The 72,089-nt window shown below is 43.5% G+C and overlaps 1 protein-coding gene across 1 annotated transcript; it reads right to left on the bottom strand.

The window, feature by feature from the left end:
- Window positions 1–25,106: 25,106 nt before the first annotated feature.
- On the bottom strand, window positions 25,107–58,179 carry CYP1B1 (cytochrome P450 family 1 subfamily B member 1). The gene is made up of 3 exons (XM_075862764.1): window positions 56,862–58,179; window positions 54,250–55,337; window positions 25,107–25,680 (listed from the first exon to the last, which is right to left on the bottom strand). Exons 2-3 carry the CDS (start codon window positions 55,323–55,325, stop codon window positions 25,107–25,109), a joined length of 1,650 nt encoding a protein of 549 aa, XP_075718879.1. The 5' UTR covers window positions 55,326–55,337; window positions 56,862–58,179.
- Between the last annotated feature and the right edge of the window lie 13,910 nt (window positions 58,180–72,089).

The following is a 72,089-nucleotide window of genomic DNA, read 5'->3' as shown; positions in this document are numbered from 1 at the left end:
ATGTGAAACGCGACATACTGATGACATAAGTGCGTAAAAAATGCAGACACGCACTATACACTGATGTCACACGGAACTGCAACGCAGGAAAAACGCTGCATTTTTTACGTGCGCAAAACGCACACGTTCGTGTGAATAAGGCCTTATAGTTCGAAAAATACGGTACATATTCTACAATTAGAAGAAAAAGTAAGAAAACTGTTTGGAATGACATGGATTTCTGCATTAATTATTAATAAAATGTAGTCTGACTTTGTGTCGTGGCTATAGGGGTCCCAAGGATCCCAGTTGCGAGCGGGCACTTAAGCCACGGGGCCTATGGCCCCTCACACCATACTGTACTAACTGAGGCCTATGTAGTACAGTACACGGACCACTCTTCCTACATTAACATCTCCATATACTTACCCTCCTTGCTCCTGAGTCAGGTACTCTTCCTTCTGAGTTGGGTACTCTTCAACTTTGGGTGCAGCGTTGGGTCTTTACGCCATTCAGCATCAGGATATTGGATGCGCGGTGCACATAACGTTGTGATGCTGAAAAGTGTCAGTATCCAGCGCTGCACCAGAATTAGACCTGACTCAGTAGAGGGATGATCCAACTCAGGAGCGAGAAGGGTAAATATGCCATGATAGACCCTGGAAGAAGCTATGTGAAACACGTGTTGGGGTTGGTTCCCCCCTAGTCCTGGTTTGTGTTACCTCTCTTCACTTGAGTTTCAATCTATAACCTTTCTTGTACCATGCACGTTTTGTGCTCACGTTTTACCTTGTCTATAATTTATTGTCTCTCCTTTGTTGCACTATGCTTGCACTTTTGTGAGGTTTTGACCGGGTCAATGTGGGGATACATTTTGTGTGGGTAATGTGGTTCCCTTTTATGTATTTTATATCTGTATATCCCTAATAAAGCATTGTTACTTTTTTTACTAATATGAGAATTTGTGTGATCTTTATATTGGTGGTTCTCTAGTTTACCTTTTCACACATCTTTGTGTAGGCCCTACCTATAGTTATTGGCTCATATCTCAGTATAGGTGTTATCTAATCCTATCATGTGTCATACTGTCTGCTGAGCCACTGTATTTAATGCTATCCAGGGTTTTAGACAAAGTGTAGCCCTGGGCAAAGTAAAAAGTGGGGCCCCAAATGCTGAATTACTGTATCAATAATGCAGTAAATTCAGAAGGCGGTGTGCAGACATCGCTGAGTAATAGCGCAAGTTGCAAGCCCCAAAGCATATGTCCCCCTCTCACACAAAAAAATTATCTATATAGAAAAACAGTTATTAAATCATACCACTATACCAGATTAAATATTACCTGCATACTATTACTGAACACAACTCAATATTATAAGACCAATATTACCAATAATAACACAATATAAGTCCCAAATAATACCGTCACACCATAACCACATAGTGACTGAATAATACCACCATACTGTTACTGAATAATACCGCCACACCATAACCACATAGTGACGGAATAATATTACTATGCTGATACTGAATATTACCACCACACCATTACCACATAGTGACTGAATAATACCACCATACAGTTACTGAATAATACCGCCACACCATAACCACATAGTGACTGAATAATACCCCCATACTGTTACTATATAACTCTGCCACACCATAACCAAATAGTGACTGATTAATACCCCCATACTGTGACCGAATAAAAACCACTATACAAAGACCAATATTACCACCATATAGTGACCATATAGTGGTAGATGCCAGTTATACACAAGAGCACTACAGACCTTATAAATGATTACAGCACATTTATGTCCAGTGACTCACAGGGGATTTTTTTCTCTGATTAGAGTCGTTCACTTTCCCTTTTTTTCTCCATTCGGACCAGACCACTGTGACAACTCATTCCAGCCATGACTTGTCTCTGCAGAATTTGACACACAGACATGTTGGTTTCTTTCCCACACCCTCCACACCTAACTTGTACTCCACATTGCCCCAGATGGTAATAATGATCCCTCAGTGCTCTTAACAATAAAAGTACCATCAGTAACCGTGCCCCCACACAGAAATAATGCCCTATTTGTGCCCCCTGTAGATAGTGCCACACAGCCCCCCTTAGTAGATAGTGCCACACAGCCCCCCTTGTAGATAGTCCCACACAATCCCCTCTTGTATATAGTGCCACACAGCCCCCCTCGTATATAGTGCTACACAGCCCCCCTCCCTTGTATATAGTACCACACATCTCCCCCTCCCATTGTATATAGTGGCACACAGCTCCCCCCCAAAAAAAATTGTACTTGCCTAGCCCCTTTCCCGCGACGGACGGACGGAGCACTTCACAGCCTCCGGGAGGGACCCTTGTGCAGACCAGCGTGATGCAGTGACGTCATCATCCCGGCCTGTGCATGGATTCTTCCCAGCGCCTTATAGGCTCCAGGCCTAATGTAGCCTGCAGCCTATAGTATTCAATTGCATCTGCGTCCTGAAGATGCAGATACAATTGAATGTGGTAGTCGCTAGCCTTGCCGCACTGCCCATAAATGTTACGTTCCGGGTGGCGAGTGCCCCCTCATGCCTCAAGCCCCGTAGCAGCCGCTATGCCCAGTTGCAATTGCCCAGTTTGCCCCCCTAATGCCGGCCCTGATGCTATTATATGCGATAATGTCTGATGAGCCAATGAATCTAATCCTATCATGTATGATACTGTCTGCTGAGCAAAGGTATCTACTCCTATCCAGTGGCGTAGCTATAGGGTTCGTTGTTTTATTGATATGCTGAGGGGGCAAAATATATGTTTTGGGGCTTGTGTCTCTGATCTTTTAAGACCCTTGTAAAGTCACTGACTGCTAGTGCTGCATTGATGGGCTGCTTAAGAGACACAGTGATGCAGCTGAAAGTCACAGGTGGATCGCGGCCGTTGACCTTGAAGAGAAATTGTTAGGGGGCCCAAGAAGAACTGCATTGTGGCCCATGAGTCTTTAGCTATGCCCCTGTTCTGATTATTTTTGTCTATAATTGTGACTTCGATAACAAACTAACTAAGCTAATAACAGAAACAGTTGTACTGTTCATGTCTTTTATTGAGCACATTGAGTAAACCTCCAAAGTGCAGGCTAAAAAGTGAACCCTTGAATTTAATAACCTGCAGATCCCCCTTTAGCAGCAATCACCTCCAACAAACGTCGCCTGTACCTGCAAGATTTACACAGAAGAATTTTGTACCATTCCTCCCTGCAAATGCATTTCCGTTTATCAATATTTCTGTGCTATACGCAGGTCATGCTACAGCTCTCGATAGGGTTAAGGTCAGGGTTCTGATTTGTCCATTCCAAAACACAAATCTTCTTTTTCAACCATTCTTTAGTTCATTTATTTGTGTATTTTGGAGTATTGTCTTGTTGCATAGCCTAATGTCTTCTCAGCTTGAGGTCATGGATTGCTGCCCTTACATTTTCATGTTAAGTGGCTTGGTAGGCCTTTTGTCATTGTCATTGTCCCCTCAATGATCGCACGGCGCTCTCGCCCTGAGGCAGCAAGTGGCTTCAAACCATGATTCTCCCTCCACCATGCCTCACACTTTGGAGGAGGTTTGGATGTTGGTGTGCATTGCTCTTTTCTTCCAAACCTAGCATTGTGCATTCGTGCTAAAAAGTTCCACTTTTGTATTACCTGTACATAGGACATTTTCCCAGAAGAATTGCGGAACATCCAGGTGGTTTCACGTTAACTTAAGTCAAGTCGCAATGTGTGTTTTTTTTAACAACTTCTTCCTTATTTGTGTCCTCCCATTAACACCATGGCAGAATTCTCCCCATCAACCCACCCTAACAAAATGCGTAAAAGTTAATCAATGAGTTATATGTACGCCAAAGTGGGACAATTATAAAATAAAACTCATCCTGCAAAATAAAGCTTTCCTAAAGCCCCAGCGATGAAAAAAATTAAAACAAAAGTTATAGCTCTCGGAATGTTACGATGCACAAAAAAAAAATGTTTATAGTGAACTTTTTTTTTACAAAAATTACTAAAATGGTGGCATTAAAAAATAGAACAAGTCTCGTAAAATATAAGTTACGGTTCTCGAAATGGGGTGATGGTAAAAAAAAAATTCTAATTAAAAATAGTGTCCTTAAGGGATCCCTCTTACCAACACTCCTTTCCCTTGGCATTACTCACACAAACGTATTTCTAATCAGTGTGCTGTCCATTTTAAACAGACAGCTCACTGAGCCATGGGGCTATCCACATTACTTTTTTTTCATGAAGCATGTGTCCGTTAAGAGAAACTATTCTGGCTCGGCTTTGCAGACCAGACTCACAGATTGAAGACTCTGGATATGTGGAAAAAAAAAGAAGGACAGCACACAGTCGACATCCGTGTGTTGACAGATCAGTTGCTAAGAAATGCAGAAAAAAAGAAAAAGAAAACTGAAAAGAGGAAGTGCATGCAGACTATAAAAACGGATTACACACGGAAACAACATGGACACAACACATTAATATGGGTGAAAAACAGTCTATATTTTTGCATACGCAAATTGGACTTGCTCGTATGAGTAACGCTTAAATGAGGCAACTACCTGAGAATCTCATTTTTCTCACTGTTGTTTTGTTCGATGTACTTTGTAATTATTCTGCCCTTGCTGTTATAGAAAAATGTGCTTCTCCTGCAATTACTTCCTGGTGAGTTTGATATCCTCTGAGGAAATCCCAGCTGGGATGAAACGCGTCAGCCAAACACTTCTTTTTTGTCACGGTCGTGAAAAGATGTCATCACGCCGTGCACCTGCCATATGTTCCGGTTTATTGATTTAACAGGTCTCGTGATACTGCATGTTGCGAGACAAGCTGTAGAGCAGGGGTCTCAAGCACGCGGCCCCTGGGGCTGTCATCCGCGGGACACAGAGCCGCTAGTATCGGCTCTTCTCCGAGACTCTGGAATTCCCTGACATCGCTGTCCACATATGAACAGCGATGTCTGGGGCTTCCCCAGAGCCGGAGTCCCGGGCAGAGCGCTAGTACAGGCTCTGCTCCGGGACTCTGTGGAATTCCCTGACATCGCTGGCCACATATGAACAGCGATGTCTGGGGCTTCCCCAGAGCTGGAGTCCCGAGCAGAGCGCTGGTGTCGGCTCTGCTCCGGGACTCTGTGGAATTCCCTGACATCGCTGTCCACATATGAACAGCGATGTCTGGGGCTTCCCCAGAGCCGGAGTCCCGGGCAGAGCGCTAGTACAGGCTCTGCTCCGGGACTCTGTGGAATTCACTGACATCGCTGCCCATATATGTACAGTGTGTCAGGGTCTTGCCCAGAGCGGAGCAGAGCGCTGGTGTCGGCTCTGCTCCTGGACTCTGTGGAATTCCCTGACATCGCTGTCCACATATGAACAGCGATGTCTGGGGCTTCCCCAGAGCCGGAGTCCCGAGCAGAGCGCTGGTGTCGGCTCTGCTCCGGGACTCTGTGGAATTCCCTGACATCGCTGTCCACATATGAACAGCGATGTCAGGGTCTTCCCCAGAGCGGAGTCCCGGGCAGAGAGCTAGTATATGCTCTGCTCCGGGACGCTGCGGAATTCCCTGACATATCTGCCCATATATGTACAGTGTGTCAGGGTCTTCCCCAGAGCGGAGTCCCGGGCAGAACGCTATTATCGGCTCTGCTCCGGGACTCTGGGGAAGCCTCTGACATCACTGTCCATACATCGACAATGATGTCAGGGGCTTCCCCAGAGCAGGAGTCTCAGTGATGTCAGGAGCCCAGCTGGAGTCCCAGGAAGAGCCTACTAGCGCTCTGCCTGGGACTCCAGCTCTGGGGTTGTCCCTGACATCTCTGTCCATATATGGACAGTGATGTCAGGAGCAGAGCTGGAATCCCAGGCAGAGTGCCAGAAGCGGCTCTGCTCCGGGACTCCAGCTCTGGGCAAGCCCCTGACATCACTGTGGCAGCATCTGCAGAGGGCACTGTGGCAGCATCTACAGAGGGCACTGTGGCAGAATGTACAGAGGGCACTGTGGCAGAATGTACAGAGGGCACTGTGGCAGAATGTACAGAGGGCACTGTGGCAGAATGTACAGAGGGCACTGTGGCAGCCTCTACAGAGGGCACTGTGGCAGCCTCTACAGAGGGCACTGCAGCAGCATCCACAGAGGGCACTGCGGCTCTATCTAAAAAGGGGCTGCCCAATCTTAACATGTGTGCTAAGTGAGCCGCCGGACTGCATTTAGCGACACTTAAACTGGAAAGCTGGATTGTTGAAATAAACACGTGGAGAAATATCTCAAATTTTAAACCTAGCGCTATTATTATAGTAATGTAGTATTATTATTCTAGTAATATAGTGTTATAGTCGTTCAAATAACTAATTGATTAACAATAATTTTGTATTGTATCAAATTTTAAAGTAATGCGGCCCGTCAACTTCCCATTTTTTTCTATATGCGGCCCACTTACCCGGCCGAGTTTGGGACCCCTGCTGTAGAGCATAGGCAAAAATTGACTAAATTCCTTGACCACATAACTTTGAAACCAGACCACTGCTCACCTTCCTCAGATTCCCTGTAAGCACTGTAGAAAAGTTGTAGTCACAGATAACAGCTCTGCCCTAATGGATCTGAGCTAAAAACAGCGAAGCTTCAAGCACTGAGGAAAATTAATAGCAGGTAAACATCACTTATAGGTATTAACCTTACTATAACTGGACAGTCGCTTTAAGGAAATGAAATATTAGAACGTAATATGTGTAAAGACCCAAAATAATTGTTTGGGATAGTCATTAGAACTGTAATTAATTTTAAACTTAACAGTAGAGGAACGAATGGCCTTTCAATTTCATAAATAAGTCCTTTGTATCCCACTGAAAAATCTTTGCATGTAAAAGCTTTTTGTACAATATAACGAATGGCCTTTCAATGTCATAAATGAGTCATTTGTATCCCACTGAAAAATCATTGAATGTAAAAACATTTTGTATAATATTTTGTAAGTATAATCGCATGGGGGCGTGGCCAACTACTGATGTGAGAGGACGTGTGCGGCGTTAGCTCCAGGCCAGCATCCTGATTATTATCCTCCTGACACTGATAAACCTGCCAAAACCTGCCAAAATTCCCTACCACCTGCGGAGGAAGGGAAGGACCTCTTCCAAGAAAAAGATGGGTCCGACTAAAGCCACAGAAGCTGAAATCATATGCCCGCGTGGTGATCAAAGTTGGCAGCGGCGGGAGCTCCTCTGCGCCGGTGTCTGCAGAGCTAATGGCTGAGGCCTCGGATCCTGTCCCCCCAGTATCTGCTACGGGGATCACGCTGCAAGAGGCGTCGGAGAAGCTGTTGACAGCCATTCTGGAAACCCGTACATCGCTCACCGCGAAGATTAATGAGGTGAGGGTGGATGTGGGTCTGCTGGGACAGGACCTCCAAAACTTGCGGGAACGGGTGACTGAGGCAGAGGGCCGGGTTTCCTCCTTGGAGGACTGTACTGAGAGTATGCCGGCTGATATTCAAGACTTACATCGCAAGGTGGATTTAAGGAGACAGAAGGCAGATGACCTGGAAAACTGGTCACGTCGCAATAATCTCCGGATTGTGGGATTGCCGGAAAGAGCAGAGGGGCAACGACCAGGGGAAATAGCTCCGGGATATCTTTCCTGATGCCTCATTTTTGATGGCCTTTGTGGTGTAGAGGGCACATTGTGTCCCAGCGAGACCTCCCATACCAGGAGCCCCCCCGAGACCTCTGATAGCTTGTCTGCTGAATTGTAAGGACCAGGATACAGCTCTCTTGGAGGCCCGCCAGGCTGGAGGGATACGGTTTGATAATGCTCCGGTGTTCATTTATCCTGATTTCTCGCCTGATTTACAGCGACAAAGGGCGTACTATGCTCAAATCAAGCGCCGACTTCGGGATTTGCAGATTCCGTATTCAATGGCTTACCCTGCTAGACTTCGGATTGTGGACAGAGATCGTGCATTATTTTTCACTGATCCGGCTGATGCGGATGAATGGCTCACTAAAAAGAACAGACATTCTCCTCGTCGCTGATTGGTCTGGCTATCCAGGTTGGGTGAATATAGCTGACATATGGAACTCATGGACCATGTTTGACCTGATTGCACCTCCTGTTGGGTGCACACTTATGCGCTATTGCTACTGCCCTGTATATTGTTATTTGATGCAAGTGGTCATGTGGCATAACTGGTATTGGTTGCTTTCTTAAGATATCTATGTTCCTAATTTTTTTACTATGGTGAAATGTCACTAACATATGTGGGTTGCTAATTGAGGGTCAGCTTTCAATATATAAAACCTAAGGGAAAAATAAGAGTACACAGTGCCACATGGTGTAAGATAAACCTGATGGAAAAGGTAAAATATGTAAAGAAAGGTGATAGCGCTCACCTTTACAGGTTGTACAAATCAGGTACAACACTGGTGTAAGCATGTAAGAAATTGAACAAATAGCTGCTGCTCCCCAATCCAGATGCCGGTATCATGGAAGCGTGGTACCGCAATGTAATAGTAAAATTGGAAAAAAATGTATGGATATACAGGGGAGCGCTACTAGTAAGTAAACGGTTAGTAATGGTAAATTCCTTGATTTATTGAATATAGGCAACGCATTTCAACACAGGACATGTGTCTTCGTCAGGCCAAGGGAAAAAGTTTTTCCTTGGCCTGACGAAGACACATGTCCTGTGTTGAAACGCGTTGCCTATATTCAATAAATCAAGGAATTTACCATTACTAACCGTTTACTTACTAGTAGCGCTCCCCTGTATATCCATACATTTTTTTCCAATTTTACTATAGCTTTCAATATATATAAACATATGTCTCAACAGGAAAATGGTTATAAGGGCTAGGTCACCAGCATGTGCGGATTTAGACCTCCCTTTTTGTCAGAATAGAAACTCCAAAATAATTATGAAAAACACTAAGAACAAAAGGAGTCATGCACTATTGTAATAAAGTTTGCCAATGGCATAGAAAAATAAATTTTATTAGGACAATACAAAATACATAGAGTTAAAAAAGACTACAAATCCGAAGACTGTACACCTCCCAAGTGGCGAAGATGAACCTAAAGGAACCACTCCTTATATTGGCAGCTACAGGAAGAAAAAGCTTATCTGACAGATAATGAAATACCAGCTGGGACTAGGGCAGAAAATACAGTAAAGTAGCACTAGGCATAAGAGCCAAGGTGTGTAAATTTAAGTAAATTGCATCGTACATACAGCCAGAGTCATAGAGCTATTGAAGGTAAACATTGTGAGTGGATTTCAATCAGAGCAAAAGGTGCTCACAGAGAATCCCCACAAGGCAGACAGATCTTCACAAAGTTTTATCGCCACAGGAAAGGAGCAAGTAAAAGATGTAAAGCACAGCATAAAGTGTTACTGACCCAAGTGGTTCCTGCAATTCAGTATCTTCCCGAGTACGGAGAGACCCCGACGCGCGTTTCGCGTAGATGGCTTTTTCAAAAGGGGTATACTAACTTCAACTAAAGCCTTCCACTTTAAATATGCTGGATGATCCGATCAGCTGTTAAAATTTGACCAATGGGATCTCCCCAGCCGTGCCTGTCAGGCTAAGGCACCGCGAGACTCACGCACCTGAGAGCCGAGTCCCCACTGCGCACGCGCGGCTCCGGAAACCACGCATGCGCAGAGGAGCACAAACGGCAAACAGAGCCAAAGCCAGCGGTGACGCGTCTGACAGGCAGGGCCGGTATGCACAGTCATAGAATCAAACACCCAGGGTAAGTTCCAAATTGAAACGGATTTTAATACTACGGAATCGTAGATAGTAATCTGTTGTATACATTTATAGTGGGGCAAAACTAAGGAAAACAATGTAATATATCAGAAACACCAAAGGAAGTAAAAGATTAGTGACAGGTGGCACCATATATGCAGTGATAAATAAATAGAGTATATAATCAAGTAAATGAACATTTATCATTTCATATAAATAAATAAATATGCTGAAAGTGCACAGAAATAATCCATAGTGAAGTGACATATTAATATTACGTTATCAGCATGCAATGCTGAGAATCATCGACAGTGAAAGAAGCCCCCACCGCAAAGAGGAGGGTACATTATAACTGACAAATCAGTGACAATATATGTTTACTCCAAAAATACCACAGGATATCAATCCTACGGCATATGGATAAAACATACACAATATGATCGTTATAATAACAGTGAATAAAAAATAATAAAATAAAAAATTATAAAGTATAATAAACTGTCCCACGACGTATAGAGACGCTTAGCACGACTTCGAGCAGATCCGTATGGCGAAAATTGGAGTCCCGCAAACCTCTTGACAGATGTTTCAAAAATATCGATCTCAGGTCAGTATGAATGTATGTGATCAGACACAGCAAAAGTAGAAGACTAGAAGGAGAAAAATTATAAATTAATAGACATACAGTATAAAAACACAAAATTTAAAAAATGGTAGAATTATAGGAAGGACGCAAAACTAAGTGTCTCATTCAGACCAACAGGGGCCATTGTTCCAAGGGTGATAATCCACTTGCACTCCCTCTGAGCTAGCAATTTCTTGACGTCCCCACCTCTAATACCACATATCACCCTGTCTATACCCCATGCTCTAAATGATTTTGGATCACCTGCGTGGTAGGTTTTAAAGTGTTTGGGGAATTTTTTGAGCAGTGTGAGATCTTCAATTCCCCTAGCAGCGACTATGTCGCGCACATGTTCTCTGATTCTGATCCGTAGTTGTCTGGATGTCAGACCAATATATACCTTTGAGCAGCCGCATGTAGCATAAAATATGACATTCGTTGTGCTACAAGATATATAGTGACGGATCTTAAACTCTCTATTGTCAGTCATAGAGGAAAAGTTGGATGTACGACCATATTTGTGCACGCTATACAGTCGCCGCATGGATAACAGCCTTGTCTAGGGTTTTTAGATGCAAATAAATTAGGTTCTCTTGGCACGTAGTGGCTTTTCACCAGCATGTCTTTTAGATTCATACTTCTACGCGCCATCATTTGTGGTTTTGGAGATAATTTATCGGCTAAAGCGGGTTCTGAATGCAAAATTGGCCAGTGTCTTTCCAGCGCCAATCTCATCGCTTGCCACTGATTGTTATATGTGGTGATATACCGGATGTTATTATCTTCACTCTTTTTAATGGTATTCTTATTTGGTGGGTGCAGGATGGAGTTACGATCTGTAGTCTTTGCCCTTCTGTAGCCCTTCTTAATACTTCTGTGGCTATATCCCCTGTCTCGGAATCTCTCTTCTAAATCTCTTGATTGCCTCTCAAAGTTACCGTCTGAAGAGCAGATACGCCTCATTCTCAGGAATTGGCCAACAGGGACGGCCCCAATCGTGGACTGGCTGTGGGCAGAGGTGGCATGTAACAAGGAATAAACGGATGTCTTTTTTCGGAACACATCAGTCTGAAGACATCCCGTGCTATCCACCTCAATGCTGATGTCCAAAAATTCCACCCGATGTTTATCAAAAACGTAGGTTAATTTTAAATTCAAGTCATTGGCATTAAGACCTAGCATGAAATGTATGAGCTCAGTCTCCGTCCCCTGCCAAAAAAAGAGGACATCATCTATATAGCTCATCCAGCACTGCACATGGTCAGCGGCGTGCGCACCGTCACCAAGGAAAACCTGCCTCTCCCAAAGACCGAGAAACAGGTTTTCATATGACGGCACGCACGCCGCGCCCATGGCAGTGCCTCGCTTCTGTAAATAAAATACGTCCTTGAAAACAAAAAAGTTGTGCGTCAGGACGTATTCCAGTAGTTCCACAACCAGTTCACAGGTAGGGCCGTCCCAATTGCTCATCCCCAGAAAAAGGCGCACAGCATCAATCCCATCAACATGTCGAATGCTGGTATACAGCGATTCAATGTCAGCTGTAACCAGAAACGTATCAGCATCAAAGACAACACCATCTATCCTTCTCAAAACATCTGTTGTATCCCTGACATGGGATGGTAAACATTCCACCAGGGGTTTGAGGTAATGGTCAATAAATCTACAGACCGGGTCACAGAGTCCCCCAATCCCTGAGACTATAGGACGTCCTGGGGGATCTGTCATATTTTTGTGGACCTTCGGCAGAAAATACAGCGTAGGTATCCTTGGACATTGAACCGTGAGGCCAGTAAGTATATTTTTAGGAATTAAACCTTTCTCAAAGGCCAGATTCAGAACTTTGAATAGTTCAACTGAAAATTTACCCACTGGATTAAATGCTAACCTTTGATAGGTATCTTTGTCCCTCAATTGCCTATAGGCCTCCCTTTCATATTTATCGGTTGGCCATATCACGATGTTCCCACCTTTGACCGCCGCCTTATAGATAACATCCTCAAAACATTGAAGTTCCTTCAGTGCGTTACGTTGACATTTAGACAGATTATCATTTTTTCTATTCGAAGAGATGCATTTGAAATCATTTATTACCATTTTAGTAAAGATCTCAACTTGCGGACATATGGACAAAGGTGGGAACCTCACTGATCTGGGTACAACCGATTTGGGGAACCTACCTTGGTCAGTAGTGATTTGCTCCTGTAGGAGATCCTCAAGGGCCTTTAGAGCTTCCTTCTCCATTGCACTATTGAGTCCCAAATCTCCACCCGATCTACTGTGTAATTTTTTTAGGACTAACTTGTGTGCAAAGAGGTAAAGGTCTTTCAAGGTCTTTCATGGCTGAAAAAAAGTTAAAAGGATTACTAGGGGAGAATGTGAGTCCCCTACTAAGTACGTCACATTGTATTGCAGATAGGGAGTGCTTAGATAGATTTATCACCTGCAATACATTCTTGGATTTCTTCCCCTGTTGATATGACGAGGTCTCCTTACGTCTAGCCACCTGTCGTTCTCTATTTCTACGAGGATAAGTTATGTCCAAGGATACCTACGCTGTATTTTCTGCCGAAGGTCCACAAAAATATGACAGATCCCCCAGGACGTCCTATAGTCTCAGGGATTGGGGGACTCCGTGACCCGGTCTGTAGATTTATTGACCATTACCTCAAACCCCTGGTAGAATGTTTACCATCCCATGTCAGGGATACAACAGATGTTTTGAGAAGGATAGATGGTGTTGTCTTTGATGCTGATACGTTTCTGGTTACAGCTGACATTGAATCGCTGTATACCAGCATTCGACATGTTGATGGGATTGATGCTGTGCGCCTTTTTCTGGGGATGAGCAATTGGGACGGCCCTACCTGTGAACTGGTTGTGGAACTACTGGAATACGTCCTGACGCACAACTTTTTTGTTTTCAAGGACGTATTTTATTTACAGAAGCGAGGCACTGCCATGGGCGCGGCGTGCGTGCCGTCATATGAAAACCTGTTTCTCGGTCTTTGGGAGAGGCAGGTTTTCCTTGGTGACGGTGCGCACGCCGCTGACCATGTGCAGTGCTGGATGCGCTATATAGATGATGTCCTCTTTTTTTGGCAGGGGACGGAGACTGAGCTCATACATTTCATGCTAGGTCTTAATGCCAATGACTTGAATTTAAAATTAACCTACGTTTTTGATAAACATCGGGTGGAATTTTTGGACATCAGCATTGAGGTGGATAGCACGGGATGTCTTCAGACTGATGTGTTCCGAAAAAAGACATCCGTTTATTCCTTGTTACATGCCACCTCTGCCCACAGCCAGTCCACGATTGGGGCCGTCCCTGTTGGCCAATTCCTGAGAATGAGGCGTATCTGCTCTTCAGACGGTAACTTTGAGAGGCAATCAAGAGATTTAGAAGAGAGATTCCGAGACAGGGGATATAGCCACAGAAGTATTAAGAAGGGCTACAGAAGGGCAAAGACTACAGATCGTAACTCCATCCTGCACCCACCAAATAAGAATACCATTAAAAAGAGTGAAGATAACATCCGGTATATCACCACATATAACAATCAGTGGCAAGCGATGAGATTGGCGCTGGAAAGACACTGGCCAATTTTGCATTCAGAACCCGCTTTAGCCGATAAATTATCTCCAAAACCACAAATGATGGCGCGTAGAAGTATGAATCTAAAAGACATGCTGGTGAAAAGCCACTACGTGCCAAGAGAACCTAATTTATTTGCATCTAAAAACCCTAGACAAGGCTGTTATCCATGCGGCGACTGTATAGCGTGCACAAATATGGTCCGTACATCCAACTTTTCCTCTATGACTGACAATAGAGTGTTTAAGATCCGTCACTATATATCTTGTAGCACAACGAATGTCATATACTATGCTACATGCGGCTGCTCAAAGGTATATATTGGTCTGACATCCAGACAACTACGGATCAGAATCAGAGAAAATGTGCGCGACATAATCGCTGCTAGGGGAATTGAAGATCTCACACTGCTCAAAAAATTCCCCAAACACTTTAAAACCTACCACGCAGGTGATCCAAAATCATTTAGAGCATGGGGTATAGACAGGGTGATATGTGGTATTAGAGGTGGGGGCGTCAAGAAATTGCTAGCTCAGAGGGAGTGCAAGTGGATTATCACCCTTGGAACAATGGCCCCGGTTGGTCTGAATGAGACACTTAGTTTTGCGTCCTTCCTATAATTCTCCTACCATTTTTTAAATTTTGTGTTTTTATACTGTATGTCTATTAATTTATCATTTTTCTCCTTCTAGTCTTCTACTTTTGCTGTGTCTGATCACATACATTCATACTGACCTGAGATCGATATTTTTGAAACATCTGTCATGAGGTTTGCGGGACTCCAATTTTCGCCATACGGATCTGCTCGAAGTCGTGCTAAGCGTCTCTATACGTCGTGGGACAGTTTATTATACTTTATAATTTTTTATTTTATTATTTTTTATTCACTGTTATTATAACGATCATATTGTGTATGTTTTATCCATATGCCGTAGGATTGATATCCTGTGGTATTTTTGGAGTAAACATATATTGTCACTGATTTGTCAGTTATAATGTACCCCCCTCTTTGCGGTGGGGGCTTCTTTCACTGTCGATGATTCTCAGCATTGCATGCTGATAACGTAATATTAATATGTCACTTCACTATGGATTATTTCTGTGCACTTTCAGCATATTTATTTATTTATATGAAATGATAAATGTTCATTTACTTGATTATATACTCTATTTATTTATCACTGCATATATGGTGCCACCTGTCACTAATCTTTTACTTCCTTTGGTGTTTCTGATATATTACATTGTTTTCCTTAGTTTTGCCCCACTATAAATGTATACAACAGTTTACTATCTACGATTCCGTAGTATTAAAATCCGTTTCAATTTGGAACTTACCCTGGGTGTTTCATTCTATGACTGTGCATACCGGCCCTGCCTGTCAGACGCGTCACCTCTGGCTTTGGCTCTGTTTGCCGTTTGTGCTCCTCTGCGCGTGCGTGGTTTCCGGAGCCGCGCGTGCGCAGTGGGGACTCGGCTCTCAGGTGCGTGAGTCTCGCGGTGCCTTAGCCTGACAGGCACGGCCGGGGAGATCCCATTGGTCAAATTTTAACAGCTGATCGGATCATCCAGCATATTTAAAGTGGAAGGCTTTAGTTGAAGTTAGTATACCCCTTTTGAAAAAGACATCTACGCGAAACGCGCGTCGGGGTCTCTTTGTACTCGGAAAGATACTGAATTGCAGTAACACTTTATGCTGTGCTTTACATCTTTTACTTGCTCCTTTCCTGTGGCGATAAAACTTTGTGAAGATCTGTCTGCCTTGTGGGGATTCTCTGTGAGCACCTTTTGCTCTGATTGAAATCCACTCACAATGTTTACCTTCAATAGCTCTATGACTCTGGCTGTATGTACGATGCAATTTACTTAAATTTACACACCTTGGCTCTTATGCCTAGTGCTACTTTACTGTATTTTCTGCCCTCGTCCCAGCTGGTATTTCATTATCTGTCAGATAAGCTTTTTCTTCCTGTAGCTGCCAATATAAGGAGTGGTTCCTTTAGGTTCATCTTCGCCACTTGGGAGGTGTACAGTCTTCGGATTTGTAGTCTTTTTTAACTCTATGTATTTTGTATTGTCCTAATAAAATTTATTTTTCTATGCCATTGGCAAACTTTATTACAATAGTGCATGACTCCTTTTGTTCTTAGTGTTTTTCATAGCTTTCAATATATGTCTGGCTTTTTCTGTGTAAAAGGTGCTGGCCGGGAGGGGCGCTGCAGAACTTGGATACTTTTGAGTGTTTACGGCAGAATTACGCTAGCTGTAGAAACTACCCCCTAGATGCTCGGCTGCAAAAGGTTCGCTCCTGTTGAGCAATGTGTTTTCATAGCTATGTTATGCGAGTTTATGAGTCAATTCAAATCGCTGCAGACCTATATGTATACATCATACATGTATGAAAAATACTTGGTCACTTATGCTGGGTTAGAAATTTTTGCACTCAGGGGTTAGTTGGTGGGGCTCTGGGCTGCGACTGTCTAATATGTAACAATAATGGGAAATGCCGGGGGTTACGGTTAATGTCCTGGAATGTACGTGGTGGGGGTTCTCCTGAAAAGAGACATATGATATTTGCTGCTTTGAGGAAAAATCGGCCTCATTTGACATGTCTGCAAGAAACGCACTTGACAGCTGATACGGTGCAGACTCTGAGTAGGCCCTGGGTACAGTGGGTGGGTCATACTTCCCACACATCTTATTCTAGGGAAGTGGCTATTTTGGTGCATTCTGAGCTCCGAAGGACACTGCTACATTCTAATATTGATCCTAATGGGAGATTTATTTTTTTACATGCAGTTATTGATTATTGTCCCCATGTGATAATGGGTACATACAACCCTCCGCCGGCCACATTGGAGATTATTCAGGATGCCATGAGATTTGCGTCCGCATATCTTGGTTCCCGTATTATATTGATGGGGGATTTTAACTTGCTTATGGATCCCGGTATAGACCGCCTCCATGGACCTTTGGGGCATGGCTCCAATGGCCCGTCTCACCTGTGCCTACTTATGTTAGAAATGCGGTGGATAGATTTATGCAGAGCTACCCATATTGGTATTATAGAGTTTACGTGTCATACCCCACAACATAATGCATTATCTAGAATAGATTATATTTTTGGTTCTCCTGCTGTTCTCCGTGACGTGGACTCTATAATACATTTATCGAGGGGGATCTTGCACCATAGTCCGGTATTGCTGACTTTGAAAAGGCCACAGGTTGGTAGAAGGGGGGTGTGTAAGATTCATCCCTTCTGGCTCCAACTCATTCAGCAGAATGACTGAATACCTGATCAATTGTCGGTTTTTATAGAGGCCCATTCTCGCATGGAGAATCGCATAGTTGTGTGGTATACACTTAAGGCCTATTTGAGCGGGTGTCTCCGGTCTTCCATATCGTATGTTAAACGCTCTTCGGCCCTTCAGGAGGAGGACTTGGCGTACAGGTGATTGCAGGCGGAGGGGTAATTTGTACAAGATCCATCCCCGTCTAATAGACATGAATGGTTAGGCCTGGGTAGGCAGTACCTTCAGGTCCTGAAAGATAAAGCCTCACGTAGTTTGTTTTTTAGCAAGCAATCACAATTTGAGCTAGGTAATCAGTCAGGTAAGATTCTTGCTCATATAGTGACAAATAGCTCTAGATCTCCTCCTGTACTTGGCATTGTTGGTCCGGATGATAGTTTATGTATCTCCCCGGGGGACATTCTTACTCAATTTGCATCATTTTATGATCAATTCTATTCGTCACGGGTCGACAATGAGCTGGATGAGTTGGAGTCGTATTTGGATGGAGTCGCTTTCCCTACCTTGACGTCTGAGCAGGTGGGGATGTTGGATGCCCTTTCACTGTGGAGGAAATATTGGAGGGGATGGCATCTATGTCTAAGGGGAGGGCCTCCGGACCGGACGGGATCCCTCTTGAAGTCCATCTACAATATTGGGAGTTGCTGGCTGCTCAACTGTTGACCCTGTTTGAATATAGTTTTGGGAGTTTTGCTCTTCCGGATTCGATGTGTGACGCAACCATTGTAGTGTTATTAAAACCTGAGAAAAACTCTGAAGAATGTGGTTCTTATAGACCAAGCTCGCTGTTAACAGTGGATTACAAACTATTGACCAAGTTGTTAGCTAATCGCTTATGTACGGTGACAAAGGATGTTATTCAACTGGATCAATGTGGGTTTATACCTGCAAATCCACTTCTGAAAATGTAAGAAGGGTGCAGGTTGTGTCGCAGATCGGATGGGGGGGGGGGGGGGAGCACCAGGACTGGGCTTTGGCTTCTCTGGATGCCGCCAAGGCTTTTGATTCGGTTGAATGGCCCTATTTACTAGCAGTGTTGCGCAGATTTGGATTTGGGGAGGGTTTTATTAAATGGGTATCTATGATGTACCGTTCTCCTAGAGCTCAGGTGTTGGTGAATGGGGTACTGTCCCCTTCCTTTTGCCTCCATAGGGGCATGAGGCAGGGTTGTCCCCTTTTCGACATTCCTCTTTAGATTGGCCATTGAACCCTTAGCTGTTCTAATTAGACAAGATTCCGCATATATGGGGATTAGGATAGGCCCTTAAGAGGAACGTATAGGTCTTTATGCAGACGACATGGCGCTCTTTATGGCTAATCCTAATGCTACTCTTCCTAGGGCTATTTCCATTATCAATGACTTCGGGAGGTACTCTGGTTTATTGATAAATTGGCAGAAGTCGTATTTGATGCCCCTGAGATGGGATGATTGTTGGTGGGGTTCCGAATTCTGGGGTTTAAGGTTTACCCCTGACTTCAAATATTTGGGGATTCATATTGCTAGGGACAGTTCTCGATCTTATGATTTAAATGTCGCACCCTTGTTGACATATCTTAGGGATAAATTTCAAGTGTGGAAACTTCTGCCTCTGTCGGTGGCAGGTCGCATTCATTTATTGAAAATGATTGTTTTGCCCAAGTTTTTGTACGTTCTGGAACACGTAGATGTGATTGTGCCTAAACGTTTTTTCCAAATAGTGAACTCACTGTTTGCGCCGTTTGTATGGGGGCGGGCAGATCTAAATTTAACATTTCTACTCCAGCTTCGATACCTGGTATCTTGGGTCTCTCCCCCCTTGAATTCTAATGCTGAATGTCATTTGGCTCATGTCCTGGGATTGAAAACTTTGTGGCCAGTACTGGAGCCACATGACTTTAGACACCGCTCTTTGTTACCCTTGCATAAGTTAGCCAGACGTGTATGGCAGCAAGCTAAATCTCGAATGGGATTTGAGGGGGTAGTAGCGGTAGCCCCATTATGGAATAATACGAGTTTTTCCCATCTTTTTGGATTATTGGGGAAGAGCTATTGGATTTCTAGAGATGTACATACCCTGTTACAAATACTTACAGCAGCTAATTCTGTCATGTCGGTGAGTGAGATTCGTGCAGCTTTTAATATACCTCCAGGGGATGCGTTATACTGTATGCAATTTCATAATGCTTTAGTCACTCAGTTTCCACCGGCATCCACCATATTCTCTAGTTATGCCCCGGTGACACTTTTGGGTACACAGACTGCGAGGGGATACGTCTCTCTGATTTACTCTTATTTACTGGATGCTAAATTATGACTTGAACCCATGGTGATTGAGGATAGATGGCGGGAATTAATTCCATTGCTGTCTGATGAGGTTTGGAAGGAGGCTTGGAGATCTCATCTGTTGGTTTCTCCTGCTGCTAATAATAAATTGGTGCCATTATACATTATACATCAATGTTACTTAACGCCGATAAGATTACAGCATATGGGAAGGATGGCATCTTCGCATTGCCATAGATGTGGGGAGGATAGAGCTGATTTTATACATTTAATGTGGCACTGTAGGTCGATTTTCAGTTTTTGGGGGATGTAGTAGCCTTATTAACTGCAGTATTGGGGAGGGAGGTTCCACTCAGGCCCGAAGTGTGTTTGTTTGGATTGGTTTCGGAGGAGCAGTGGTCGGTGCATGAGAGAATCTTTCTCAGGCAATCACTCTTTATGGCAAGCAAGGCGGTGGCTATATGTTGGACGGCTGATAGGAGGCCGACGGTAGCTCAATGGCGTAAACTGATTAATGATATCCTTCCCTTTGTAAGAAAATTGCATATAAACATCGTGGTCGTCCGGCTAAATTTAACTTGATCTGGGGTGGTTGGTGCTCATCGAATCTCACTCACTGTACGGTTCAGGGTTTATCCGATTCTTTGACACATGCTGTGCTTGGGAGTGGCTAGGGTGTGTTGGTGGGATCGAACACATTCACATGGCCCTGTCTTTCTAGGCCTATGAGAGGGGTGGCTGTTTCTTCTCTGATTGCATTTTTGATGACATAATTTTGTAACATTTGTCTAACTGTCCTTTAAATTATATTTGTTTTTTATTTTTTTCATACTGCTATGTGGTTTGCATACCACTACTGTGCCTTGTGTGATTTTGTATGCACGATAGCTTTCATTCCTTACTGTTTATGGACTGTTTGATGCATATTTTTCTCCTGATGTATATGTACAATTGACTCTATTGTTATTTTATTGTCAATAAAATGAGTTAAAAAAAATAAAATAAATGATAGCATGTTAACCAAGCTTTAACAATTGGCCTTTTTAGTCTAAACCTATTAGTAGTGTGAACACTGTTCCATTATGATACTAAAATAAGAAAAGCACCAATAGAAAATTATTCCCATAAATTAAAACAAATAATATCTTACTGGCTTTAAAATAGTTACACATATTTATTATCACTTTGCAGTACAACTTTATTAACATAGGCCTATCAATGTTTTATTGCTCAATGGCTGTAAACATTCTATATTGTCTACAGAATATAATTCTTATGACGTAATTATCCACAATATCATAGCATTTATTGCAATACTGAAACCAATTAAATCAAACAATGATCAAAATATTATAATGAACTTATCACCTAGACCTCTTTATAAGAAAGGAGCAATGCAAATGATGGGCAATGATAACATAGGAAGACTAGATCTACTCTGTTTCCCAATTTAGATCTTTTTACACAGTTTGAGCAAGATCAAAAGAAACAGATCAAGAAAAAAAATAAACCATTTTTTTTCTTGGGGAATGTTTTTATTGTTCACTTATCCCAAGTTTCAGTTAAAAGGGACAATAGTCCCTGATGATCTAAACGGTTGTCGGTGATGGCCCAGCCATGTGACTAAGGCCTAGTCATCACAAAGGGATCAGTGGTGTACAGTGTCAGGAGAGATTTTTTTTTCTCTAGGAGGAGAATTTTAATGGACTTATTTTTTTTTAAAATTAAATTCTTCCAAAATTTGGGGGAAATGTCCATATCTAGAACCACCTCTTTAAGTCTTAAGCTAACCATACACACTAGATAGAAAGCAGACAGCACTTGCCTAAAAACAGAGGTCCAAAATGTAATTAAATTAAAAAACTATCCCCAAAAGATGACACTGGCTGTTTCAGCCATAATACACTCAAAAACGATGGTGCAAAATTATAGCCTTGGTATTTATAACCGAGAGAACATAACACAAATTTATTAACATGAAAATACACTATCTATCCAAGTTTTATCTATACACTAAAAACGTTCAAAGTGATTTTCATTGTTGACATGGCAGATGTCTAGGCGGTAGTCCAGTTCTGTCCAGATGCATGCCAACATATCCTCGGATATGGAGTCCACTGTTTCAGTGATGCGTTCTCTCCTGTAGCTGGGGAGGGCAGATACAGAGTCCTTGTTGTAGCCCCACAGAAAGAAGTCGGAGGGTGTTCGATCCGGCGATCGTGGAAGCCAGCGCAACATTGGGGAATCGTTGTTTCCGTCACGGCAGATCCAACGTTCCTGTAGAGTTTGAAGGTGAACATCCAAATGTAAATATGGAGGTGCACCATCCTGCTGAGGGAGGAAGATCTACCAAACACAGTCTGTGGTATAGGTCATTCCTTTAACATGATTTTTTCTGAGCCCCAAATTCTAACGTTGTGGCGATTGACCTTCCCACTGAGGTGAAAAGTGGCCTCATCTCTGAATACACAGCCTGTCAGCGAATTCGTCCTCTTCCAATCGGCCCTGCATGTGAATGCAAAAGTCACAGCGTTTTGGTTTGTTGTCTGGTTTCAGCTTCTGATGAAGATGTAATCCGTATGGCTTACAACACAGACGTTTTCAAATGATATACCGTACCATGGTTTGTGGCATCTATATTTCCATACTACTCAGCCTGCTTGACTTTCTAGGACTACGCTCATACATGGCTCAAATCCTGTTCACTGTCTCTTCCGAAGTCTTTTGGCAGCCCAGACTTTTCCCATGACTTAAACACCCAGTGGTTTCGAATTGCTTCACCCAACACGAAATAGTTTCTCTGCGGAGCACATTTACCAAATGTATTCTGAAAGTTTCCCTGTACTGTCATAACAGAACCCATGCTTGCAAATTCCAACATGCAAAGAGTTTTGTCTTGCTTCGATGTCGCCATCTTACGTCACACTATGTAAGCACATTTCAAATTTGGCTCTTGAAAATGGGCAACAAAGCCAGTTTTGCTTTGATTTTCAGTCACTGGCCATTTACCACTGATGTTACTTAACTACAGGCCTTTAATATCTATACAGGGTGAATCAAAATGGATGGTACAAAAGTAAAGTGCATGGAGGCACACTATGATTGTCGTATAACGGTTGTGTACGAGGTTGTACATGAGGCCTATGGGTGGATATGGGCATCAGGATGCAAGAACAACAAAGAATCACATGAAGTTACAGACTGAAATTTACATACATTTATGTAATAATAAAGGAATTTAGGCATCATATTGATTTAGCAGGTGTCACACACCTTTATTTTGATATTTGCTGCTCAGATTAGGTAAAAAAAACAATTTAGAATAACAGACCAGAAACCCAAGGCATACGCCGCATTAGTTTACTTTTACTAATCCAGCTGAAAAGAAAGTCTAGTGACTAGTCCATTACGGCAATAAGCATCCAGTACAAAATATAAATCGAATGTTCTAGAGAGCTAATGTAGTTGACAGGATTATATGTGCTATTCTAACACAAAAATCTATAAAATATATAAAAGGTTTACACGTATACAAATATATGATCTAATGTAGATCTAAATATAAAAGCATGAGTTTCACAGATGTATGCTAAGTTCAGAACGAGTGAGTTGATGAAGACATTGGTGAGCAATGAGGCATAATTGGTCCATTTTAGATACACGACATCCTGTAAGAAGTCATAATTTTACTACTATAAACTGTATTCAAATATTCCATAGATTAATATAAATCAAAAAATACCACATATTCTAAAATGTTAATGTTTCATAATCACAATAGCTGAACATTTTTTTTAAATATACTCTTTAGCCAAAAAATGGGAAATATTGTAAAAAATTGAGGATTAGTAATTTAGAGATGTTAATAAAGGGCTACTTAAACCTACTAAAGTTTGCAAATACAAAAAATACCACAATAGAGGTCCTTCGGCTTGTACTGGTTCCCACTTTCGAATATCCTCAAATTAATTTTTTACACATTCTCTTCATTATCCTGGCCCTTCTCTGATGTCTTGAATTTTCCTATTATTCATTACATATGAAGTTAATGCTCTCAAACCATACTCTCACTTTCTGTTAACCCATCACTTAATAAGCACATAATTATATACCTATCTTTAAAGGGCATGTACACTTTAAAAATAATTTTTATTGCTCCAATGCATCTAAAAAAACAAAAAAAAATAAAGCAATGGTTTTAAAATAAATATCCAACTGTTTTGTGTATTCATTACCTATTCAGATCTGTGTGTCTCCATGGCTGCCGACTGCAATCAAACTCTGTGTAGTCTAATCCTCTATCATCAGATACTCAACTCCTTACTAACCTAAAGACAGCAGGAGAGGTGGCAGATGGAAGAGTGTATCACATGACTGTGGTATCAGACTACAGAGGGTGTGTTTGTAGTCTGTAACTATGGCGACACATAGCTCTTTATAGGAGCAGTGTTCATAAATTGGTAGGAGATTTTTAATCAAGGCTATTTACAAAGTTGCTTCAGTTTTTTTTATTTTTTATTTTCTTTATTTCAGATGCGTTGAAGCAATACAAATGGTTCCAAACATGCACATACCCTTCATATTTCATAACTTAAAGTAGAACCTAGAGTAAAACAATAACTTATTTAGTAGTTTATTGTTAAAGAATTTAAATGTGACAAACTTTGTTGACATGCAGATCTGTGCTCCGGTCAACTCATTTTTCAAACAGAAATAAAAATGTTCCAAAAGGACAGCGTTACTTTAAGCACAGCATGACTACAGTGCGAGGACTCCCTAGATAACTAGTGTGTACCTACTGCCAGTAGTACATACAACCATTTGCCCATTGCGTTCACTATCAAATATTGTTTTGCCTATTGCTACAGAGGACATCACTATATAGGTAGGCAAATGTTACATTTTAGGTGGAATTGTACGGAATTAATTTCTATGAAGATTACAGTAAGTTACAAGGTGCCCATACATATGAGATGAAAGTTGGACGAACCCGCCGATGACCGTGGAACCAGTTGACTAATATACTGTATATGAGGATCTCCTGGCTCTGCTTGGACTGCTGTTGTAGTTCAATTTATGGATTTCAAGTTGCCAGATTCTTTGTTCCATTAGGAAATATGCCGCTGCCAGAGATGTCTGGCAGTGACTTACCGTACTCCCCTCTCCCCATTGAAATAAACATGCATGCATCGCCAAGCTGTAGACGCATGTTTATGGGAGTGTCGGGAGAAATAGCTGTTGGCCGAATGAGCACCTTTACCCATAAATACAAACTCAGCAGCAGGCGCATTAAATTTGATAATGGAACACAATATGACCTATAAAGGATACTTTACTAATCGGAAAATTCACGGCATTATTAACTTTTTGTTAGGATAAATGTTGTGCATGATTATATATATCCACCATACTGCTTTTTGCTTTCAGTGCTATGCAAGATGAAAATCCAAATTTGTTAAGCTGGTAAATGTTTTGCAATGTTTCAATTCACCATGTTGTCTCCAGTTAGTCCAGTGTTTGAACGATACATTAGCTGTAGCATTTTACTCTTGTATCTTCATTCTATGGACTGTACTATTCTATTCAGTAAGTCCATATTACCATCCCGAAGGCTCATACTGATGGTAAATGGCTTAGGCTTGATGCTCAATCCATAGTCACATTGTGGGTTCAGACTCTCCCCTGGATTAGCAATAAATGTACACTGATGAGCCAAAGTGGATGCAAAAAGAAACAGCTGCATCTTTGATAGCTCCTCTCCTATACATCTTCTCTTACCCACAGAGAAGATCATCACATTGCTCACCATGTCCTTATTGAGAAATCCTTTGTCATCCAGAAATCTTGATGGTTCAAATTCTTCTGGGTTTGACCATTTCAATGAATCATGATTGACTGACCATTGATTGACAAATACCACAGTGTCTTTGGGAATATCAAAACCCATGAGGATTGTATCCTTTGTGGTTGCATGAGGAATGGTGACAGGAACAAAGCTACTAAAGCGCATTAATTCATAAAGAAATGCCATGATGTATGGTAAACTGGATTGATCGTCCACACAGGGCAAGCGATCTCTGCCAATGACCTTATCCACTTCATACTGCATCTTCTTCTGAATCTCTGGGTATCTGTATAGGGGAATATAAAAAACTGTTTATTTATTTGAATTTAAAGTTAAGATACAACATTTCTACATAGAGGTATATCTATAATGAAGGACTGTGTGGTACAATGAAAGCTGGTATACTAAAAAAATCTCAGTAACTTTGCAATTACTTTTCTTCACTTAGTTTCTTAGATAAATTGACAGTGATGTCATGAGCTACAATACGGGAATCCCCGCCCAGAGTGTCGGAAGAGCTCTGGCTGAGGACCCTGGCATTGGGAAACTTCTGATATCCCTGTCCATATATGGACAGTGATGTCAGGAACTTCCCGATGAAAATGTTTAACCAGGTCCGGTTTTAGACAAAGTGTTATGCTGGGCAATGTTCAAAGTGGGGCCGCAAATACCCCTTCTGTCACACAAAAAAAAAAAATCTATACATATGAAGTTATTAAATCATACCACTATTGTAATGATAGGGGTAGGGAAACGGACACGTGAGCCTTAATCTACCCGCCACTCTGTCCCTGCCTACTTGCAACGACCCGCCCTAGGCGACGGGGTACAACTGGGCGGCGGTCCCTACGCTCAGTAAGTGCACGAGACAAACAGACAAGGGTACACAAAGCCAAGGGAAATGGGGCAGTTGCCCACGGCAACACAGTGAGCAACAAGAGAGGTGAACGAGCAGAGTCAAACCAGGAGTGTACGAGGTACCAAACGCAGAGCAGGAGAGTAGTCAGTAAGCCAGGGTCAGTATGGAGCAGGATCAAATAGTCAGAAGCTGTAGCAAGGCCAGGAAACCACACGAGAAGAATCACAAGCAAAGGAGGAACAGGAAAGGCAGGTATAAATAGACCAAGGGCGGGAGCTAGCTGAGTCTGGCCAGGCTGCGATAGGCTCTCCCACTCCTAAGCCTGCCAGCCTGCAGAGTGGTGGAAGCTGGAGTCAGTCTTAGAGACATAGACTCAGGTGCCGACTGATTACCTATGGGAGTTAACCCGAAAGCTGTGCCTGGCAGATCCTTTACAACTATACAAGATTAAATATTACCTGCATACTGTTACTGAATGCAACTCACTATTATAAGACCAATATTACCAATAATATATTATAAGGTCCAAATACAGCCACACCGTAACTGAATAAAACCCCCATACAGTTACTAAATAAAATCCACTATTCAAAGACCAATATTACCACCATATAGTGGTAGATGCCAGTTATACACAGGAGCTCTGCAGACTATATAAGTGATTACATCACATTTATATCCAGTGACTCACATGTGATGTTTTCTCTGAATAGTCGTTCACTTTCCCTTTTTTTTCCTCCATCTGGCCTAGACCACTGTGACGACTTATTCCAGCCACGACTTGTCTCTGCAGAATTTGCTACACAGACATGTTGGTTTCTTGCTTTTCCAGATCACCCCACTTATACCCCATCCTCCAAACAAACTTGTAATCCACAGTGCCCCAGATGGTAATAATGATCCCTTAGTGCTTGACACAATAAAAGTGTCCCATCAGTAACCGTGCCCCTTTTGTGCCCCCTTTGTGTCCTGTAGATAGAGCCAATGTAGATCGTGCCACACAGACCCCTTGTAAATAATGCCACACAGCCCATCTTGTAAATTTTGCCACACAGCCCCCCCCCCCCCTCTTGTAGATCGTGGCACAAAAAAATTTTTTTTACTCACCTAGCCCTGTACTACCAATGAGTGGAGCTGCTCCACAGTCTCGAGACAGGATCCTTGTATAGACCGGCATGATCCAGTGACGTTATCATGCCGGCCTGCGCAGGGATTCTGTTCCAGCGCCTTATAGGCTGCAAGCCCAACGTGGCCTGTAGCCTATAGTATACAATTGTATCTGCGCCCTGAGGATGCAGATACAATGGAATGTGGCAGTCGCTAGCACTGTGGGTCTCCAACTGTGCTAGTGACGCCACCTCTATGACGGGGCCCGTGCTGCCTGGCCCATAATTGTTAAATGTCATGCTGCGGGCCCTGTAGCAGCCACTATGGCTGCTATAGTGATGCCACTGGGCAGTGGGCCCTGAGAGGATGGGAGCCCTGGCCAATTGTCCAGTTTCCCCCCCCCTACATTTAACGTATACTTCCGATGACATTAGTAACCCATATGCTCCCATGCGAGATCCTTCAGGATGGAATAGTCTAGTCTACTACACTATTCAATCCTTTAAAAACAAAATATATAAATTAAAATATCTTGTCGATGGACAACAAAAAGGACACTCTTTTGGTCTCCATCGGGCTAATTGAAACGTTTATCGTGTACAACGGGCGCTTTTCTGATGTACACTATAAACTTAGGGCTCAAACTAGATGTGAAGAGCTCTTCGAGATACAAAACCATGAAATAAAAATTTTCTTCCTGCTTCCCAACTTCAAATGAGTTTTGCACACTGAAAATTGCTATGATTCCAGTATCTTTTGAAAGCCAAAATTCTGCACTTGAATATGATCTCAAGATCTAGGCACTACACCTTAGATCAGAGGTCTCAAACTCGGCAGGGTAAGTGGGCCGCATATAGAAAAAATGGGAAGTGGACGGGCCGCATTTGTAAAGTTCTGCCAGACACAGCTTCTGTGTCGACGCCCGTGGGTAATCAGTCTGCACCTGCTCTTAAGTGAGAGAGTGACACGATCTTCTACCAGTCAGGCTGGGAGGCTGAAGAGTGGGCGAGCCTATCACAGCCTGGCCAGACGGAGCTAGCTCCCGCCCTCTGTCTATTTATACCTGCATTTCCTGCTCCTCCTTTGCCTGTGATTCTTTTCTGTTTCCTGGCTCTGCTGCTCCTGCTATGATTATTGACCTTGCTTCATTTTTGACCCTGGCTTTACTGACTACGCTCCTCCTGCTCTGCGATTTGTACCTCGTGCACTCCTGGTTTGACTTGGCTCGTTCACTACTCTTGTTGCTCACTGTGTTGCCGTGGGCAACTGCCCCATTTCCCTTAGCTTCTGTGTACCCTTGTCTGTTGTGCACTTATTGAGCGTAGGGACCGTCGCCCAGTGGTACGTCATCGCCTAGGACGGGCCGTTGCAAGTAGGCAGGGACTGAGTGGCGGGTAGATTAGGGCTCACCCGTCTGTCTCCCTACCCAGTCATTACAGCATTACTTTCAAATTTGATACAACACAAAATTATTGTTAATAAATTACTTATTTGAACTACTATAACACTATATTACTATAATAATACTACATTACTATAAAATGAATACTACATTACTATAATAATACCGCTAGGTTTTAAAATTTTCAACAATCCAGTGCTGCTGCAGTGCCCTCGGAGGATGCTGCCGCAGTGCCCTCGGAGGATGCTGCCGCAGTGATGTCAGGGGCTTGCCCAGAGCTGAAGTCCCGGAGCAGAGCCGCTTCTAGCACTCTGCCTGGGATTCAAGCTCTGCTCCTGACATCACTGTCCATATATGGACAGAGATGTCAGGGGCAACCCCAGAGCTGGAGTCCCGGGCAGAGTGCTAGTAGGCTCTTCCTGGGACTCCAGCTGTGGTCCTGACATCACTGGGACTCCTGCTCTGGGGAATTCCACAGAGTCCCGGAGCAGAGCCGATACTAGCGCTCTTCACGGGACTCCGCTCTGGGGAAGACCCCGACACACTGTCCATATATGGTCAGCGATGCCCGGGAATTCCAGAGTCTAGCGTCTCTGTGTCCCGCGGGCCGCAGATGACAGCCCCAGGGGCCGAATGCGGCCCGTGTGCTTGAGACCCCTGCCTTAGATTCTAGTTGCGGTAAGGGTTTCAAATAATGACGTATTACATAAAAAAGTCTTTGGCAAAGAAAGGGTTAAACATTTAGTACACTTTTTTTATGCTGGAGCACATCATATTTTAGCCAAAAGGAACAGATGTCTTGGGTAGGGTACTCAAGATGTTGTACATAGGGGTACTTAGATTTGACATATAAAAGGTTCAGTAACTACTTTTATCGCAGATCCTTAAAAGTCTCAGAATAATACTTTGCGCTCATCTTCCTCTTTAATTATAATTTATTATGCAGTTTATGTGCCATTTGTCTTTTGCACTTATAACATGAAACCTAATCAGTCATATACTGTGTGGTATAACATGCGTTTAAAACTGGGGAAAAAAAAAAAGTTCGGTGTAGTTTATCTGTTTCACAAGGTGTGTGGCTGGATGTCTTTGAACAGAGAGATACAAATAAAGACTTGCTCAGGCACACCAGAAGTAATTCAGCCCCTGGCAGTAAAAATGCCACTTCCACTCTAAAGTCAACATAAAGTTAAGTACTACATGTGCTTGTGTCAAAGCACGCTTCCTGAGAGGGCGTAAAGTATACACAAACTGTACAGGTCCACCCATTCCCAAATCATGCAATCTCTTACTGAAAACAGCTATAGTCTCTCAATGAATAACCCCTCCACCTACGGAGACATTATGTTATGTTATTATATATAAAAAATCTCCCACATTTGGCTGAACCATGCATATTCCCAAATTCCTTTAAGGTTCACGTGTTGTACCTGTAGTGTCCCACAGGAGCACTACTATGAAAACTATGTTTGCCTTCATGTGTTGTGTTATGCTGCCATCTACAGGTTCAGAAATGTTATGACATTGTGTTTCAGCCTATGCGGAGTGTTTTTCTATAATGTAACAGAAGCTGGGAGGAGTTAATTAGGGAGTGGTTAGAGTGAGTGAGGGGAGTGGTGAGCTAGGAGTGGATGCAGCAGGAAGCACAGTGAAGGTGCTCCTGAGTTCAGCCATTTGCGGATTACAGAGAAAGACAGGCCTAAAGAGATTTATTGGAATAACAGCTCAAGGAGCCAGAAGAGTCCAGAAAGAGAGACTGTGAGTAGAGAGATAATAGCACTCCGGCATTTAGCATTGGGCTACACTGATTGAGCTGAATTTGGATGACATATTTGTATTGTACAATCTCCATCTTGAAAAGTAAAAGTGTGCTGCAAGCTCTCCTGATTAACTGCCACCACCGTCTCCTGTCTTCTATTTGCACTCTACACCAAGGGCACCCCAAATAACACCAGACAGGAGTCAGCCACCAAGGGAGTGCCCCGGGGGAAACAACAGTCATCATCATCATCTTGTGCAACCCCCTCATCACTGTGTGTGTGTGTCCCTGGGAGGTGGGAAGGCCTGCAAGGCAAAATACCACCGTGACACAAGACAGAGAGCCCAGTATCCACCATTTTGGGTTCCTGCATTCCCCGCCACCCACGGGCCACCACATATAATTTTGGCGTCACGAACAGGATATCTATGGCCTCTGTGCCTTATGAACTAAGTCAGCGCTGATGCGCCACAGCCGGAGCCAGATTATCGCAGCCGGAGCAGAGTTACAGACATTTCGCTACAGCCGGAATAAAAGTTTCCCGCCGAGTCGCCGCCATATTGGAAGTGGCAAGGAGCTGCGCAAGAGAACCCGCGAAAACAGCGGAGCAGCTAAGAGAAAGCTGGTGAGTGCCTGAATAGGCCAGTAAATGAGATTTAAAGTAAAAAGTGGCAGTTAACAGTGTAGAGACACCGGAAAAGATATCCGGAAAAGAGGCTTAGTGCATAGCCTGAAATTGAACACCCGTTGCTAGGGGTTACTGTAGGACTTATTGCAGAAAATGTCTGACGACGGAGATAACGGCTCTCCAAGCCCCAGTGGGTCACCTCCAACAGCGCAAGTGATGCCACTCACTATGCCCTATTACTTTGGAGCACCATGGCTTCCTCGCTACAAAGGCGAAGTTCATTCCCTGAGGGAATTCAAAGAGAAGATGCTGTCCATGTTCCGTTTGTATCCTGTCTCAACAGACCAGAGGGTTGAGATATTGATAGGACAACTAGAGGGCGCAGCATTAAGAGAAGTGAAATCCTGGCCCAGAACAGAGAAAAAAACAGTGGAACAGATACTGGACCGATTGCGTGCCACATTTGAAGTAAGGACTGTGGCAGAGCTCAAGATGAGATTCTTTGGAAAGAAGCAGCAGCCCGGTGAGTCATTGAGAGACTTTGCTTTATCCCTGCAGGAGGCCCAGCGGGCAATTATGCAAGTAGAACCCTTAGAGGCTGCAGAGGCTGACAAGGCCTTAAGGGAGCAGTTTGTTGAAGGAGCTGCATCTGAAGCTCTTAAAAGTCAGCTCAGAATGTTGGCCTCCCAGAGCCCAAGCTGTATCTTCTTGGACTTTAAAGAGCTCGCAATTAGAATCCTGGGGACTGAAGCCGCAGCGGTTCAAGCCAAAGTTTTCCCCTATTCCATGGAGACTCCTACGGAGTCGCAAGTAGATCATCCTACAGCAGCGGGAAGTCAAGTTGCACTAGCTCAGTGTGCTCACATGCAAGCTCAAGATCCAGTTGGTGAACTGAGGGACCAAATTGCTGTCCTCACCAAGAGCCTCAGTAAAATGTGCCAGAAAATGGAAGATATGGAGCAACGCCAGAAAGAAAGCCGCCGCTACTCCAGTAACAGGTTCAGTAACCGATCAGAAGGGGGAAGTTACCGGAATTGGGGTAGACGATCTTCTGACAGATTTGATACCACCGGAAGACCCATTTGTCGTAGGTGTCAAAGAGCTGGCCATATGGAAAGAGAATGTCGTCAGTTAAACGACAATCCCCCGAGGCAGAGGACCGCCCCTCGGGAGGAAGACCAATAGGTCCCACAACACCAGAATGGATTCCCCGGTACATTGGGCAGTGTCCAGTGATTACGATCCACCTAAATGGGATCCCACTGTCGGCCTTACTGGACACTGGCTCTCAAGTCACCACTCTGCAGAGAAGTTGGTTTGAGAAGTACTGGGACCTCGACCAGCTGATACAACCCCCAGACACGTGGCTTAACATTGTAGCCAGTAATGGACAATCGATACCCCATCGGGGCTACTGGGAACCCACGATCCAGATGGGAGAAACTGAACTGCCCCAGCAAGGCGTAATTGTAGTGAACGTCTGGGATGATGACTTTCCACCAGTGGTGCTGGGCATGAATGTTCTTAGGAATTGCTATGAAGAGATGCTAGATGCCCTACACCGAGCACTTTCTACAGTCCCTGTCTCCAATCAAAATGCAATTCAGCATGCTATCCGTCTCTTGAATGCCCAACAGAGGTTCACGAATGAAAAGGGTGAGATCTGCCGTGCCCGCATCATGGACTCACAACCAGTGACTCTGGAACCAGAGACGGAAACCATTCTGTGGTGTCGAGCTCGTCCAGGTTTGCAAGGTCAAGATTACCAGGCCCTTGTGGAACCTCTTCTTCTGGAAGATCATCCGACCGTGCTAGCAGCCAGAAGTCTAGTGACTGTTTCTAATGGAAGGGTACCTATTCGCCTCCTGAACATTGGTGATACGGCCGTGGTACTGAGTAAATACCGTCCAGTTGCTAAGCTCTCACAGGTCTTCTTCCAAGATGTCTGGAGCCCTGAGACTACCGTGTTCCAGCAAGCTACCCAGAATCAAGTTACCCCTGAGATGACAACAAAACCCTGGTGGACCGAGATCCATGTTGGCGATGCTAATACTACCGAAGAGGAGATCGAAGGAGCCCTGATGGTGGCCAAAGACAATCAACAAGCCTTCAGTAAACATCCTATGGATTTTGGGAAGGCTACTATCATTGAGCACACCATCCCTACAGGCGTCCATCCACCCATCAAAGAAAGGTACCGTCCCCTTCCACCAGCCATGTACCAGCCAGTGAAGAAAATGATTCAGGAGATGAAGGACGCAGATGTGATTCGGGAGAGCTACAGTCCATGGGCTGCACCCCTAGTCCTGGTGAAAAAGAAGGATGGCAACATTAGATTCTGCGTGGACTACCGCAAAATCAATAATATCACTCACAAGGATGCGTATCCCCTGCCACGCATTGAAGAATCCCTGACTGCTTTGGGGTCTGCTGCCTACTTCTCAACTCTGGATTTGACCAGCGGGTATTGGCAGGTACCTATGGCTCCCGAAGATAGGGAAAAGACTGCTTTCACTACTCCCATGGGGTTGTTCGAGTTTAATTGTATGCCCTTTGGGCTATGCAATGCCCCGGGAACCTTCCAGAGGCTGATGGAACGCTGCCTGGGTCACCAAAACTTTGAGACCGTCCTCTTGTACCTGGACGACGTAATCATCTACTCAAAGACTTATGAGGAACACCTACAGCACCTGGCAGAAGTCCTCAAAACCCTCATCAAATATGGCCTGAAAGTGAAACCCTCCAAGTGTCATCTCCTGAAGCCGGAAGTCCATTACTTAGGCCATGTCGTGAGTGCAGCAGGAGTGGTTCCTGATCCAGGCAAAGTAGCAGCAGTAAAGAGCTGGCCAGCCCCTACCACAGTCAAGGAGGTGAGAAGTTTCTTGGGATTTGCAGGGTATTATAGACGGTTCATCCCACACTTTGCCCAGATTGCAGAACCCCTCCAGGGATTGTTAAGAGGTCACTCCAAGGAAGCTATGAAGAGAAGGATCCCGATTGAGTGGGCTGAAGCCCATGAAGCCGCTTTCCAGAAGCTGAAGCAGCTGTTAACCGAACCACCTATCCTGGGATATCCTGACTACAACCAACCCTTTAGGCTGTATACTGATGCCAGCCAGAAGGGATTGGGGGCCGTCCTGTCGCAGGTACAGGACCAGAAAGAGAGAGTCATTGCTTATGCCAGCAGAGGTCTTCGAGGCGCTGAACGGAACGACCAGAATTATAGTTCCTTTAAGCTGGAATTCCTGGCCCTTGTGTGGGCAGTGACCGAAAAATTTAAAGATTACCTGGCTGCAACACCCTTCATCGTCTTCACGGATAATAATCCGCTGGCCCACTTGGATACAGCGCGACTGGGAGCTCTTGAACAGCGATGGGCATCCAGACTGGCGAATTATCAGTTTGTGATCAAGTACCGGACTGGTGCGTCCAACGTGAATGCCGATGCCTTATCCCGTTTGCCTGTGGGTGAAGAACTGGTCCGATGTAATGATGAATGGGAAGAGGTAGAGATGCCTACATTCAGGGGCGTAACTAGGAAAGATTGGGCCCCATAGCAAACTTTTGACTGGGGCCCCCCCTCCCCTGGGTGTCACACAACCCCCCCTCCCTTGTAGATAGTGCCTTTTTTACAGCCCCCCCTGTAGATAACGCCATACAGCCCCCCTGTAGATAACGCCATACAGCCCCCCTGTAGATAACGCCATACAGCCCCCCTGTAGATAACGCCATACAGCCCCCCCTGTAGAGAACGCCATACAGCCCCCCCTGTAAGGAACGCCATACAGCCCCCCCTGTAGGGAACGCCATACAGCCACCCCCCCTGTAGGGAACGCCATACAGCCACCCCCCCCCCCTGTAGAGAATGCCATACAGCCCCCCCTGTAGGGAACGCCATACAGCGTTCCCCCCCCCCTGTAGGGAACGCCATACAGCGTTCCCCCCCTGTAGGGAACGCCGTACAGCGTTCCCCCCCCCCGTAGGGAACGGCATACAGCGTTCCCCCCCCTGTAGGGAACGCCATACAGTGTTCCCCCCCCCTGTAGGGAACGCCATACAGCGTCCCCCCTCCCAAAAAAATGTGACCTACAGTGTGTCCTACAAAATACATGTATCCCCTCTCCACAGGATCTCCACAGGACAGGGGATACATGTGTGATCGCTGGCAGTGATAGGGAGAACGGGGGACTAAAAGTCCCCTGAACTTCTCCATGACTAACCTCTGACTTCCGGCGTCTGCGCAGCTCAATAAAAATGAAAGGAGCGCTGGTCACGCATGCGCACAAGCACGACCGGCGCTCCATTCATTTCTACAGAGCTGCCGACACAGACCCCGGAAGTCTGAGGTTTGTGATGGAGAACTTCAAGGGACTTTAAGTCCCCCGTTCTCCCTATCGCTGCCAGCGATCACACATGTATCCCCTGTCCTGTGGAGAGGGGATACATGTCCTGTGGAGAGGGGGGGGGATACGTGTCCTGTGGAGAGGGGGATACGTGTCCTGTGGAGAGGGGGATACGTGTCCTGTGGAGAGGGGGATACGTGTCCTGTGGAGAGGGGGATACGTGTCCTGTGGAGAGGGGGATACGTGTCCTGTGGAGAGGAGGGGGATACGTGTCCTGTGGAGAGGAGGGGGATACGTGTCCTGTGGAGAGGAGGGGGATACGTGTCCTGTGGAGAGGGGGATACGTGTCCTGTGGAGAGGGGGATACGTGTCCTGTGGAGAGGGGATACATGTCCTGTGGAGAGGGGATACATGTCCTGTGGAGAGGGGGGGGGGATACATGTCCTGTGGAGAGGGGGGGGGGATACATGTCCTGTGGAGAGGGGGGGGATACATGTCCTGTGGAGAGGGGATACATGTCCTGTGGAGAGGGGGGGATACATGTCCTGTGGAGAGGGGATACGTGTCCTGTGGAGAGGGGATACGTGTCCTGTGGAGAGGGGATACGTGTCCTGTGGAGAGGGGATACGTGTCCTGTGGAGAGGGGATACGTGTCCTGTGGAGAGGGGATACGTGTCCTGTGGAGAGGGGGGATACATGTCCTGTGGAGAGGGGATACGTGTCCTGTGGAGAGGGGATACGTGTCCTGTGGAGAGGGGATACGTGTCCTGTGGAGAGGGGATACATGTCCTGTGGAGAGGGGGATACGTGTCCTGTGGAGAGGGGATACGTGTCCTGTGGAGAGGGGATATGTGTCCTGTGGAGAGGGGATACGTGTCCTGTGGAGAGGGGGATACGTGTCCTGTGGAGAGGGGGGGGGGATACGTGTCCTGTGGAGAGGGGATACGTGTCCTGTGGAGAGGTGTCCTGTGGAGAGGGGATACATGTCCTGTGGAGAGGGGGATACATGTCCTGTGGAGAGGGGGGGGGGGGATACGTGTCCTGTGGAGAGGGGGGGGGGATACATGTCTTTTGCTCTATTTTGCGCCTTCAGGACCAGACACCGTTTAGCCATTTTTAGCACGTGTTAGTTAAATGGCTATAACTTTTTTATTTGTTGGGCGAACGACGTGATTTTTGCGACGTTTTTTCCGTGGACAATGCAGGTTTCATTTTTTATCGTTTTTATGCACACCTTTTTTGCTATTTTAGAATTTTTATTCATAAAGTTTGAAAATAATAGTAAAAAAATAAGCTTTTTTACATTTCAGCTATTTTTTTGGGGGTAATAACATAGTTTTATCCTAAAATAGACCTTTTATTTGTGATCGTCTTTGTCTACCGTAAGTTTTTATATATTACATGTCTATATTAGAGTAATTGGGTCAGCGCTAGCGTTACAACAATGATTGGCGGGGGGAATGTTTTTTTTTGGGGGGGGGGTATTTTATGTGTATTTATTATTTACATTTTTTTTGCACTTTACTTTATTATTTTTTTATTACTTTGGTCTGTCCCCCAAAGGTCAAAGAAGACCTTTGGGGAACTTTATATATTTTTTTTCTTTCTTTTACACCATGTTTTTCCCACTGTAACTGGAGCTGCACAGCAGCCCCAGTTACAGGGAAAATCAGCCCTCTCATAGTGACGATTGTCACTAACTGGGCTGTGCTGGGTCTAGTTAGACCCAGCAGCAGCCTGCCACTAACGGCACCCGGCGATCATGTGACCAGTCACATGATCACCGGGAGGAATAGAGACAGCGCCGCTGCCTCTATTCCTGTACACAGCGCGCATTAAGCGCTGTGTACAAGTCATCAGAGAAGACAGAAGCAGCGAAAGCTGCTTCTATCCTCTCCTCAGGGTCCCCGGCAGTCACTGACAGCCGGAGACCCGACATTCAGCTGCCGGATCGCGCGGGCAGCAAGAAAGTCTATGGCCCGGATTTTAAGGACCCGTCCCTGACCGCTGGCCGTAAAAATACAGTCAGCGGTCGGGAACCAGTTAATGGCAGAGCGGGGAGATACCTCCCTGCTCTGCCGTAGTGTTTAGTGGCGTCCCGCTGTAGCAGCCATAGCAGCTGCTAGCGGAGCCTCCGGCCATGGTGGGGGCCCGTGCCGGCGGGCGACACGGGCCCCCTCATGCCGCGGGCCCCGTAGCAGCCGCTACTGCTGCTACGGCGGTAGTTACGCCACTGCCTACATTCTATGCTCAGTTTGCAACCCAGAATTCGGTGATCGCTCAGAGGAAGCGAAACGAACATCCGCAACCAAATGTTCCTGACTGCTGCCAAGATTCCAGACAGTGGGCTAGATTCCAACGGGAGAGTAGAAACCTACAGGAATTGCAGACTTCCCTTCTTCAGAAGAGGACTCCGGACCGAATACGTAGAGGTCAAGCTGATCAGGAATTATTTTGTCTATGGAGACTGAGGAATCGACTTTTCGTGTCCAGAGGTCTACTACAGAGGACTGCCCTGGATCCAGTAACGGGTGAGCGTCTACATCAAATTGTGGTACCCCGGCGAGATTCCAAATCCATCTTGGAAGCCTACCATGACAGATCGGGACACTTTGGGGTTCATAAAACGGAAGATACCATACGCCGACGAATTTACTGGATTGGCATGAGAGACGACATAGAGAAGTGGTGCCGAGAATGTCCCACCTGTGCTCAGAGCCGAGGAGAGCGTCATGACCAGAGAGCCCCACTTCACCCCATCATCAGTCATAGACCGCTGGAACTGGTAGCCATTGACCATGTCAAGTTTGAACCAAGCCGCACTGGGTATACTTATGCTATAACTATAATTGACCACTATACGAAGTTCGTGGTAGCTATGCCAGTGAAAGACCTGACTGCCAAGACCACCGCTGCCATCTTTTGGAAGAATTTCGTACTCCCCTATGGCTGTCCGGACAAGATCCTGACTGATCGTGGTTCCGCATTTGAGTCTCAACTGTTCCACGAGTTGTGTTCCCTCTATGGCTGTCAGAAGCTGAGAACTACCGCTTATCATCCACAAGGTAATGGCTTATGTGAAAAGATGAACCAGACTCTTATTGGGATGTTAAGAACTGTTCCGTCCCAGAAGAGGGCTGATTGGCCGACTCTCCTGCCAGAATTGGTGTACCTGTATAACAACACTGTGCACTGCTCCACAGGGTACACTCCTTACTATCTCCTGTTTGGCCGTCAGGGCAAATTGCCTTCGGACTTGGCCATGGATGTCGAAGTTCCAGATACTATCAACCCCCTGCCAAACACAGAGTGGGTGAGTGATCACCAGCGTCGCCTGGCTGAAGCCAGCGAGATTGTGGAAAGACGGATGGAAGATGCTCGTCAAAGGCAACAAGCAGGTTTTGATCAAAAGGCCGAAGCAGAACCCTTCCAAATTGGAGACCGTGTGTGGCTGAAAAACAACCATCGTTCAAGTAAGTTGGACAGCAAGTGGCAGAAAGAACCATACACAATTAAGTCCATCCCGCACCCTGGGACTGATGTCTATGAGATTGTGCGCGAAGGCCGAGATTCCCAAGTCGTCCACCGTAATCGTCTCAAGCTCTGCCTAAAGGAAGAGGTACCAGCAGAACCACAGACAACTGAGAAATCTCCTGCAGCTGAACCGCTACCGCCAACAACTAGTATGTCCCCTCTTGATTGGCTGTTCCAACCTTGGCTGTCTATTTTTGTTCCAAGAACTGTTCTTGATCCCGGCGAAGACCAAGTGACCTCGTCATCCGAGTTCCAGCCTGGTCCAGAGGAATCCAGGGACCCTGAAATTGTTATAGAGGAGCCCCTGAGGAGATCTGATAGAGCTACCCGAGGTAAGATGCCAGCTCGATATCAAGATTGAACTGTTGAATCTGAGACTTCATTTTTGGATTATCCTTCACCAGAGACATTGTATTGTTTGCATCCCAATTGGGTAACAAGCCCTTCATTTTCCCCAGTTCATATGACAAGGACTCTTGGACATTTTCCCTGTTCAGCATTATATCCTCATATTCCTCAGAGACTGTATGGACTCTTAGTTTATTATTGCAATTGTGATTAACCTTTGTTTTAGGTTAACCTGCCGCCTGGAGAGTCGGACGCCGAGGACGGCTTTATTTAAAGAGGGGGTGTATGTAGTGTCCCACAGGAGCACTACTATGAAAACTATGTTTGCCTTCATGTGTTGTGTTATGCTGCCATCTACAGGTTCAGAAATGTTATGACATTGTGTTTCAGCCTATGCGGAGTGTTTTTCTATAATGTAACAGAAGCTGGGAGGAGTTAATTAGGGAGTGGTTAGAGTGAGTGAGGGGAGTGGTGAGCTAGGAGTGGATGCAGCAGGAAGCACAGTGAAGGTGCTCCTGAGTTCAGCCATTTGCGGATTACAGAGAAAGACAGGCCTAAAGAGATTTATTGGAATAACAGCTCAAGGAGCCAGAAGAGTCCAGAAAGAGAGACTGTGAGTAGAGAGATAATAGCACTCCGGCATTTAGCATTGGGCTACACTGATTGAGCTGAATTTGGATGACATATTTGTATTGTACAATCTCCATCTTGAAAAGTAAAAGTGTGCTGCAAGCTCTCCTGATTAACTGCCACCACCGTCTCCTGTCTTCTATTTGCACTCTACACCAAGGGCACCCCAAATAACACCAGACAGGAGTCAGCCACCAAGGGAGTGCCCCGGGGGAAACAACAGTCATCATCATCATCTTGTGCAACCCCCTCATCACTGTGTGTGTGTGTCCCTGGGAGGTGGGAAGGCCTGCAAGGCAAAATACCACCGTGACACAAGACAGAGAGCCCAGTATCCACCATTTTGGGTTCCTGCATTCCCCGCCACCCACGGGCCACCACATACCTAAAGACCTATGTGTACAAAAGATGTATCCAGCCATTACTCACTATGTACACAGTTAGGGTATGTTCACACGGCAGCGTCCGTAACGGCTGAAATTACGAGGATGTTTTCAGGAGAAAACATCCCCGTAATTTCAGCCATAACGGCATGTGCAGGCGCTTGAATGCCGCGTCCATTACGGATGTAATTGGCACTGCTTTTCATTGGAGTCAATGAATAACGGCTCCAATTACGCCCCAAGAAGTTACAGGTCACTTCTTTGACACGGGCGTCTATTTACGCGCCGTAATTTGACAGCGGCGCGTAAATATATGCCTCGTGTGAACAGACAAACGTCAGCCCATTGCTTTCAATGGGCAGATGTTTGTCAACGCTATCGAGGTGCATTTTTTCGGACGTAATTCGGGCCAAAAACGGCCGAATTACGTCCGTAATTTGTGTGTGTGAACATACCCTCACACTTCTGTACTTCTCCTGCTACTCCAGAATAATCTAGAGTATTCACAACATGATTCTAGTTTTATATAAATGACTATATATAAGCCAACATGGGTGTTTATTTTGCATTGTAAAAAAGTACGGTGCCTTAGTGGCTAGCACTTTTGCCTTGCTGCACTGGGGTCCTTGGTTCAAGTTCAACGAAGCACAACATCTGCAGGGAGTTTGTATGTTTTCATCCCACACTTCAAAAACACTATAAAAACATACTAATAGGTTCATTGGCAACCAATTAAATTGGCGTGTGTCTGTGTATATGTGCGTATGCCAGACAACATTTTACATTGACAGGGCATTGCTACAGTAGCTTAGCTGGCAGGGGGGCTGTGGGCCCGGGCCCACTGAGATGGTGGGGCCCAACCTGACTGCCCGCGCCACGACTGCCACTCCTGCTGCCCCCAACGTCACCACGCTCACATAGGGTGGCTTGCTGCCTGTCTGTGGGGGCGGCGGTGAAACTGAAACCAGCCCCCGCCACCCGCTCCTTCACTAATTGTACCTGCGTCTATAGGACACAGATACAATTACATGCAAAAGCGCTGAATGGCCGGGTACGCTCTGTGCCCGATCATTCTGCCCCTAACAATGACGCCAATTGGCAGGGCAGAATGACTTGCGCCTAGCCTAGCGCTTCAGTTGTTGAAAGGCGCTGATTGGCTGGGCAAGTCATTCTACCCTGCCAATCAGCAGCTTTCAACGACGCTAGCGTCGCAATGACATCACGCCGCTTCCGTTGTTGAAAAGTGCTGATTGACGGGGAAAGTAATTCTGCCCTGCCAATCAGTGCCCTTCAACGATGCAAGCGTCGTTCAGCCCCAGCAGACCTGCTCAAAAGAGAGCAGGCCTGCATGGACGCCGGACGGCGCGGGGACGGGATCAAGGTGAGTATGTAAAGTTTAGGGTTTTTTTCACTTAAAAGTGTGAGTGGCATTATCCACAGGGGGAGCTATATGTGGGGCACAATCTACAGGGGTGGCTATATGTGGGGCACTAGCTACAGTGGGGGCTATATGAAGAGCTCTATCTACAGGGGGGGCTATATGTAGAGCGCCATCTACAGGGGGGGCTATACGTATAGCACTATCTATGGGGGGGGCTATATGTGGGGCGCTATCTACAGGTGGGTTATATGAAGAGTGCCATCTACAAGGGGCTATATGTGGGGCACTATTTACAGGGGGATCTATGGGGGGGGCACTATCTACAGTGAGCACTGTGTGTATGTGGGGCACAGTGTATGGTGCTATTATAATTAGAGGTGCAGTGTATGGTACTTTTATATTTAGGTGCGTAGTGTGTGGCACCATGAGAATCTTATCTTAGTTTTTAGGTGCAGAAACGTTTGAAAAGTGAGAAGCTGAAGACATCTGAGTGGCAAACTGCAGAAATGGGCTGTGGCCAGGAGAAGTCATAATAGAGGTCTGGACCGGATGAAGAAAAGAGGAAAAAGTGCAACTAGAATCTGAAAAGACGTCACCGGTGAGTCACTCAATGTAAATGTTTGTTCTGCCTCTAATCAGTACTGTAGTCACTGTATGATCTGCAGAGAGATAATGGGTGGTTTGATTATATGATTTTTTTTTTTAAACAGCAACTCCAAGGATATCCTTAACATTGTTCGGGGAGCAGTATTTTTACGCTGTACAAATCTATACGGCAGGGGTAGCATGGCTGGTATATACAGGGATGATGGGGTTTAGTCCAGCCATCATCCCTGCATTAACCCCCTTCCTCCCTGTGTATACCAGCCATCATTGCCTTATAGAACCCCCATCATCCCTGTTTAGAACACCCATCTTACCTGTATATACTAGCCAGGCTGGTATATTCAGGGATGATGGGGGTTATATACAGAGCTGATGGGGGTTATATACACAGACGATGGCTGGTATCTTCGGGGATGATAGGGGTTATATACAGAGATGATGGCTGGCATTTAATTAGAAAGCGCCTCTTCAGTTGTAAAAATGCATTAGGGGGGCCCACTCGCATGTTTTGTCCCCCTGTGCTAAACCCCTAGCTATGCCTCTGCATTGCTACCTAGTGCACAGTTCTCGTAAGAGTGGTCACTAGGCAAAAACTAGGCTCCTCATCCGGTGGGGGGGGGGGGGCGACTCTGAAGACGTCCAGGAGATACTTGCCCTCGTTCGTTTGTGCGATATGTAAACAAGTCCTTACAAGGATTCTACTATGAAGGGCTGTATGTAAAGTATACAGTCCGTTTTTACCTAGATTGGGCTAATGGCAATTTATCTTTATCTGCATCATGTTCAAAAGGTGTTTTCCAGGATTATAAAAAAGCTTGGGCTCAATATTTTTACCATAACTCCACCACTCCTGTAGACCTTCCTCATCCATAGGGATGGCACATCAGGTGACCAATCTCTGGCACGAGCAGGGATGTTCCACCCGTAGTAACCTACCTGCTGAGGTGCAAAGTACTTTTTTTTTTTTTTAATCCTGGAAAAATCTATTTATATAAAATTCTCTATGTAATATGGACTATTGTTCCTAGCAATGTTTACATGAAGGGGACAAGAACCATAGGTTTATGGAAAACGGTCACCTTGGGCGAGTGAGCAGGAACTTCACTTACTGTACTAGAAAGCTGCTCCCATTACACCCCTTCCTTTGTGTTAAATCTCTGCAGCATGGTTGGAAGAACTTGCAGAGATAGAACCCAGAACACATAAGGAGATTACACAAACTGCTGTACTAACACTTGTGTTTCAAGGAATGCAACGTACTGTCAATCATCCCAGAGTCTCATTTCTTGTTTGTTTCCTTTGACTAGTTTTGTCAGCCTGTCAGGTGAAATATTTCTGGGAGTCTTAGATGAAAACAACCGGCATAGAGAATGTCATATACTCATAGGCTCACCCAGAGCTAACAATAGCTACTGCACTGTTTAAAAACAAAACAAAAACAAAAAACACCCATTACAACACATGTGCCTCAGGGAATGCTGGCTACAACCACTAGTTCATGGGTGATTTAGCAGATAAAGGAAGTCAATCTCTTCATCAGTAACAAACCTCTTCTCATCTTTGCCATTCTCTATGTCAGCTACAGCTAGTGCAATGGGAAAGGGGATGGGGGAATAATTATGCATAAACAATAAACATTGTATGACATACAAACATAAAATTACACAGCAAAGATATAACTTTAATAATTTGCATATAAAAAAATAATGTTATCACAAGCATTCTTGCTTGTAGAATTGTCAAACTAAAACATCCATTGTATTCGGTTTTAGAACGGTCAATACACATATAGGACAAGACATGAGCAAAATAGTATTCAATAATATGAAAAAGACCTGTATAAAGTATGTTATAGTTTGGTATTATACCGTAATTGATTTAGACAGTCGTATCAATATAGATTACTATGTCAGGTCCATACTGGGTAACTGCCAAGAAGTGATGCTCAATAACAATAGTACGAGGTAACATGAGGACTTTAGTGATTCAGCAGACAAGTCAAGTCAGCAGCTTTTACAGAGATTTTTCCAAATATCTGTAGACAATAATATTGTAACTTGATGGAACCAAATCGGACACCTCATCAGAACATTAATCACGTATGCCGTAAAACGACAGGGATTAAAATATGTTTTGTCCAAACACTATCACTGCACTTACTGCATACTATACTATCACTGCACTTACTGTTGTGTCTGTATAATAATGTTTTCTAATCATATACTGATTTAATTTCATTAAATTATGATGTGCTTTTAAAGGGCAAATAAGGGATTGTTTATTTTAGAATTTTTTTTCTTCAGAGTTTAAACATTATGAGTGTGTTCAGTTTGTGATGAACTTTTTATCCTTGGATACAGATCTTAGCACCTTTCCCAGACTTTGGCGTTACTGAGGCCGGGTTCCCACAGTGCGTAAAAATCATGCAGCGTGTCCGACCTGGAACCCTGGATTACGCCGCAGAAGTCGCAACACTTGGCTTTCTGATGCGGGTTTTGCATCCCATTGAACTCAATGGGGAAAAGTCGCAACAGAAAATCAAACGCGCAGAATAAATTGACATGATGCGGAATTTAATTACGCACCGCAGGTCAATTTATTAACGTTTACGCTGCAGTTTCTTTTCGCAGCATGGGTATGAGATTTTCTAGATCTCATCCACTTTGCTGCTACTGTAAATGCTGCAGAATTTACGCACACAATTCCGTTGTCAAAAGCCTACTGGGAATTGGTCCTAGTGTATGCCTGAGATACAAAAAGACTGAGCCCCATTGGGGACAGGGATGTAAAACCTTAGTATAGCACTGCAAAATAATTTGTTACTTATATAGTGCTAACCTATTAATTACTATCTACAATATCTATTAGGGATCTACAAAATCCCTGATTCCTAGTAAGGAATCTCTGTATTCTCTGCTATGAATAATATCTAGCCATTTTGAAGGTTCAGATTTGTGATGTTACACCCTCATTTTTAAAACTGCTACGTTGGAAGCAGAACAGATACAACAGTGAAACGGATGACTGGATAATGGATGGACAGCACATCCAATATCTACAGCCTGGATTATGTGCGCAGGCCGTTTAGTAAAGTATGTACAATGTCCTTGTATAGCAGAACAAGATGTCCTCCTCAATACCACATGATTCACATCTGTGACCTTCACATGGTGATGCTAAAAGCTTGGAAATACATGAAACAATAAATTAAGTGTAATCTTAGTCATATCCATTGGATTTTTCACCCAAGGTAAATTTCATTAAAGGGGTCATTTATCAAAGTAATCAGATACCAAAGCAATTATTTGTTGAACATTTGAGTTTGTTTTTGGTTGATTTACAGGCGTTTGCTAAATTAAGGGGGTTAACAATTAAATCTCCTGCCATGGTAACCATGTCTTCCATGCCAATGCCTTCCCCTCAACAAAAAAATAATACCCAACTCACAAATTAATCTCTACTACAGAGGATCAGCGTTCTTCTCCTGTGTAAGGGCTTGTTCACACGTAACGGAATTGCTGCATATTTTCACTCCTGAATTGCAAACGGAAAATACGCAGCAGAATACTGTAGCAAAGTGGGTGAGATTTAACAAATCTCATCCACACGCTGCGTAATATTTCAGTCCTGAATTTGACACGCGGTGCATATTTTTCGTTCTGCAGCATGTCAATTCCTGCTGCATAATGTGGACTGAATTCCTGCGTTTTTCTGAGGAGATGTCATCATCTCCCAACATTGAGAAAAAAAAAAAAAGCAGGGAATGGTACAGTTTTTCCGCAGCTGAAATACTTGTTGTTTCTGCGAAATTGCAGCAGAAATTTTCTGCAGCAATTCCGTTGTGTGGACGAGCCCTAAGGGAAGTAATCCTAGTGGCAGATATCAATACTTGCCATCAACCCTTCTGCTCTATACTGTGTGACACTACTGGATCTCTACAGGTTCGGTCATGTTTATTGCTGGTGGCGAGGCCAAGTCTAAGGCTGGATTCACACGAGCATGTTTGGTCCGAAAAGGACGTAACGTATTTCGGCCGCAAGTCCTGGACCAACACACTGCAGGGAGCCAGGCTCCTAGCATCATAGTTATGTACGACGCTAGGAGTCCCAGCCTCGCTGCGGGACAACTGTCCCGTACTGTAATCATGTTTTCAGTACGGGACAGTAGTTCCACAGAGTCAGGGACTCCTAGCGTCGTACATAATTATGATGCTAGGAGCCCGGCTCACTGCAGTGTGTTCGGTCCAGGACTTGCGGCCGAAATATGTTAGTCCTTTACGGACCGAACATGCTCGTGTGAATCCAGCCTAAGTCTTAGGCCTTAGGGTGTGTTCACACGGCCAAATTACGGACGTAATTCGGCCGTTTTCCGCCTGGAATTACGGCTTGAAAGTGTTGACAAACATCTGCCCATTGAAAGCAATGGGCTGACGTTTGTCTGTTCACACGAGGCGTATATTTACACGTCGCTGTCAAAAGACGGCGCGTAAATAGACGCCCGCGCCAAAGAAGTGTCATGTCACTTCTTCAGACGTAAATGGAGCCGTTTTCCATGGACTCCATGGAAAACCAGCTCCAGTTACGTTCGTAATGGACGCGGCGTTCAAGCGCCTGCACATGCCGTTACGGCTGAAATGACGGGGCGGTTTTCTCCTGGAAACAGCCCCGTAATTTCGGCCGTTACGGACATACTCTTAGGGTATGTTCAGGCGAAAACAGCTCCTGAATTTCAGACGTTTTTGCAAGTGCACGCGTTTTTCGCGGCGTCCATTACGGACATAATTGGAGCTGTTTTTCAATGGAGTCAATGGAAAACGGCTCCAATTACATCCCAAGAAGTGACATGCACTTCTTTGAGGCGGGTGTCTTTACACGCCGTCTTTTGACAGCGACGCGTAAAAATACACCTTGTCTGAACAGAACATTGTAAAACCCATTGAAATCAATGGGCAGATGTTTGCAGACGTAATGGAGCCGTCTTTTCAGGCGTAATTCGAGGCGTAAAACGCCTGAATTACGTCTGTAAATAGGCCGTGTGAACATTCCCCTTATTCAGACGAATGTTGAATAAGTCAGTGTGACGGCTGTTAAAACAATGGCCGTCACACGGACACATGTATTTCAATGGGGCCATTCACACGACCGTTCGAAAAATCAAACAAAATGGCTCAGTCCCAAAGGGGTTAAAGGGAACCAGTCACCAGTATGTCACCTATTAAACTCTACTCACACCTCGCTGGCCACTGCTGTCAAAAGTTCATTGCCGTTATCACCTCCCCTAAACTCCTCTGACCGTAAACTACGGTCTGCAAATATTTTGCAACTTTTATGGTACTGCGCATGGGCAGCTATAGGTCCTGTTCTGCAAGCACAGGATTGTGTGTGTGCTGCTGGAGGCAAGGAGCTGTCAATCAATAGTAAGGAGGCGGGGTTAACTCAGGCTTAAAGGGAACCTGTCACCAGCATCCCACCTATTGAACTTTACTTATCCCTCACTGGCCGCTGCTATCAAATGTTCATTGCCATTATCCACTCTCCTAAACTCCTCCTCCGACTGTAAATAACAGTCTTCAAACATTTTGCGCCTTTTATCGTAATAATCCGGTGTCCCTTTGTGCGCACACACCAGAAGCGGACGTTAATGCACAAGTGCGGGATTTTGTGTGTGCTGGGGGGAGGCGAGGAGCTGTCAATCAAAAGTAGGGTGGCGGAGTAAACTTGGAAAGGCTTGAGGAATGAATATTTGACTCTTATGCTCATTAGCATACGGTGTGGGAACACTAAAAAAAATGAATACTAACAGGTACAGAGCCGACTAAGGGTATGTGCACACGTAGTGACCAAAAAAGTCTGAAAATACAGAGCTGTTTTCAAGGGAAACCAGCCCCTGCTTTTCAGACGTTTTTTGAGCAACTCGCGTTTTTCGCTGCATTTTTCGCGCGTTTTCTACGTCCGTTTTTGGAGCGGTTTTCATTGGAGTCTGAGAAAACAGCTCCAAAAACGTCCAAAGAAGTGTCCTGCACTTCTTTTGACAAGGCTGTATTTTTATGCGTCGTCGTTTGACAGCTGTCAAACGACGACACGTAAATGACAGGTCGTCTGCACAGTACGTCGGCAAACCCATTCAAATGAATGGGCAGATGTTTGCCGACGTATTGTAGCCTTATTTTCAGACGTAAAACGAGGCATAATACGCCTCGTTTACGTCTGAAAATAGGTCGTGTGAACCCAGCCTAAGACAATTATAGGTTATATAGAAATGATTTTTCTCCCACTTCCACCAGGTATTGCTGGTTTAATATATGAAATGCTGGTGACAGGTTCCCTTTAAGGAATGTAGATAGGACTTATGCGCATTAGCAAACAATGCAGCAACATCAAAAAAACTGAATACTAAAGTTACAGACCCTACTTAGGAGATTATAAGTTATATAAAAATGATTTTTCATCCACTTCCACAAGGTATTGCTGGTTTAAATCGGTAAAATGAGGTGACGGTCTTTTTAACCCCTTCCTGACATCCGCTGTATATATACACGCCGCTGTCGGGAAGGGGGTTCATGCAAACCACAGTACAGTTATGTCGCAATGAAGGTGCTCAGAAGCGAAGCCCTCATCATCACCGCGGGGTGACAGCTGTATTATACAGCTGGCACTCTCCTGTAGCTGCCAGGACCGGAGCTATTCTTCGATCCGGCCAATTAACCCGAGATGCTGCGCCCAATAGAGTGCAGCAACTGAGAGGGTTTTTACCCGACCGACAACCCAATGGCTGGGTTGCTGTGGCAACTGGAGGCCAAATAACGGCCTTCGTGTCTGTCTTGTGCGGAAGCCGATGAGGACCCACTTCCGGCGGGTCCCCATAGGCTTGCGGTCAGTGAATAACTGACAGCTCTAATATACTGCACTATATATGTAACACAGTGTATTATAATAGTGATTGGAGCATTAGGTCCCTTAGTGGGACAAATAAAATTAAAAAAAAAAAAAAAAAAAAAAAAAAAAAAAAAAAAAAAAAAAAAAAAGCACAAGTTTCAAGTAAACAAAAGCCAAACTGCCTTTTTTCCCCCATAATAAGTCTTTTATTATTGGAAAAAAACAAAAAAGAAATAAAAATATACATAATTGGTATCACCGTGTCCGTAACAACCCAAACTATAAAATTATTATGCAATCTATCCCGCACGGTGAACGCCGTAAAAAAAAACATAAAACAAGAACACATTATATATACACATAAATTTTTTTCAAAAATGAAAAAAAAAAAAAAAAAAAAGACACCAGTAACATGTCCTCCCAAAAAACGGTATAAAAAGTGAAGAAGCCACATTTACTAAAAAAAGACCACCCATCCCGTAAAAAACAAAAAATCCGACACAAACCGGTATTTTTTTATTTATTTTTTTCAATAGTGACTTTATTGTGCAAAAGCTGCAATACACAAAACAAACAAAAAAAACGAAATAAAAAAAAACACTATAAAAACTTGGTATCGCTGTAATCGTATTGCCCCGCAGAATAAAGTGAACTTGTAAATTTATGGTGCAGGGTTAATGCGGTCAATAAATGCTGTTTCGAATACATTGAGGGTTGCAGTTTTTAAAATGGGGTGACTTATTGGTGGTTTCTAATATATAAGGCCGCCAAGAGCCACTTCACAACTGAACTGCCACTTTCAAAAAGGCATTTTTTTCTAGAAAAAGGTGAGAAATTGCTGCTAAAGTTCTAAGCTTTAAGCAACTATTTTGTGTGATAGAACTGCCCGTTTTACAAGCAGATACAAATAAATTTAGAAAAATTTAATTTTTTTGCACAATACTGAATGTATAGCGCAAATTTTACCAGTAACATAAAGCCCAATGTGTCACAAGAAAATAGTCTCAGAATCGCTTGGATAGGTAAAAGCATTCCAAAGTTATTACCACATAAAGTGAAACATGTCAGATTTGGAAAATGAGGCTGTCAGGAAGGTCAAAAGTGGCCACAGCGGGAAAGGGTTAAGGACTCTATTAAATAAGTGCAATGAAAAACGTATACATCATTCAAATAAAAGCACTGCATTTGGATAATGTCTCCTGGAATACGGGGGCCTACAAGGGTAGAAGATAAATTAATTAGGGATACATTAAAATGGATATTCCTGTTGACCCATGGGATTATGACCAGAAAGATCATGCAGCTACTCATACCAACTATATCATGAAAAATAATTATGATTACATGAATAGGGGCCACAATTCAAGAATATATATGGGCCCCTTGCTTTCAACTCATATTTTACTAGAAAATCCCTCCCAAATAATCCTATTTCTCTGGTGGATTTTTGTCGACCAGAAATTCTGAGCCATTCAATTCATTAGCTCCGTCGTTAAATGAAGTCTAGTAGACAGTAGTAAGAGCTTTTTGTTCTCATTGAAGGTGCCAGTGGGGGACCTTACCTAGAAGGAACTAGGTGCTACTGCTGTAGGATATGTCGGATAATTTTCTATCTGTTAAAAGTAAGCCCTGCATATTTATTAATGGTATCAGTTAGGATAATTATTATTTTGGGTCCGGTAAAGGATCTTGCCAGTGAAAAACCTTTGCATCTGTTGAAAACGATTGCTCGATCACCACAGAAAGGAGAAGATCAGCACAAATATTCGCTTTTGATTGTATGTCCAATTTGTGCCTAGTGTGCGAGGCAATTGAGGATTGTATGTGGGTGTGAAAAATTAGATTGTGAGCCCATTTGTGGATGGGTACTGATGTGAATAATACCAGTCTTTGTACTGTCCTGAGGAATATACTGTGCTACAGTATATAAGCAATGAAAATAAATAAAAGATAACCATGTTTTGGCTTCTCTTTTTTTAGAATATTTCATATTATGGCGACAGTTTATTGTAAATGTATTAAATTCTAGACACTATGGACCTCATTTATCACAACTGTCTAACAGGCCTTGTTGCCCATAGCAACCAACCAGAGTTCAGCTTTCATTTTCCCAGAACAGTTTAAGAAATAAAATCTGAGCTCCGATTGGTTGCTATGGGCAACAAGGCCATTTTGACAGTTTTTAGAAATAAGACCCATATTTTTGTGGAGTTTCAATATAGGACACTCACTGTTAACAATAACTAGAAACTTAGTTCATATTTTTCTCAGTTTGACGGAAATGCTGTACAATCACTATTTATATGCACACCATTCCAGGTGGAGCATAAACACAGCTTTTTTATCTTCATCTCCTACTAGCGTGATGTGAGCACAGTGGAAGACGACTATTTATTGATCCACACAGACAATCCTGCTCACCTACCAGGGTGTATCCCAAACGGAGCTCAAAAAACGGAACACAGTATATAAATGACAATTATTGATTAACATTCCCTGTACCACATAGTAAACACTGTTCACATAGACAATCATTATATACAGAATATGGAGGAGACCAGAGGGTGGGGGGGGGAAATGGTCAAATTAACTCCTTCTGTGCCATAGTAGTTAAGATTTTAGACACTTATTAATCAAGTTACCAACCTAAGGGCACGTTCTTAAAATGTAACATGCGTTTTTTCAGGCGTTTTTAGTGGTGTACTTTTGTACATGCTTTTTTCTGGCATATTTTAAGTGCTTTAGTCTGGATTCACACACAGCGATTTGAAGCGTTAATGTATTTTTTTTTGTGTGGCCAGATGTTACATTAAGGGTATGTTCACACGGCCTATTTACGGACGTAAATCGGGCGTTTTTGCCCCGAATTACGCCCGAAAATAGCGCCTCAATAGCGCTGACAAACATCTGCCCATTGAAAGCAATGGGCAGACGTTTGTCTGTTCACACGAGGCGTATATTTACGCGCCGCTGTCAAATGACGGCGCGTAAATAGACGCCCGCGTCAAAGAAGTGACCTGTCACTTCTTTGGCCGTAATTGGAGCCGTTATTCATTGACTCCAATGAATAGCAGCGCTAATTACGGCCGTAATTGACGCGGCGTTCAAGCGCCTGCACATGCCGTTACGGCTGAAATTACGGGGATGTTTTCAGGCTGAAACATCCCCGTAATTTCAGCCGTTACGGACGCCCTCGTGTGAACATACCCTTAAGGGAACCGGTCACCAGCATTTCACCTATTAAACCAGCAATACCTGGTGGAAGTGGGTGAAAAATCATTTTTATGTAACCTAGAATTATCTTCTAGGTAGGCTCTGTACCGTTAGCATTCGGTCTTTTAGGGTTTCTGCGCGGTATGCTAATGAGAATAAGTGTCATATCTTCATTCCTCAAGCCTCTGAGTTAACCCCGCCTCCTTACTTTTGATTGACAGTTCCTTGCCTCCTCCCAGCACACTCGAAGCAGGGAAGGGTGTCGGACCATACATGACGGGCGCATGCGCGCTCAGACGAGATTGCGACATTAAGGGCGGAACCGTTTTTTGGCGGTGGTCGGGCATAACAAGAGTAACAAATGAGACTGCCAGATTATTACCATAAAAGATGCAAAATATTTGCGGACTTATTTATGGTCGGAGGAGTTTAGGAGAAGGGATAACGGCAATTAACTTTTGACAGCAGCGGCCAGCGAGGGGTGAGGAAAGGTCAATAGGTGAAATGCTTGTGACAGGTTCCCTTTAAACTCTATAGTAAAATATCAAATGCATTTTGATTTGTGGCAATTTTCTGGTCAGTGGCATTTTTATTTTTTTTCAAATGCAGCATTCTCTGGGTATGGCGTTCTTTTCAGCTGTTTTTCCAATAGGCTTCTTTAAAGGACTTCAAAAACGCCAAAATGACAAGTTACATTTGAAAAACGCTAGCATTTTTAGAGGAGTTTTTTTTTTTAAAACAGATTAAAACGCCAGAAAAGGTCTGTGTGTGTGTGTGTGTGTGAAGTATACCATATGGAAAAATAACTGAACAAACGCCATACCCAGAGCATGCGGTGTTTGGAATAACACATCACCGACCACAAAAACGGTACAAACCAAAACGTAGTTGTGTGTAGTGCATTTGATATTTTACTATAGACTTCAACGTCTTGATGGACATGTGTCTTTTTTCGACCGCACTAACTATGTAACGCAATATCCGGCGGCACTAAAAAAAATAAAAAAATAAAATAAAAATGGAATTAAAAACATTATGAAAAAAAAAAATACGCTGTTTGAAAGTCTAGCCTTAGCCTGGATTCACACGTAGCGGTTTAGTGCAATTTTGGTGGCATCTTTTGCGGCCAGATTTTACATTAAAATCTATAGTAAAACACAAATGCACTACATACAACTGCTTTTTTGGTTTATGGCGTTTTTGTTATGGTTAGTGGCATTATTTTAGTAATGCAGCATGCCCTGGGTGTGGTGCTTTTTTCCCCCCATAGGCTTCTCTTTAGCCAAGAATAACTCAAAAAAACATAGCTTGTACAAAATGACACTAAATAATTTGCCATCAGAAACTACACTAAAAAACTGTTACATTATCCAAAATGGGGGGGGGGGTTAACATTCATTTTTCCATGCAGTTTAAAAAGCCAGGAAAGATCTATGGGTAAGGGCAGCCTTAAAATTGACAAGCTAAAGAAGTCAGGAGGGTGAACTACAGCAGCAACTTTAGCTACATTCTCAAATGTTCCCAACCCTGCTCAGATTTGGAGAAGATGATGGAATCATCTTTTCTAAATGTAACTGGAATTTTAGAGTCATCCCAGTTTTTGCAAGCAAGTCTAAAGCGAAAAATCCCACAACATAGTCTCCAACTGTAAAGCCTTGTTGTAAGGTGCATTATTCCTATTCATTTCATTAGAAGCATGGAATCACATCAGGAATTTTCAGCCTTATTTTATATCTGGTGAAAAGCTACTGTAGACCTACAACAAAGCAGGTTATAGGATCTCCTACCTGATGAGGAAGAAAATGAGCCACTGTAGAGCTGTGGACAGGGTATCCTGACTGGCCCCAAATATATCACAGACTGTGGCTGGAATATGTTCAGTTTCTAGCAGGTGAAGCCCTGTGTTACCATTCTTCACATCTTCTCTCTTTTTCATTCTGTCTTGGCTCATAATGGAACTTTTATCATCCACTTCTCCCAAGATGTGGATAAAAGCATCCAACATGTCTCTAGTGACTCCCCACACTGCTGTCTTGAGATGCTGTATGAACTTGCTATGGACAAAGTTGTAGAAATCGTTATTAACCAGTTTGAAGTCACTAAATACTGTCCTGAGAGGGTTTGGGAAACGCTGGAGCCAGGGCATGACATCTACCAGGCTTCCTGCACCCACTGTCTTACTGAACTTATCATTATTGCTGAGAAGAGCTTGGAACTCTCCATCCATGTGGCTATAGCGGCGACCAAAACATACTGCGCTCATCACGTTAGCCACAGCCACAACCAGATGTCTTCCAGGTGTAAAGTATTTGTCCTTCTTTCCAAGAGCTAAGAAGAGATGAATCAGTTCCTGGGTTTCGCTAAGAACATGTTGCCCCAGTCTGTGCTTAGTGTCCGGATTACCAGTGGAAAAGGCTCTTACTGTAGATTGGGCAAGTTTGCGATGAGCCTTCCATCTCTCATTGTAGAGACCAAAAGCCAGACTTCTCCCCCCTGACACAAACTTGAAGGAGGCAAAGCCAGGACGACCTGCAAAGTCTGCTCCTTTCTGCAGCAATGCGTGTCGGATGACCCGGTCTCCATTCAGAACCACCACTTTCTGGCTACCTAATTTGATCTGGAAGATCTCGCCATACTTTTTTGCTAACTCCACAAAAGCCAAGTGAGGAGAGCTGCCCATCTGCATAGCATTACCAATGATGGGCCATGGAAAAGGACCAGGTGGGTGATGTGCTTCTGACCATCTGGGCAAGATCCAAAGCTGGAGCCACTTAAAGACATAAACAGCCACCAATGTGCATAGAACAGAGAGCAGAAGACTGTACATATAGGAGGGAGAAAACTCTTCATGCATCTTCAACATTGCAATTTACACCTAAAGCCATACAAAAAGAGAAGGATAGAATTAAATGAATACCAAAACACATCAAAATAGTTCATAAGCCGCACCATCACTTTAACCCTTATACTAATTTCACTCCACACCATGTCAAACCGAAGTTACAACGGTTTATGAGACATTTTAACCATAGTCCTTAGAATTGTCTTGCTAAACTCACTTCCACCACCTAGAGATGCATTCCTAAAATGCAGGCACACTGACCGCATGCACACCTGTAGCGAGGTGTTCAGAACCCGATATATCCTGCCTGTAACAGTCCAGAACGCCATATATCCTGCCTGTAACAGTCCAGAACGCCATATATCCTGCCTGTAACAGTCCAGAACGCCATATATCCTGCCTGTAACAGTCCAGAACCCTATATATCCTGCCTGTAACAGTCCAGAACGCCATATATCCTGCCTGTAACAGTCCAGAACGCCATATATCCTGCCTGTAACTGTCCAGAACGCCATATATCCTGCCTGTAACTGTCCAGAACCCCATATATCCTGCCTGTAGCAGTGCAGAACCCCATATATCCTGCCTGTAGCAGTGCAGAACCCCATATATCCTGCCTGTAGCAGTGCAGAACCCCATATATCCTGCCTGTAGCAGTGCAGAACCCCATATATCCTGCCTGTAGCAGTGCAGAACCCCATATATCTTGCCTGTAGCAGTGCAGAACCCCATATATCTTGCCTGTAGCAGTGCAGAACCCCATATATCCTGCCTGTAGCAGTGCAGAACCCCATATATCCTGCCTGTAGCAGTGCAGAGCCCCATATATCCTGCCTGTAGCAGTGCAGAGCCCCATATATCCTGCCTGTAGCAGTGCAGAGCCCCATATATCCTGCCTGTAGCAGTGCAGAACCCCATATATCCTGCCTGTAGCAGTGCAGAACCCCATATATCCTGCCTGTAACAGTGCAGAACCCCATATATCCTGCCTGTAGCAGTGCAGAGCCCCATATATCCTGCCTGTAGCAGTGCAGAACCCCATATATCCTGCCTGTAGCAGTGCAGAACCCCATATATCCTGCCTGTAGCAGTGCAGAACCCCATATATACTGCCTGTAACAGTGCAGAACCCCATATATCCTGCCTGTAACAGTCCAACACCCCATATATCCTGCCTGTAACAGTCCAGAACCCTATATATCCTGCCTGTAACAGTCCAGAACCCCATATATCCTGCCTGTAACAGTCCAGAACCCGATATATCCTGCCTGTAACAGTCCAGAGCGCCATATATCCTGCCTGTAACAGTCCAGAACCCTATATATCCTGCCTGTAACAGTCCAGAACCCCATATATCCTGCCTGTAACAGTCCAGAACCCTATATATCCTGCCTGTAACAGTCCAGAACCCCATATATCCTGCCTGTAACAGTCCATTACCTGATATATTCTCTGTAATTGTGTTTATCTTATTACTTGGTTCCCACACATACATTCCGGTCTGATGCAGAGCATCACTGGTGGTCACACCTGGACCTTCACCCACCATGAATCTACCTGGGCTGTAGATGATGCATCCAGCACTTTGATCCCAGTCCTAATAGCTTTACACTTTTCTCAGCGGAGAAAATCAAGCAGCTTCAGATGTGACTTCACAGGACTCCATTCTCTTCTCATACATTTTACTTCTTGAGGTGCTGGCTGTATAATTAGAAGGATCCTCTTGATGACCTTCCTCCGCTACTGATGCTGGTCCCACATTGGAAGGTAGGTGAGATTTGCTCTCCAGTTCCTCAGCATGACCTTTTATATGGAGCCCCCCTCTTGTCCCACTGTGTGAGTAGTTTCCTCCCCGGGAGAACTCTATGGTCACCGCCCAGCTTCTCACCATTGGACCCTTAGCAATTACCACTTATTGGAAAGCTGAACAGCTCCTGGATCGCACTGATTTTCCCTTTGCTCCCCTCAGTGTGGAGTTAGTATCTGACTTCATCCGGAAATCGACCTTATTTGTAATAGGCTGAATGATCTTCTCATTACAAGGTACTGTCACCCATTAACCCTTGCAGTGATTTGCTAAGGTGAGTCATCTTACAAGTAAACCTCAGCATTTCTTGATAGGGTTAAATGCCTGTGCGTGCATAGAGCGGCTCTGCTACATCTAGTTCTCCTTTCTGTGCAAGACAATAGAGGAGATATATCTGTTGTGCTGTTGGACTTCATTTATTAGGTAATAATTCTGTATAATATTTAGCACAATACAGACCCTGATAAAAGCATCTCATGTCCCTGCAGTGGAACTACAAGTACCAGCCTTCATTGTCAGCGTCCGCTATAGATCACTGAACTGTAAGCATGTTCTGGCAATCACAGGGTGGGAGGTTATGATGGGACATGTAGTTCCATGACCGTATGATTCACTGGACAGATTGGGGTTTGTCGCTCCACAATATATACAGATATAGCAGAGCTAAATAAGACGTGTGACCTTGGGATTTTATCATTTTGCATCATCTTGATAGCTTTCAGTTGTGGATATAACTAGCCAGGGATAACGGGATGAATTAAGCCACTACATACAGGGTATTACTGAGTGCCGAATGACAAACTCAGCTGTGCTAGACCTGCACGGAGCTGTCTTGTTCCGACACTTTATTGTAAAGCTGGTCATGCAAGTGTTTGCTAGAACGTAATAAATATTGAGTATTGACAAGTGATCTGAAGTATCGTAGGCAATATTTCCATTGTTGCAATAGTTTGAGACATTTTGTAGATGTTTACATTCATTGTTTTTTTTTTTTATGTGATGTATATAAAGTTACCTAATTCGTGTTCACTTCCCACAATGGAAAATGATTTGTGAAATGATGGAACGATCGTGAAGTGAATCACATTTGTCTCCTACGACCATCTATAGAAATAGTTGTCTGACATCAGTTCCATAGAAAATAAGTTCCACAGTTGTTTTTTAGATAAAAAAAAAAAGGTTAACTTTACTCCTATAATGATCTTACTGATTTATTAGCTGCCCAAGTAAGAAACTTCTCAAACATGTCTCAATTACATCAAATGTCCCCTTTTTTATTTAATGTATGTGTTTGGGGGCTTTCAGGGTGAGGTTTTATGTAGTTATTTTCCATCTATTTGCTCACTATAAGGCCAGGATCACACATACAGTTTTGATGCAGTTTTTGGCGCAGTTTTTTTTAGGAAAGGTATATAGAAAACGCTGATGCATCTCCTTTATTTTGTGTCTGACTTCAATGTTTGGATAAAAAAAAACTGCATCAAAACTGTGTGTGTGAGCCTGGCCTAAGGGTATATTCACACGCAGCAGATTTGTTGCAGAAATTTATTTGACTGTCCACTTTATTATAATGGGGCTTGCAGAAATCCATGCACATGCTGCAGAAACCACGGCATTCAGATGTATGAAAATAATTTTTAGTCACAGAAATTTCTGCAACAAATCTGCCGTGTACGAACGTGTAGCGGAATTGCCGTGTATTTTCCGTCTGGAACTGCGGACGGAAAATACGCAGCAGAAAAAGGAGGTGAAAGTGGGTGAGATTTAACAAATGTCATCCACACGCTGCGTAAATATTCAGAGCAGAAATTGACCTCCGGTGCGTATTTTCCATACTGCAGCATGTCAATTCCTGCTGCGGAAACCTTGACTGAATTTCTGCGTTTTTCAGAGAAGATATAACCATCTCCGAGGATTTTTAAAAAACGCAGCAAAATCAGCACTATTTTCTGCAGTCAAAAATGCAGGAAATGGTGCGTTTTGGCCGCAGCAGAAAGTCTGCTACTTTCAACGGAATTGCTGCAGGGATTTACATGTGGACAATCCCCGAGACTTCTGTCACATATGGTGCACCGAAATCTGCTACAAAGCTCAAACCGTTTTGTAGTTTATGATGCATCATTTACTTAATTTAAGATCTATTGGCGGAAAATGACTAAAAAATGTACACCACACTGGAAAAAATACCAAGGGGATCAAAAACACCACAAAATGCAAGAAATAAAAATAAGGGAAATGTAGCAAGTAAAATGCGCCAGAAATCCGGCACAACGTGCACATTTTTTTTTATGTGTTTAGACCATTTTAATCCTCCCTCAAAGGTTTTGAAAAGTGGCTAGAAAAAGGGGCTACAAGCTCTAAAATTAGCCAGATTTATTAAGAGTGTTTTCCATCATACAGCGTGTGCCGTTGTGATAAATTTGGTGCTGTTTCTGCCTGTCTAATATCGTTTTATCCTGTCTAATTTAGACAGAACAGCACGCACCAGCATGCACACGGCCATGCTTTTGAGGCCACAATTTATCCGCATTTTTGCGGATAAATTGTGGACCCATTCGTTTCTATGGCCCCGTAAACATGACCGTGGTTTTACGGTCCGGATTTGCGGATTTACCAATACTGGTGAATTGTTGTGGATCCATGATTCCTGATGACACACGGATGACCAGCAGAGGTTTTTTGTGGTCTGATGGACCGCAACGGACCAATGGTTTTGCGGACCACAAAAACAATACGGTCGTGTGCATGAGGCCTTACAATAAACATTTGGCTGTGTTGTTACTTACAGTAGACACCAGAGAAAATGTAATGAGAAACACCACCAAAACCTGAGCTAAAGCTGCGAATCAGGCCATAGACTGTCATAGTATAATATATATTGTATATCTTAGTACAAACATTGGCATGAAGTAATGCGCCTCTGACATTAATGATCAACCAAACCACATTTTGTCAATGACGTTTCACAATTCACCCTAGTACATTTCTGATAATGTTCCCATTGAACCATTAGACTTGTGGCAGTTCCTGAATAAACAATTATACTTCTGTTCTTTGTGTTTAAACAAGCTTATTCAAAGATTTATTACATTATTACGTTTGCTGGCAATGAAAAATAATTGTAGACTCGGTCTCCAAACAGATTTTATTATCATCGTATCGTTTTCTGCTGTCGTGGTACTATAACTCACAGCAGGTCCTCCCTGATCCCCAATAGAGGATGACCAGCTACATCTTTCGACTACATCTTTTACGACGCATCAACATTCTCTCTAGCATGTGGGAACATCCCTCTATTTTATTACTTTTAGTCTCTATACTGTAGGGTATAGAAATGATGTTGGGGCCGCTTTACCTGAATTTATAGTACATGACATTAAAGAGTTTTGCCTCATTCAGACAGCCATATTTGGTGGCTAAAAAGAAAAGAATTGCAAAAAAAAAACAAAATTGAAGGACAGAACCAGCACGTACTGGGATAGAAAAAATATGTCAAATTTATTATATGAATAATTAAAAGTACCAATTTTCTTGGTTAATACCAAACTTAAATCACTGCAAATGACAATACTTTATAAGAAGAAACCCTAGATTAACCTGGCCAGGTGAAAACCCAAAAATTGTATGTAACCCCAGAGGACAAAGCAGGGAAATAATTAAGTGTATTGCTCATGCTCTGACGTCACACGCTGGGAATGTGTGGACTTCGCTCCTACTTCTGACTGACACATGTGCGATTTGTGTCGCTTGGATTCAACCGGGGCTTTGGCCTTGATCGGGCCACTACTACAGCCATAGCGGAAATACATCTGCCTTGATGGACAATTTCTGTCTTCAGCATTTACGCTATCTGGGCTTATCTTGGGCTGCTGGTTACCATACCGATTGCTTGGAAAACGGCACGTTCACAAACAACCTGCAGTCTTAAACCGTCAGTGGAATTTACTGGCTGTTTACTGACTCATTACCTACAAAACACGCTACACGGCGATAAGTATATGGTCTAAATGACTAATGCTATGTGCTAACATAGCCGTGACAACACTACGGACCCAATGTGGTTCTACCATCACAGGAGAAAAAAAGAGAACTTTGATCCAGCGCTGATCCTCCCATTTTTTTTCTTGGTTCTACCATCACTTTGATCTCTTTTGGCAATTTTGCAACATTTGTTCCCTTGAATAAGTGATAATATTTATCTTACATCTGCGGCTGATATTTTTCATGCCCACGTGGCATTATACCAGATAGGCTGATTGCCTTTCATTCCCTGCTGCCATAGGGGATTTATATTTATTTAACTCTATTACTCACATGGTTTACACATATGCTCAATTTACCTACTTGAAGTTGTAATCTGATAAATTCATGTGTAGCACCTTATGTGCATAATATTTGCTCCATAAGTGACTTGGTTATTTGTGCTATGTGAGTTATGTTTTATTCTACCCGGCCGGGCTTGTGATGTTTATGTTTTTCTATAATTTTTTGGATACTGGATCACATTTGGTGTTATTTTTGTTTTTAAACTATATTTTGAAAATTAAACTTTTTGATATTTTTATATTAATGCTGAGACGAGTGCCTGTTTGCACCAGGGATTTCCCTTAATATTCTTCCTTCCGTACCCCTTCCTTTTTTCCTATTCCTCTTTTTCCTTCCCTTTCCTTGTTTTTTTTTAACTTATTTAGTATACCAAATGGATGTATACAATGTTAAATAAGTCCAGTATTACATACTGTACATATCTAGTACAAACCCCATCTGTTGTAGCTATGAAAAATTAAGGCTAGTCAAGGTACTTAGATAAATTGAGGAGCAAAAGTATTTAATTAATGTCCCTTCCAGTAGTGTGTATACTGTTATATCATATGCAGGGCGGTAGTATACTCATCTGTGAGCTTTCAATGGACTGACATTTTTTGGGTATGATCCCAAAGTAGCCAAGCTATGTTGATCAAGGTAAGCGGGTACCATTAATAGCCTCAATGTAACTTTTCAAAGGTGTGGTAAGAAGCCATCAGGAAAGCCAGGTATCATTCAGGTATATATCCCCGAATCTATTTAAAGAGGCTCTGTCACCACATTATAAGTGCCCTATCTTGTACATAATGTGATCGGTGCTGTAATGTAGATTACAGCAGTGTTCTTTATTTAGAAAAATTATAATTTTTTACAGTTATGACCTATTTTAGCTTTATGCTAATGAGTTTCTTAATGGACAACTGGGCGTGTTTTACTTTTTGACCAAGTGGGCGTTGTACAGAGAAATGTATGACGCTGACCAATCAGCGTCATACACTTCTCTCCATTAATTTACACAGCACATAGTGATCTTACTAGATCACTATGTGCAGCCACATACACACACATTAACGTTGCCCAAGTGTCCTGACAGTGAATAGACATCACTACCAGCCAGGACGTGATATCTATTCAGAATCCTGACACTTCGCCAACGTTTGTGGTTGATTTACAGCACAGCAAGCGTAATCTCGCTGTAAATGACAGTTTACAGCGTAATCTCACGAGACTAAACTTTATGACATTACTAAACAAAAAAGACATTGCTTCAAGAAAAACATAAGAAAACACGTTTTGAGTTCGTCAAACAGCATGTGGCCGACTCCTCAAATACATGGAAGAAGGTTTCTGTGTTCAGATGAGATTATCATTAAACTTTTTGGCCATCATGGAAAACGCTATGTGTGCAAAACCAACACTTTCCATCACCCCAAGAACACTATTCCTACAGAGAAGCCTTCTGGTGGCAGCATCATGCTGGGGGCATATTTTTCATTGGCAGAGACTGGAAAACTGGTCAGGATTGAAAGAAAGATTGAAGGCAGTAAATACAGGGCAATTCTTGAGGAAAATCTGCTTCAGTTTGTATGAGATTTGAGATTTAGAATGAGGTTCACCTTCCAGCAGGACAGTGACCCTAAACATACTGCTAAAGCTACACTGGAGCGGTTTAAAGGGAAAGTGTCATGAAATGTTTATTTTTTTATCATATTGCTTTTAGTATGATATGAACATACATTTTATTTATTTGTGTTCTTGTGTTCTACTTTTTACTTTTCTCTTACTTTTACTTCTCTATGGGGGCTGCCATTTTTTTTTTCATGTCTGTATGTGTCGATTAACGACACATATAAATATGGAATACGGCACATACATCCCCATAGAGAATGTAACGGGAGACGTTCCATTCACTGCAGCGTACGCCGTCTGTGTGGGAACGGCGCATGCGCCGCTCCCACACAGACCAAAACAAAGCTCCTTTAGCAGAGCGAAATCCAGTGCCATTTTCATGTGGACCGGAAGCCGCGGCCGGACAGTTAGATGACTACTTCCGGCCGCGGCTTCCGGCCATATGTTCAAGGGAGAGAACGCGCAAGGAATAGGAGCGGCAGCGGCGGCAGGAGCAAGTAAGTTATGTTCGTGTATGTGATTTGTGTATTATGTTTGTGTTATACTGTCTGCTGAGCACTGTATCTAATCCTCCTACACTGTGCAGTCGCTCAGAAAATGGCGGCACACAGTGTAGGAGGTTTGAAGATTCAAACCCCTCCTTCTCCTGGCACTAGCCAGAATAAGGGAGGGGGGATTGTGTGAGGACACTAGAGCGAGTGTGTCTACCCCAAATTTGCAGCATAAAGCAATGAGGTTGCTTTACCACATTGACCATGCTGCAATTTTGGGAACTGCTCCCTCTAGTGACCAGCACATAGAAATGTTATAAATTAGAATCTAATTTATAATATTTCCCGACTTGTGAAAAAATGCAAAAAATTCAAACTATGTGTAATTACTTAAATAATAATTGTTTAGCTAAAAAAAAAAAGAAAAACTATTTCTAGCGACACATTCCCTTTAAGGGGAAACGTTTAATTGTCTTGGAATGGCCTAGTCAAAGTCCAGAACTCAATCCAATTGAGAATCTGTGGCATATCTTGAAGACTGCTGATCACCAACGCAACCATCTAACTTGAAGGAGTTGGAGCACTTTTGCCTTAAAAAATGGTAAAAAATCCCAATGTTTAGATGTGCTCAGGTAATAGAGACCGAGCCCAAGAAACATATTTGTAATTGCTGCAAAAGGTGGCTCCATAAAGTATTCTCTATCAGGAGGTGAATACATAGGCACATTAAAGTTCTCTGTTTTTTTGTCTTAATTATTGTTTGTATCACAGTAAAACATATTTTGCACCTTCAAAGTGGTAGGAATGTTGCGTAAGGCCGCGACATGTGAACCCAGTCTAAATCAAACGGTACAAACCCCCAAAAAATCTATTTTGAATCAAGGCTTTAATGCAACAAAATAGGAAAAACACCAACTGGGATAAATACTTTCGCAAATGGTTAATAGCTGCTTTTTTTCCCTCACACAGATCTCCAAATCCTATACCTAGTCATATATATACGTAAGTACTAGGGGGAGCTTCATGCTTACAGGTTTATACAGTTCCCATTGAATGCAAAAATAAATCTGTCTTCAGTAATCTCAACTTCGAATCACATCAGCTCAATTAATACTTAAGCTGTTACACCACTGTCTCGACATGTCAGGTTTGCACACAATGGCGACCCCAAAGTCTTTAAATTTTGGGGGATATGTCAGAATTTAGGCCCTAGACGGGGAGATTAAGACAGGAAATTATTGCAGGAAATGACCCGCTGGATCTATTGACTTAATAGTCTGAGTCCAAATGGACTTAACGAAGGCTTTACATTTTCTGCCTTCATCTGAAATCATCAATATTTTTTCAATATACATGACATATGCTACATGCACATTACTTGTATGTTGTAAAGGCATTTTTTGTATAAATTAATTATCAAGTGATAATCAAAAAAAAAGAAAAATTTCTTTCTATTTAAGACTAAGTTCACACTACCGTTACTTTCCGTTTAGCTCTCTTCCGTCAGACAAAGAGATGATCGAAAGCTTAAACGGAAAGCAACGCTTCCGTTAGAATTACTATTGAATGCAATGGTAATTCTTTTGATTCAGTTGCATTCCTATGTCTCCGTTCGCTTGGTTTCCGTTTTTGTCACGGAAGCAAAAGTGCTTCAGACTGTTGAGATGAGGAGAGCTCTAAAACATCAATATATGTTCATAACGTGTAACTTTTCCTTTTGTTGTTCTAAACAAGGACAGCCAATTTGGTGTTTATTTTCTGGAGCTACCATTTTCTAGGTGGACCCCTTTATCTGTGATTTTTTTTAATGTATTTTAGAGTCTGTGCATTACTGCAACCTATGTATAGTTTGATTTATTATTAATATAAGAGAGGCAACAGCTCTATTTAATGCTAACAACTATTACTTATTCCACTTGAGTCTCAGTATATGGGTCCTGGGCTTCTGCTTGTAGGAAGTGTCTATTCATAACTGTATGCCCTATCCAACAGACTAAATATCCATGCTTTTTCCTGTACTGCTATCTGGCAGCGTTATCTGATGGCACTAAGTCTTTGAACATGCACCGTCCTTAAGATTATCATAAATTTAACTAAGTCTGGACACATGCCCAGTCCGCACTAACCCATACTTAGGCCCCATGCACACAAACATATTTTTTCCTGTCCGTAAATACTGGCGTAAACACGGGTCCTTGGTCACACGTATTCGACCCGTATTGCACCAGTATTTACGGACCCGTGCCCGTAAATATGGGTCCGGTGTCACCAGTATTCCACCCGTATTTACGGGCACGTTTTCGATGCAAAATTGCACTGCAGTAATCGGCAGCCCCTTCTCTCTATCAGTGCAGGGGAGGTATACGGGGAGGTACCCGTGGCCAATAGAAGTCTATTACGGGCGTTTTTACGTTCGTGTGCATGGGGCCTTAGACTGTGTGTTTTGGTGCTACTGAGCATGCTCTGTACATAAGGAGCAATTGGCTCTTGTAGGAGCTTCATGTATTGGCTAAGTCCGCTGTCTATCAAATGTCTTTGTGAGTTACAGCATGGTAGGCGTAGTCTCGCGAGATTACGCTGTAAGCTGTCATTCACAGTGAGACCTCATTGTGCTGTGCTGTAACTCACAGAGACGCTACAGAAGTGGTCAGGAGAATGAATACATATCATGTCCTGGCTGGAGGTAATGTATATTCATTGTCATGACACATGAGTAGCGTTATAGTGTGTTTATGTGACTGCACATAGCGATATAGCTATATCGCTATCTGCAGTGTAAATGAATGGGGAGAAGTGTATGACGCTGATTGGTCACTGATTGGTCAGCGTCATACACTCCTCTGTACAACGCCCACTTTTTTGTATAGTTTTTGTATGTTTGACTACTTTTACACAGTGAAAACACTTTTTTTTTCAAAATTATTTGTTTTTGTGTCTCCATATTTGAAGAGCCATAACTTTTTTATTTTTTTGCCGATGCAATTCTATGAGGGCTTTTGTTTTGCGTAACGACTTGTAGTTTAATCGGTAGCATTTCTGAGTAGATGTGACTCTTTGATCACTTTTTATAACTTTTTTTTAAGGCTGGATTCAAAGAAAACAGCAATTTTTGCATGTTTTTTAATTTTATTTCTTACAACGTTCACCGTGCGGGTTAAATAATGTAATAAGTTTATAGTTGGGGTCGTTACGGACACGGCGATACCAAATGTGTGTAACTTTTTTACTTTATTTTGTTTTTTAATAATACAGCGGGGGAAAAGTTGTTTTTTCATTTTTTTTCATATTTTTTTTAAAACTTTTTTATGAAACTTTTTTTAACTTTTTTACTAGTCCCACTAGGGGACTTCACTATGCGATTATCCGATCGCATTTATAATACACTCCAATACTTCTGTATTGCAGTGTATTATGCCTGTCCATGTAAAACGGACAGGCATCTGCTAGGTCATGACCTAGCAGGCATTTACTACAGGCAGACCTGGGGGCCCTTTATTATACCCCCGGCTGCCATCGGAGACACAGACACTCGGTGATCTTATCGCCGGGTGTCAGTGGGATGAGAGGGAGCTCCCTCACTCTCTCCAAAACAACTCAGATGCGGCGCTTGCTATTGAGCGCTGCATCTGAGGGGCTAAACGTGTGAGATCGATACTAATATTGATCTCACCTGTTAGAGCAGGGACGCCCCCAGCCCTCAACTACCTCTGGTAGCTGAGAGCAGGGAGATTTGACAGCTCCCTGCTCTGTTTACTTATTCCGATGCAGCGCCTTGAAAAGGCTATTGCATCGGAATAAAGCCAGTTAGTGGCCGCCATAAAAACACTAAGGGGCAGTCACAAACGGGTTAGACTTGCTGTTTCCGTAGCCATTGCCCCATTGTACCCCTGAGGACGCCATCATTGCGAAACATGCTGGGGGGGGGGGGCTTTGTTGAAAGTTTTTAACTTGCCATCAGCTCAGAATCCATTCTGGGATAGCGGTCTGCCGACTCTTGCCTCGAGTATAGACAGTATATTAATTCTACTGCTGTTAGCAAAGACTGACCATTACATCTATATGAGTGATAACGTTTCTGGACTCATGGGTTGTTTTTAGAATATAGGCTACGTTCCTTTAATAAAGGTTGTTTTCATTATTAGGAATTATGTGAATAGAACAATTCAATACCTTCTGTTAGGGGTGTGGAAAATAGGGTTAGTTGCCTTATAGGCAAATTGTGGTTTGTCATAAAATTTACCTGCTACCTACTAGGGCAAATATTTTTGTTTATTGTATTAGAGGTCAGTAATCTCCTAAACTCCTCCTAGTGGTGGCTGCGAGCAGACAGGATTTTATTATTTAAAGAATTGCTCTGGTTAAAAAAATCCCCAAAAATGCATCATCTGTGCAATACCTTCTGCATACAGAAACGTAAAGTCTAAAAGTAACGCTAGTGTGAATCCACACTTATTGTGCCAGTCATGGCCACCTTTATAATTCTATAATCTAATAAATTAAATTACACATTTGAGAAGTAAATTTTTTTATTTTTTTTTAAAGAATCACATTGTTTTAATCTAAGATACATCTGCTTTGTAAAATGCATGGCTATAAACTTCTATCCTTATGGTGGTGCACAGAACCAACCTTGCCAATTGCAGATAAAATAAAGTAGCGTATTTTTCGGACTATAAGACGCACTGGACTATAAGACGCACCCAGGTTTTAGAAATAATGTCATATTTTACTACTTTTACTACATTTACAAAGCGAAAACTATTTGTTAAAAAAAATAATTTGTTCTGTTTCACCACATTCTGAGAGCCATTTTTTCGTACATACGATTTTGTTATCACTTTTTATTTCATTCATCTTTTTTTATTTTTTACATTTGTGGTTGAGGAAAAATGAGAATTTTTTTTTTTTTCACTTCTAATATTTTTCTACACTCCTGAAAATTTATATTTTTTTTTACACATTTTATTAATTCCCCTAGGCGAATTGAACCAGCGATCATTAGATATCTGGTACAATATGCTGCAATACATGGATGAGTTACAGAAACAGCGTAACTCGCTCAGCTACGCTGTTTCCGTAACTCCCATAGTAGTGAATGGCAGTTACAGAAGCAGCGTAGCATGCTACGCTGTTTCTGTAACTACTATTCAGTTCTATGGGAGTTACAGAAATAGCGTAGCTCAGCCACTTTGTTTCCGTAACTCGACCATGTATGCTGTTTTCGGAGCTACCGAGTTCCGGAAACAGCGTAGCTCGCAGTGCTACGCTGTTAACGTAACTCTCATTCACTTATATCGGAGTTATGTAAGCAGCGTAGCTCAGCGAGCACTCGGCTGTTTCTATAACTCCCGACCACCTAACCAGGAAGTGGCAGGGAGATAGCGGAGCGGGTAAGCTAGAACGGGGTTTAGGTGGCTCCATTCTAGAGATAGGTCCGGGTCCCAACTCTGACATTTATTGGAATTACTTTCAGTATCATTTACATATGTATAGGTAAATGATATTGTATACTGTAATCTAATGTCTGGTGTAAATAATGCACTTAAAAAAAAAAATAATAATTTTAAAACAAGGTTTGTACCAACAAGGAATGCTAGGAGATTTAAGCTCTGAAGCCTGTGCAATTGTGAATGCATATCTAGACTATAATTCAAAGAGGGTGCAGGGTGCCTGGGAGATTTGCTTTCTCTTCCTGGAGTACTGGAGGTTTCCACTTTTTTTGGGAGTCTACCAGACTTTCCAGGAAAGTTGGCAAGTATGAGAAAGGGGGGAGGACCCTTGTTGTGGTTGTACTTAATACTCCCTCAATACAGTGGCGAATTATCATATGGGCGATTCGGGCGGCCGCCCGGGGCCCGAGGCACATCATTTTACAAACCTATTCAGCGCGCTAGCGCTGCTAACTGCCGAAGATGAGGAGGGGAGGAGCAGGGAATTGGCCGGGAAAGGGGTAGGTCACGCCTCCCTGACAAGTGCGGGCGCCGCCATTGAGTAACAGAACAGCGACGGACGGCTGTTCTGTTACTCCAAAGCTGCAAGAGAAGGCCCGGGCGGGCGGTCACCAGCGCTGAGGTTAGTTGGCTTATCCTCCTGCCCAACTGGTTCCCGACCGCTGGCTGTATTTTTACGGCCAGCGGTCAGAGACGGGTCCTTAAAACCCGAGCCATAGACTTTCTACGGCTCCGGTTTTAACTTGCTGAATGTCGGGTCTCCGGCTGCCAGTGACTGCCGGGGACCCTGCTGACCTGACGGATACAGGATACAAAGCAGCTGTATCTCAAAAAGTGAAAATATTTTTTAATAAAATCAATCAATCACACACATACTAATATATATATATATATATATATAGCAAACAAGAAAGCAGCAGCACTCACACAGAATCAATCGATCAGGTGCCCAGCAAAACGTCCCGATCCTCGGACGTGTATTGGTATATAAAGAAAGAAGATTTGCAGCACTCCAATGTGAAAAAAGTGGTGGTTTATTCAATCCAAGAACAACAGCAACCTTGTTGCTGTTGTTCTTGGATTGAATAAACCACCACTTTTTTCACATTGGAGTGCTGCAAATCTTCTTTCTTTTTATATATATATATATATATATATATATATATATATAAAATTATGATATAAAGTTTTTAAATGTGTACATAACCTTGTGGCACTATATACAAGGGGGGGCGCTGTGTGGCACTATATACAAGGGGGAGCGCTGTGTGCCACTATATACAAGGGGGAGCGCTGTGTGGCACTATATACAAGGGGGAAAGGGGGAGCGCTGTGTGGCACTATATACAAGGGGGAGCGCTGTGTGGCACTATATACAAGGGGGAGCGCTGTGTGGCACTATATACAAGGGGAGCGCTGTGTGGCACTATATACAAGGGGGAGCTCTGTGTGGCACTATATACAAGGGGGAGCGCTGTGTGGCACTATATACAAGGGGGAGCGCTGTGTGGCACTATATACAAGGGGGGGCTGTGTAGTGCTATCCACAGTGGTATGTGTGTGGCGCTCTTTATAGGGGGGGCTTTTTGGTGCTATTTACAAGAGGGGGAGGGCTGTGTGGCACTATCTATATGGGGCTGTGTGTAACGCTCTCTACGGGGGGGGATGTGTGATATATAGAGGGGGCTGTGTATGGCAATATCTAAGGGGGTGTGTAATATCTACAGGGGCTGTGTGTGGCACTATGTACAGGGGGCTGTGTGTATGTGGTGTTTTACAGTGTGTGGTATTATTATATTCAGGCACGCAGTGTTTGGTGCTATTATATTTAGGGGTACAATATGTGGCACCATGATAACTTTATTTTCGTTTATAGGTGTGGAAATGTTGGAAAGGTGAGGAGACGTCTGAGTGGCAAATTCTGCAGAAATGAGTCTTGGCCAGGAGAAGTCGTCATGAGCGCTGGACCGGATGGAGAAGAAAAGAGGAAAAAAACTACTAGAATCTGAGACGTTGTCACCTGTGAGTCACTAGATTTATAGAGAATCTGTCACCTCTCCTGACATGTTTATTATAGGAATCCTTGTATTTCACAAAAAGTCTTTCTGCAGTTCAGGACTGATAGACAATTCCCCTTGTTAGGAGGTTGTGTCCCTGCACAGTGTGATACTCTCAGTATGTAGGGACACAGCTCTGTGACAAGGAAATCGTAACACTGTTAATGCTTGCCCAAAAAAGTAGTGTTAAAAATAGTTACGGCAGGGCGGCGGTGAGGAAGGGGGGCCCAAGTTTGGGTAACAGCCCAGGGCCCATGGTCTACTTAATCCGCCACTGCCTCAATACTCTAACCTCCTCACATAGGAGGACACTTTTCTTCATTCTCTGCTGAACATTGGTGGTGCTTGCCTCTCCTATTGTTATATCTATAATGAGAGCATGGCCGGACCAAGTTCTATAGAGAATTTCAGCATTTAATAGCATGTAATAGTGTTCTGTTCATTAAGAAAAACAAAATTATTCAGTGTGTTGAGAAACGTTTAGAGAAGAGTGTATGTATCTGCGCCTGTTGCACTTTCCTATAAATTTGGCCACTGCAAAAAAATATACTGCGTGGTATACATCTTTTTCATGGCAGCTTATGCATGTCGTAAGACACTGTGTGGCATGCAGTAGCATAAGTTGGCAGTTTACATTTGTAACTTCCGAACACAGTGTGAACATATCATGACATAGCAAAATTGTATGTAATAAGTAAATGAGTCCTGAGAAGTCCATTACCTTTATAAACGAATACATTTTAAATATTTTTTTTAATTTTTTTTTACGTGGATATTATAGATATTGACCCTTCGTGCTGGCAGTCTCACTTAAATAGGTTATCCGGGTTCTTAAAATTTTCGCATGTGACAGCTGCCGCCATTCAGAGGACTCAGTGGTGACAAATTATATTTCTGACAACATGCCAGGATTACAACACATGACCACTGAGCCCTCTGGTTGGCTGCAGAGGTTACATGCTGCCTGCATGTAAACAAACACCGGGAGGGCCACAGGAACGTCAGCGCTGCATCGCCGGGGGAAAGAATAGGTAAGTACTAATTGT

The sequence above is a fragment of the Rhinoderma darwinii genome, chromosome 4 (genome assembly GCF_050947455.1).
Source record: "Rhinoderma darwinii isolate aRhiDar2 chromosome 4, aRhiDar2.hap1, whole genome shotgun sequence".
Lineage (NCBI taxonomy): Eukaryota > Metazoa > Chordata > Amphibia > Anura > Rhinodermatidae > Rhinoderma > Rhinoderma darwinii.
The sequence above is the reverse complement of the archived record's forward strand: the minus strand, read 5'-3'. Positions and strand labels throughout refer to the sequence as shown.

Bases quoted from the DNA above. Each gene is read 5' to 3' on its own strand.
- CYP1B1 (XM_075862764.1), bottom strand. From the start codon at position 55,325: ATGTTGAAGATGCATGAAGAGTTTTCTCCCTCCTATATGTACAGTCTT. The intron at 25,681-54,249 runs GTAGGAGATCCT...TCCCCTATACAG, and splicing joins CTCATTTTCTTCCTCATCAG to ATACCCAGAGATTCAGAAGA.